This window comes from Lolium rigidum, chromosome 7, assembly GCF_022539505.1.
Source record: "Lolium rigidum isolate FL_2022 chromosome 7, APGP_CSIRO_Lrig_0.1, whole genome shotgun sequence".
Classification (NCBI taxonomy): Eukaryota; Viridiplantae; Streptophyta; class Magnoliopsida; order Poales; family Poaceae; genus Lolium; species Lolium rigidum.
In genome coordinates, this window is record NC_061514.1 from 34,765,598 (window position 1) to 34,835,228 (window position 69,631).

Here is a 69,631-nt window from a genome sequence, read left to right on the forward strand (position 1 = left end):
AGAGCAGGAAAACATGTTATACAAAAACTGTGATAACTTTTGTGTCCGGACCCCGATTGACATGAAACCAATTTTGTTGGAAATATGGAGACTCCTCACAGAACATTTTAGATGATTTTTAGAGAGGGAGTCTCCCACCGTCAAGAAACGGTGAAGACGTCCAAACCCGAAAACGCAATAGAAGATGCATGCGGATTCCGTTTTCGATGAACTTGGGCTTGTTGTAAAGCTAGCAACAAGCTCAAGAACCTCACACATAGAAACACCAAGAAGCAATAAGGATATGCAAAGTATGCAAAGGATTGAGCTCCCTAAGACGATGTGATCAAGTTACCCAACCGAAATCCCCTCTTGATAGTGCGGCTATCTATCCTATAATCCGGTCTCCCAACAACCACCTTGAGACCGGTAAAAGGAAAACCTAGCAAGGCCATACCTTTGCCTTGCGCATCCCGCTTGATCTTGGTGATAGCTCTTCACGCTCCACTCAAGCCGGAATGCCTCACTTGATCATTGTCGCTTCGTGAAGACTCACAAATGCTCCCCCATACACCATGATGGGAAAGCTCTATTGATGCACATCTTCACATGTCCATTATCACCAAATGGACGGCAAGCTTCAAGCATGTGATCCACTTGATATGCTCATCTTGAACTTGCCCGTCTTAACCTTGTACCTTCTCATACTCTCATAAGATAGAGCATGGCTAATATTGAGTTCCACATAAGAACTCCATCTTCATTTCTTCTTCTTGATCATATCACATATATCTCTTCAAATCGATGATCTTGATGCCAACACACAAGATGTGTCTTTATTTTCATGGCATCCATACTTGAATCCAACACATGGAATACAAGTAGAACCTATGGAATATTCCTACATATAAACTCAATGAAAACATTAGTCCATAGGGGTTGTCATTAATTACCAAAACCACACATAGGGGCAATGTACCCTTACAAGGATGACGAGGCGGGGCCTTCTAACAAGAAGTACAAGAATTAGTTAGTTTAAAATTTGTCTGTTCTCCTAGTTTGTATGTTAAATATGTTTGAACTTGTTCGATTCGACTTCGCATGGCATGATCAAACAATATATAGATTCTACTTAAGTTTCTCCAAAATGCGTCGGACCGCTGGGGTTGCCCCCAGACGCAAACAGACAAAACGCCGTGGGCCAGCCCTGTCGACAACCAGACAAAAAAATACACAAATATTCTCCTCTTTCACCTCGCGACCATCTTCCATCCCCGATGTCGCCGCCGCAACCACCCCTCGCCGCAACGGTCCATTGCCGTCGGTAGGAACCCACTCCACCGCTGCATATAATCCGCCTCAACCCTCGCCACCTCGCCGCTCCTTTCCACCATCGTCGTTCACCCGCTCCCGCCACCACTGCTACCCCCACCACACTCCCACCTTGCACGTGAGCCGCGCTCATGGACGAGGAGCTTGCTGTCGCGGCTGCTACCAGGGACGAGAAAACTTTTAAATTTATGTGGTTTGATGAATTTTTTTAAGTTATAATAAATTATCACAATTTATGCGGCTGGATGGAGGTGGTTTTTGGTGGAGTGGTGTTCATCTACCACGTTGTCGTCGATGATTCTCAGCGGCGTGGAGCTGCGGGGTATCGAATACGGGCGAGGATTGCTGGACGCGAGCAAGATGGTGGAGCTGTTTGGTGTTATGGTGACATTGACGGCAGGCCTCACACGGTAATACGTTGATCTCGCTTGGAGATGGGTTCGAGATAGATGGCGGTTGCGAACTCTGCGACATGTGCAATGACACACCCTCAGAGTTTTGCTTTTTGGATGATGTGTGTTGGTGTACCGTCAGGGAGTATGGCCTTGTTCATGGCCCCCCTTCATCGTAGGTATAGCGAGTTGTCGCTAGGAAGGAGGCTTCGAGATTGATCTTTATATTCCCCTTGTAAGATATTGCGAATAATTTAATAAAGAAAAAAGTTATGCGTATCCTTTGGATGCAGAGGCTGGGATGCTCCTTGATCGAAAAAAAATGTTGTTTAAATTTAATTATATATGAAATTATATTGGGAGCGCCTATAAGGTGCACGACAAGTCTCCATTTTACATTTCACACTATGTTCTCTATACGGTCCCTAAAATAGCTGCGTGGACACCGGTAGAGCGAGTAGAGATTCTCTAAGCATTGAACCAAGTTGGTTCTCACGCTCGTGCTTGTATTACATATATCAAAGATGACCCCTTCTGCTAAAATTTTAGCAGTTTGAGAACTGTTGATGGTAGCCTTTTATCCATAGAGCGATGGACACGTAATCCATTTTCACTGTAGGTGGAGATCTGTTACTGTAGATCTACGAATATGTTTGGTTTTGTTTCCTTTCTTTTTGCGTGTGAATTCCATAGAAACCGGCAGCGTTCGGTAGTCTTCCGGTTATCTGAATATATGGGTCTTCTCTTTTTTTCCTCCCTACCCATGATTTCCGGTAGTCTATCTTCCTTTCCAACCGTCTGTTTTCTTTACGACGATCAAAGCGGTAGGCAAATCGGTAGCTGCAGTCAAAGCGGTGGCACGCAAATCGGCAGACGAGCGAACAATTCCGTGGTCTCCGGACTCTTCCGCACGGCCTCCTCCATTGAAGTGCTCTCTAACGAATCCCCACCTCCACCGCCCACAACACCTCATCCCGCTGTCGCGACGCCATATTTTGGTCCCAGCCAACGGAAGCCGGCCACATCTACCTGCAAGGTAGGAAGACACGGGCCGATGGGAGCTCGCCCAGCGGCGACGCAGCTCGACGGGACGAGCAGCAGCGCCGGCAAGAATTTGAAGCCGCACTACGGCACCCCCTCCCTCGATGAGATATCTTCTCCCCTTGCTCTCTCATCTCCGTCTTCTTTCCCCTCTTTTTTTTTTCCTCACCATGGGCCCGAAAAGTTTCAGGAAGGGCGTGACGGCTGGCGTGTGTGCGGGTCAGCGACGAGCTCGAGGCCACAAAACAGAGGTGCCTGGCGTTGGACGCGCCAGCAGGATGTATACGTCGCTGGAGGCCTTCGACGGCCGACGGGCGGCCGTGGCGAATCAGAGGCGGGCTCACCCTGGAGCTCCACCTTCACCTGCACGCCCTCAATTCTATGGCGTGCGGCGGCCCGAGCGCATCCCCGACCACGAAGGCGCAATGACCAGTGCACACTAGGAGATGGACCTCTGCCAGTGACTCCTCCACGGACAATAGCAAGCTGAACATAAAAGGCTGCGACAGATGACCCGTCTCTTCTGCAGATGCGTGTCCTCCGTCTGTGCCTTTGTAAGTTTTAACTCCTACTCTGTCTCTCAACGTATTTCTCTCTTTTTCTCACTCGGGAGCAGCTACTGAGGTGCAGGCGGCCAGGAGGCACAAGGAGCAGTGAGGTCGGTGGTGCTACAAATCCTCACGTATTTGATGGAATGTCCCACAGGTACTAAGGTTCAGTTTTTTTTGTTGACAATTAAGGTTCAGCTTTTTTGGTTCCTCTTTTCTCTCTCTTTTTATTGTAGCCAAATTACTCATCCTTAGGTTTCATTTATCATACACCATTATATCTTGCAGCTGACGAGATGGATGGTGTGCTCAGTCCAAGAAGAGTGGTGTTAATATTACCAAGAAGTAGACTTCTGTCAATTGTTCTCGGGTCAATTTTTAAACGGGGATCCTTGGTCCTCTCTCCATGTACAGAAGGTCAGTTGCCATACTCCATGGATTTGGCCACATCCTCCCTACATTGGTTCTTAATCGTTTTGTTTCTTCTGATTGCTTTTGCTTCGTATGTTGAATTTCAGAGTTTTTGAATTATGCGTCTCTGCTCTCACACAAATAGGTCAACTTCTTTTGGTACTACATGAAATAGTTTCAGAGTTCATGATGGGCTTAATAAAGAGTGTGCTACTTGGTGAGCTTAGTGCAAAATCCTTATAGGTGCTAAAATGTTCCTACCTGCAAGGGTCTATATAGTAGCATGATTAGGACAAACGGGGAAACAAAAACTGCTTAAAAATGGTAGTTTAAAAAACACATAAGCTGAATTACCAACTCTTTATTTGGTCGTTTCAAGAAAAATGAAGCTGCATTACCAACTGTTGGCTCAGTTATACGCATAAAATCACTCCTTAGTATAGGAAGTGCGGAGGAAGTATATCTTAAGTACATATCTTTTCCTCATACATTACTCATAATGGGGTAAGTTCTTATGGTCAGTATGCATTATCATGTATAATAGCTAATAATTTTAGTTTTCTTCTTAATTAGCCGATTTACCACTGTTAATTTTACTTTTGCTCAAGAAAAACACTCCGTTATCTTTCTTCATGCAAACGAACTATTAACTTGGACCAGTATTCAGATAAAATATTTCTCATTAATGATCCCAGAGGGTGATCCGGTATTTCTTAGGTTTATAGGTATATTGCGTTGAGTACCATCTGTCTTTGTCGCTCAGATTAATGTGTACATAGACTCATCTTTTTACGCCCTCTAGGCTAAATTGGACGTGGCCCAGAAATTATGTATGGTCAGTTCAATCATGGTTTCATTGGATAGGATATTCATTACAAGATAGCAAGCCATGTCAAGTTAATAAATATGAGACGAGCCTAAACGAGCATACTGAACTTGGATGGCACAAACGTTTCGATTTTGTAGTTTTAGATGATTTTATCAGCCTTGCATTCTTAATTTCAATACTGTAAATGCTGTGACCAGACAAACTACTTCTGCGGAGAACCATAGTTGAACAAAAACCATCTGACTGAACACCCGCAGATGGTGATCTTACTTATTATTCCATTCATCATGTGCTAACTATTTGAATAGCAACTGTTTTGTGATCTTACTTATTATTCCATCCATCAGTCCTATACCCCCACTGATAGTATTTTCATAGTCCTTCCAGTTTCCCTACATAGAACCTCCAGTACATTTATGAATAGCTAAAGTCTTCTTTGTTCAAAAAAAAAAGTCTTCTTTGTTCAAGTTATTTATTATGGTATATGTTTCCATATGTTTAAAACATCTAGAAAACAAAAGGCTACGATCTGCATGTCTAAAGGAATAGTACAACCCTCGGTTTTTTTAAAGCTTAAAGCTGGAGCCAAATATTCTATTCAATAAAGCTCTAACCTCGCTTTCCATTTTAAGAATTGTTGGAAGATGTACCTGTGAATCCTCCACACTGTACACCTTGAGGAGCTTGGTCCTCTGCATTATACACCTTCAGGAGCTTGCCTTTTTCTTTTGTAGAACACACTGTGTGATTGGGATTTGGGATATGCTTCGTTGAACTGCTGGCGTTAATTTCCGTAATCTGTAGCCACTGGCTCATGTCCAAGATCGAAGCTACTCGGCTGCAATCGGATCGCGGGGGCTGTGGCGGCGACCATTGGCGGGATCCTGCATTAGGAGCACATCGACATGACCTCGAGCAGAGTGGTTGCGTGCAGTGTTCAGGAAGTTCAGAGTAACTATTATAAACTCGAAGGCTGCTCATGAAAGCGAATGTTCAGAGTAACTATTATAAATTTCAGTTGTAGGTTTACCAAGAAAAAACTTCAACAATTAATCATAAGGCATACTTTTAATCCAAGATCAGGAAGTGTAATACAGTATGATATAACTCACCAGTTTATTCATAATTTTCTCTAGAAGGATTACTAGCGGATCAGTATTTCCGGTACCATAGTACCTGATATGTTCATTGAATTGCATGTTGGGTAAATTCAGCTCAAGCATGAGCTCACCTAATTTACCTTTTGGTTCTGTCCATGCTGCTAGCCTTTCCATGGCTCTTAATATTGGTACCCTGCGTAGGTGACCTTCTTGCACACTTAAAGTTTAGTAGTGTTGATGCCAGATGGATCAGACGAAGTAATTGCATAGCATCTATAGAAAGGCATATACATATGTACAATGTTGAGTGCCTTACAAGGGTTACATTAAATTGTCTTATCTTACGACTATATGAATGTTATAAACTTCTATTTTCCTGTTGTGATGGTAATAGCCATACTAATCAGAAAATAAATTTGGTATTTGCTCACGGATATGGCAAGTAAATATGTTTTGCTCCCTGTGAACTTTTATACTTTCTCTGAGGGCTCCGCATAATTCAATGATTTCAGAGTAGATGCTCATTTAGCACTTTGGTAAGTAGGTATTCTTCTTGATAAACTCTGAAAGGATATTGATAGCAACTGAAAATATAACTTACAGATATATTATTAAAAATTTCTTTCTAAATTTGACTTCTCCATTCCGTTCAACTCTTCTGTACATCTTATATAGAATGGAATCGCTCCTTCTCCACTAGCTCTTATTACTTACTCTTATCATGCATTGATGCAGGTCAGAAGAAGTGCAAGCTTAACCATTCTTTTCTGGATTTATTTGCGCCTACAGGTTTGTATGAACAGTAGGTGCATATGAATAGTAGGTGTCACATACACTTCCATGCCAATACCATGTCCCAACAAATCTCAACTAGTAATAAAAATTCATGTACGTGTCATTGTTCTCATAGCAAACAACATCATTGGAGGCCAGGTCTGCCTCTTCCGTTAGGTTTCCAAATGGTTGAATTTTTGCTGCAGTCTATGCAAATCTGGAAGAACCTGTGGAGCTTTCTTTATGGACCATGATAGATTCACATCTGTCATTTTCAGGCCAGACTAACAGTACATGCCTACCTATGTGTGTTATTTAACTTCTTTCTTCAACAGCATTTATTATGAACTAAGGATTCATTTAGTGCTTGAAAATAATCTACTTTCCATGATGTTCACCCCGCTTTCGGAAGTACACCAGATATGTATAACTTTCCTTTTGATCATTCCAACTAGCATGCAATTAAATGCCTTTTTATTTGAAACAACTTGGTCAACACAAAATTGCTAGATGAACATATGGCGAAACATTCCCACCAGTGTGGTGTACCGCCGTGTGAAGGTCTGATATGCGTATATCTGTATACCTATTCTTTTCACTGCAGTGTATTGTATTCATATAGTGCAATGGGTTCAAACATACACTCAGAGAATGTGTACATACAACGCAGTCTGACTGATGCTGCTTCTATTCTTGATTGATGACATGTTTGCATTCACGTATTATGGCTGTCACACTTATTCATAGGTTCGGAAAACTCCAATTTATTAATTAGTTAGCTTATTATATATCATATTCTCGCGGAAGTTAACATAATCTCACGGGCGCGGCGTGCGCCGCGCCGAAACTTCCTAGTAAGTTCAATGAATAAAGATCTTCTATTGGGTGTGGCATGACGTCTGGAACTGAAGGTGACTCCGGTCTTTGGAAATCGTTATGGTCAGTGAAGGGGAAGATGATAATTATACTTTGGCGTTTTTTCCATGACTGTCTTCCTTCTGGCCAATCAACTTCAGAAACGGCACATCTTTACTTGCACTGGTTGTATCTTTTGTGGGCGTCATGAGTCCATAGAGCATGCACTTTTATTCTACCATTTTGTTCGTGAAGTCTGGGAAGCTGTTCGAACTGTTCATCCAATAAATCTTCAGCGCAAGTATTTTACTTCTACTCAGATCTGGACGCTGGATTTTTTTGGACCGGTGTTCTTACTTGGAGGCGACTGCTATGGTCATTTCTATGAGGCATATTTGGGATGCAAGAAATAGGTGTCGGGAAGGTGAGCCGATAATGCATCCTAGATTAGTTGCCGAGAAAGCGCTAGCTTATATTCAGATGATCGCTACACATCTTTACAATCCACCAACAAGTCATAGGCGCGAGACCAATTCATCAATACTCAAATGGTCTCCGCCGCCGATTGGCATGGTTTTGGTTAATGTGGATGCAGCGATTTTTTCTGTTTCTCGGATGGGGGTCGGTGTCGTGATCAGAGACCACAATGGCGTGTGCGTGACTGCTTGCAGCGAGTACCAGGAAGAGGTCACGTCGCCGGAGATTGCTGAAGCACTGGCCTTGAGGTGTGCAATCACCCTTGCTAGGGACGAAGGTTTCACGAAGATCATTATCAATTCTGATTGCTTATCTATGGTGAATCGAGTGAATGTAGGGGAGGATGATCGATCCCTATGTGGTCCTTCTATTCATGATATTAGGAAGCCGATGACCTCTTTTACTTCATGCTCCATCAATCATGTTGTTCGTGGTTTGAACGTTGTTGCTAAGTTGAGTGTATCTTTATGATGTGTTGTGTGGTGGGGTGTATCCGTGAGATCCTTTGCAATGACATTATGATTACGTGATCAATAAAATTAAATGTTCTCTCAAAAAATAAAAAAAGATTGTGTGGATCCCCTGGTGACTACGAAATTGTCGATGGTGGTGCTGAGGTGCACGGGAACTACACCTGGGCAAAGTTCGGGCCGGGCCGGGTTTCGGACCGGGCTTAAAAAAGCTCGCGGGTAAAAAGTCAGGCCCGAGCCCGGCCCGGCCCGACCGTCGGGCCTGCAAATTAAGCCCGAACCTGGCCCGAACGAGCAAAAAAGCCCGGCCCGGCCCGAGAAGCCCGGCCCGACTAGGCTAAAATGCACAAAAATGAAGGCCCGAACCCGGACCGGCCCGACGTTCAGGCCCGAACCCGGCCCGAAGTGCAAGCCTGACCCAGCCCGGCCTGGGATTTTCGGTCCGGGCCGGGCTGCCCATGCCCAGATGTAACGGGAACACAGGGAACGGTGGAAACAGGGGCGCCCGAGCCCGGAAAATCGTTATCGTTTCGCCCCGGAAACCTCCCCCTCCCACCTTCGCCGTCTTGCTGGGCTCGCGGCGGCGGCGCCGCTCCACCGTATACATCCAAGCTCCAGCCGCGCGGGAGGCGGAGAACACAACCCCCGCGCTCGTCCTAATGGCGTGGGGCGTGCCCACGCGGCTGCCGTCGTCACGGGTGCAGGCCCTGTACGAGCTCTGCAAGCGCACCTTCCCCTCCCCTTCCTCCGCCGCCCCGCCCTCCCCTCCTCCGGCCAGCGCCGTCCGCGCCATATCCTCCATCATGGGTACCCTCCACTCCCCCTCTCCATCTGCCTATCCACGGCCGCTCTATCCATGGCTCCATGCTTACACAATCTCTGGCTAATGTGGATGCGCACTTTGTTTGCAGATACGATCAGTCCTGTGGATGTCGGGCTCAGGGACGACAACCTCGAGGACGGCGGCGGGCACGGGTTCTTCGAATCCAACTTCATGAAGGGCTCGGCGAGGGCGGCGAGATGGGCGCAGCCCATCACGTACCTGCACATCTACGAGTGCGACGCCTTCTCTGTAAGTTCGTTATGGGTATCTTGCTATTGCAGCCACCACTTGTGACAAGAGAATCATTGCTTTGAGATTGATGGCCTAGTTGACTGCTTAATTCTTCATGGTCCATACATTCTACTAACAACAATTCCGATTTCCAATAAGTATAGTGTTGATTATGAACTTATTGGCTCATTGCTGCTGCTGCTCTGTGCACCATGTAGCTCAAGCATACCAAGATTATTCTACTGGACTGTTGGCTAAACCATTATATGCGCAATTCTATATCTTTTCACCCTCTCACTTTCTAATAGTCAAACTCAAATTATATACTCGATTCTATGTATCCACTAGGCCACTAGGGTAGTTGGATGTTCTTATGTGGTTTGTAAGTTACATTTATTTGTTGATATTTTGCTACTTGCCTACCATAAACTTGTGTAATACTGGCCAGTGCCACTGACTCCTTGCTTCAGCTTAGACAAGTTATCTTGACTCCCCGCCAAAAAAAAAGTTATCTTCACGAACTTATAAGTTCATAGTTTATATTTTTCTACATGATTAATTTTCCTTGACTACAACTTCCTTATCAATACTGCAGGGTGGCTGCTAGTTTTGACATAAGAGTTTATTTAACACATGTTTTGGTTCTCTATACGTTTTGCAGATTGGAATATTCTGCTTACCTACTTCAGCAGTCATTCCTCTTCATGATCATCCAGAAATGACTGTGCTGAGCAAAATACTGTATGGTTCCATGCACGTGAAATCATATGATTGGATAGAGCCTTCTGTTTTAGCAAGTAACCAACCAGGTTATTTTCCTGCTATATTTGAAGTTTCTTTTTCTTTTTCTTATTTGTTCATTGTCAATTATATAAATACCGCAATTCGAGTTTTTAATGGTCGCAATTCACAGTTTTTGATGGTCACAATTCAGAGTTCTATGTTATGTGTTCACTTTCCAAGTAGCAAACTAATGAACAGTTGTGGTTGTGTTACAGTACCAGTCCAGTAGTTACTTAATTACCACTTGCCATTTCTGAAATCATTTGAGAGTGGTTGTTCCCATGTATTCAAGATACTTCATGGTCTGATCTTCAAAAGGGTTTCTTATAGCCTGAAATAATTTTATTTCTATTTTGATTGTATGCAGTAAGACTGGCCAAGTTATATACGGATGATGTTCTTACTGCTCCATGTCCAACTACCGTTTTGTATCCCCAAAGTGGCGGCAACCTACACTCATTCACTTCAGTTGCGTCTTGTGCTGTTCTTGATGTACTTGCGCCGCCATACGCTGAAAATGCTGGGAGAGTTTGCACCTACTTCCATGATTATCCGTTTTCTAGCTTCTGTAAGTGAAACTCCTGCCTGTCATTATAGTGCATGTTTTTTTCTCATTAAAAGTTCTTTGCTAATTCAGCAACTAAATTCACCTTTTGGTCGTAGCTACTAGTATACATCATACATGTTAGATATATGTTTTGTAAAGCATGTATATTTGTTACAGTGCCTTTTAGTTTTTTGGTACTTTGTCCTAAAATGACAATTTCCTCGTAAAATCTCATTTATGAAAATGCGGGATACTTGATTCGGGGAAACAAGCCAGCTATGATTTTGCTGCATTCTTGCCCATGAAAGTACCAGTGGTAGGACTTGGTTTTGTAGGAGGGCAGGCATGTTTTAATGTATGGAACTGAGGTTTACATGACGGTCGCAACCAATCAGTTGATTTCACTGCAAATAAGAGACTGGATGCAGAAAACAACAGTATGATAGGCTCATCTGCACCAACTCACTGATTGAACTAGGATGTTATATTTGGAGCATTGAATAACTCTGGAGGCCTAGACACTGAAACATGGCCCTTGCCATGTTCTTTAGAATTCTTAGCAAATTCAACAACCTACCATTTTCAGTAGTGGCCCTCAGTAGTATGCACATGACATTTTAGAGGGCATATAGACCTGCAGGATCGTATGTTACCCTTTTGTTTGAGCAAGCATGCCAAATTGGGGGCAAGTAGGTCTCCTATCATGACATACCTGCCACACTGGGGAAGGCATGCTGATCCTGTTGAATCGAGATGGTGAGTATTGGTGACAAGTAGAGATAGCCTGTTGCCGATAGTAGCAGACTGAGTTATATCATGTATAATTTCCAAAAACATGCTATTTAATGTCATAACTCATAAGTCTGACAATTTAGGTACTTCAACCGACATTCTCTTATGTTCTGTTAGTTTGTTCCCATTTTGAGAAAATTTTCACTTGCAGTATTCGAACATCCTAGAACTGTTGGTGTTTTTTCACCGCATCTGTCAATTTTCGTCTGCTCTAAACATGTTTGATTTTCTCATGATCACGTGATGCTCCAACTGCAGCTGCTGGACACACAAAGATGGTTGATTGCCCAGATGATTATGCCTGGATTGAGCCCATAAACTCACCCGTGAACATCTACATGCGCCCTGGCATGTATACTGGCCCAACCATACAGGTATCGCCTAACTTTTACACCCTACACCGCTGCTGTCTGCTTTAGCAGTTACGATGGTTGAATACAGTCCCTGATGTGCTTGTGCTTTCCAGGATCGTCTATCATGAGTTCACAGCCAGTGAACTGTGGAGCATCAAGCAGTGTGTCCAGGCACCTCGCTGATACAGTTCTTCCAGTGTAGTGTTGTATATGTACTGTTTTTGTGTTACCTTCTTTATTTAGTTTTTTTCTTTGAAAATCTGGTTGCTATGGTGAATATATGATCAGAAATTTCTCCTGGTTCATCTAGTGGAATGATTCATATTTTATGGCTTGAGTTTGTTGCGTATTCTATTTTTTGCACCGATAGTGTAACTATAAAAGCTTGATAAGTAGATTCCGTACTTCATGGTGTACACTGTATTTTGAGTTGACTGCAAGCTGTGAACTCTGGTACCTGCGTAGCAAAACATATGCTGCCATTCCACTCACTGTAAAATGGCCCAAACATTTATAGAAAGACTTTCGAGAGAGAAAATGCCTAGGGCAATGGTAAATTAAAACACCATGTTCAGCTCAGTACATGATGTACAATTGTACATCTGCCAAAAACCGTAATAGGTTTTTTTCGAAAATGAAAAAAAAAAACGTAATAGGTGAGCAAGTAAAATGGTTGAACATATTGTTCTGCTTCATCATCAAACTGGGAACAAAAACACCAAAAGCAGAAAAGGGCAAAACCGAAGAATCACTAACGGAAACAAAACTTTGGCACCAGCACCAGCAGGAAGTCAGGCCGAAGCGCCAGGTGATGATCTGCCGAGTAGAAAACCAATCAACGAGATCAAAGCACCACTTACCGGCGTTAGACTGTTTATAGTGGAAGTAACATAACTAGTAACATCACACATCTCAAGTTATTTTGATGACATAGCATACCAATAAATAAATAAAAAAAGTGAGGTGATAACTAGCTATGTTACTATAACATCACACACCTCAAAGCAAAATGAGTCTACAATATAATAAATGATACAATGCATTACACTACATATAAGTTACTATTTATTATGAAGGTAGTAACCTAGACTAGTAACATAACATATGTTATTAATCTAAATTACTCCCCACTATGACCAGCCTTAGGTAGCCATGGAGCACATACCTGGCCGAGGAACACATAATTAATACCATGACCGAGATATTCATTTCGAACGATGTTGCCTCAGACCTAACGAAAGAGAAACCTATTGTACACCAAAGCGTCGACCCGGGATATTCATTTCATCCGATCAGCTGTTGGTTTGTCCGTCGCTTGTCAGCGTTGTCACGCGGCTCGGGCAAACCAGATCATCAGTGCCGTGTATTCCAGTTTCCTCGACCCCTGCCAATCGCAAAGTAGGAGAATGGCGGAGCGGCTTGCTACCGTGCCGGAGGAGAGCACCAACGGCTTCACGGCTGCCTCGCCGCCGCCGGGCAGCCCCTACCGCGACTGGATCCGGATGGTTGCTGTGTCCGGAAAACAGATCAGATCAACTCTCTACTCCAGCGACTCTGGTGCGTCAAGTTCTTACCCGTCCAACAACTCCGGCGGCTCCTCCGGTTCGGCCTCCGCCGCCGCGCCGGACCTGGGTGCACACGAGCTCACGATGATCGCTCGCCAAATGGTCGGCGACGGGTACACCGAGCGCATGGTCCAGGCGTTCAACGTCGCCACATCTCCTCCGACGGCAGCATGCGAATACGGCGGTGGTCAGGATCGTGCAGCCCTGGGCGATTGGTTCTCGGAGCTCGACGTCGACTGGGTTCTCCAACTTCGCGAGGGCTACGGTTTACAGCATGTGGTTCAGCTCCAGGACAGGTCGCTGTAAGACTTGGTAGAGAAGTGGATCCGAGCTCTCACCGTGATCGTCGTCAGTATCACGGAGCTGGCATTCGTTCGCCACGGGACGCTTGAGGTCGCACGTTTTGGCAAGGCGAGCATCGCCAAGATGCTCGTCTTCACCGATGCCGTTGTCCCTGCTCTCAAGGCCGAGAATCTACAGGCCGTGCTAGACATGTACATCTGTGTCTCCAACGCGTCGTCATACATGTTCATGCCGTTCGAGATAGGCAGCCCGTTGGCGAGAGCAGGGATCAGGCTAAACAACGCCATATCCAGCACGATAAAGAAGGTGAGGACGCTCGTGGAGGATGACGACCTGTGGGCTATCGAGATTACTCGAGGAGGAGGCGAGGTTCACAGGAACACTCGGTTCATGGTTGATTGCATATCGTCAATCAAGAAAACACAGACTTCGACGGAAAACTCCGCACCGAGCTACCACACCGGGAACCTTCGTGATCTGATAAATTCTACGGTCAAATATCAAATGGATGTGCTCCTCAGAAAATCATTGCTGTGCTCGGATCCAAGCCTGAGGTACTTGTTCCTGCTTAACAATTTCAATTTCATAGCAAATGTTCTTGAGCAATGGCGTTCGCTTTCATTGGATCTTGACCTGTGGTATGTAAACCAAAGGCTTAAACGTGAATGTGAGAAGCACATGGATAGATATATCGATGTTTCTTGGGGACATGTGATTTCATGCATACCGAAATTGGTTTTCTCTCGAATCCATCGTTGGAGTAAAACCTCTCCAGTAGCTGATTTCGAGTCGGCATTTCATGAAACTTACCAGACTCAGAAGTTCTGGAAGGTTCCGGAGCCTCGTCTCCGGAAGTTGCTGCGGGAAAATATAGCCAAAAGAGTTATCTCGGCGTACCGTGACTGCTTAGTGGAGAATCCGGAGCTACAAAAGCACGTTGACGCCGGAACCAGTAGTAGTCCTGCCGTTTTGGAGGAGATGTTGGGAGAACTATTTGAAGGATGAAATCTGATTGATCTACATGGCCGGGCACCCAACATATAAAGGCACCAGCGAATTCATGGTTGTATTTGGATTTTTATTTTGGAGTACAGTTGTATTTGTGAAGTTGGTTGGTAGTGTATTAAGCGCCAGATACTATTAGCTGGTCAAGCATGTATTCTACTTTCGCACAGATAGATTATACTGTACAGGCTGGGTTGATTCTACACTCCAGTACACCAGTATTTTGAATTTGTAACAGCAAGCAGTGAACTCTGCTACCTGCAAAGCAGAACATATGCTGCTCCCACTCAACGGAAAATGGCTCAAACATTTCTAGAACAATTTTGGAGAGAGAAAATTCCTATGGTAACTATCTATTCAAATACCATGTTCAGCTCAAAACATGATGTGCATCCGCAGAAAACATGATAGAGAAGACATAGGCATAGCAGCAGACACTTGCCAGACTAACTCACAACAGAAACAACATACAGCAGAAGGCTCGGGTCAGGGAGGATGCTGCGCCTCCAGCTTCCTGATGATGCTGTTGGTCACGGCCCAGTTGAACCCTCTGTACTGAAGCCACCTCACTATGCGCGCGCGCCGTTTCTCCAGGGGCAAGCTCCCCCCTCGCTGCCACTGCTTCGAGGCTTGAGCAAAGAGATGGTCCATGGAAGCTTTGGAGAACCCATGTGTCGTCTGTTCTTCATCGCCCTGGACGTCCTGGAACACACTCCTTGTCGCCTGGTCCACCTCGGCCTCTGGCACACCTTTTTGGCGAAGTGCCTGATTAGAACATGAGCAGATAATAATAATCAAGAAAGTAATAATTTGCAAACTAATCCATACGAAGGGTTTTCAAGTCTTCCCAGAAGTATTTATACTACTATACAAGTTCATCATTTTTGGACTTTCTAATATCAGCCGAACCAACAAAGGGATAAGACCTTAGAGACACACAAAGAAAACTACATGGATAGGAATTGAATCCAGTCCGTCAATTAAGGATATGAATCCAGCCTCTGATCTCCACCAGCAATTTCTCCCATGTTATGCTCGGATTCTGTGCCCTCGCGTAATTAACGAATGCCCAATTTACGGGGGCGTTTGTTTGGTTTCCCTAGACAACTCATGTCAGTAATCCATGACTCCAAGCATCTTCTCTCTGCACCACAAACCAACAACAGAGGAGAGAAGAACCGAAAACTCCTTCCAGCTCAACATTGTCCCTCAATGAAAATTCAAACCAGCCTTCCTCCTCTATAAATACAAGTCCAGTGTCACACACCGCGTGCGGTATCGTGTGTGACTTATGACTTTGAACTTTGGCGTCGGCGAGCAGAGGAGAGGAGGTGACCATGCCCATGGCCGGCAAGAAGAAGCTCCTCTACCCGTACGTCCTCGCCGTCGACAAGATATCCTGCCAGCAGGCGGCGGTGCGTGGGCGTCGTGCTGCAGCTCTACCTTGGATTGGTCAGATTGGTCAGCTCTTTTACTTCTCCTTTGGAAAAGCACACGTATCTACTCTTTTTTTTTTTGAGATGAAAGCACACGTATCTACATGCAGTAAGGCTGGCCAAGTTACATACGGATGATGTTCTTACTGCTCCATGTCCAACTACCGTTTTGTATCCCTAAAGTGGCGGGAACCTACACTCATTCACTTCAGTTGCCTCTTGTGCTGTTGTTGATGTACTTGCCCCGCCATACTCTGAAAATGATGGGCGAGTTTGCACCTATTTTCATGATTATTCATTTTCTAGCTTCTGTAAGTGAACACCTGCCTCTCATTATAGATCATGTTTGTTCTAAATAAAAGATTGTTGCTACACTAAATTCACCTTTTGGTAGTAGCTACACATCATCCATGTTAGATATATGTTTTGTAAAGCATGTATATTTGTTAAAGTGCCTTTTAGTTTGTTGGTACTTGGTCCTAAAATGATAATTGCCTCGTAGGCGTTGAGGGTGCCTTGCCAAGAGGGAGGGGAGTGTTGAGTGACAGCTATGGTGGCGCCAGCGTTGCTGCCGCTAGCTTCTGGAAGGTTCTGGAGCCTCATATCCGGAACTTGCTGCGGGAAAGCATAGCCAAAAGAGTTATCTCAGTGTACCGTGACTGCCTGGAGGAGAACCCGAAGCTACAAAAGCACGTTGGTAGTCCTGCCGTTTTGGAGATGTTGGGAGAACTATTTGAAGGATGAAATCTGATTGATCTACATGGCCGGGCACCCAACATATAAAGGCACCAGCTGCATCCCCTTGACATATGTGTGACTCATATATCAATACATAAGACCATCATAGAAGATAACAAATACTTTTATGCAACCAACAAAAAACTATATAACAATTTCCATGAACAATTCACTACTCAAACATCAACATAGAGTTACAATAGATCATGGGAAAATAATATATTGCACCATACATCCTGTTGCTACAGAGTGGGGTGATAAGGAGTTTCTGTAGATGTTGATGAAGATGGTGTTGATGCCTTTACCGGAGGGGGGAGGAGTCCACCGGAGGCAATTCCGGTAGCGTTTCCCCCCTCCGATCTCCGCCGGTGGCGCCCTGCTGACTCTTTGTTTTTGTGTTTTTGATCTACGCCGATATCGTCTCGACGAAACCCCCGGGGTCGTATATATAGTAGTTTTTAGGGCAAACCAAGTCGGTTCGCAAAAAGATGAGGCGAAACGGACACTCGACGGCTGAAAGAGGCCCTGTGGCGCGGGCAGAAGGAGAGGCCACGTCACTGTCCCTCTTTCCCAGCATGTTGACCTCCCGGTGTCTCACTTTATCTCATTTTGTTTGTCTCTAAATTTCCGAAGCGTGGCCCCTGACCTTGCCCTTTTTGGAGTCCCGTAGCTCTTGTAATATAAAAAACACTAAAAAAGTGGTGTTTCTGGCCAAACAAAATTAGAACCGGAGGAGGGGAATTGTTTAGAAAATCCCCTAAAACATCATAAACCATGTGAATAACAATATATAATATGCAATTATGTGGTAATATTATGCAATAAAGTGCAAAGTTCATGTATGCATTTTACATGCATCAACATCCCCAAGCTTAACCTATGCTCGTCCTCGAGCATGAAGGTGATAAAACTAATATGGACATTGGAGTTTAATGCATCTCTTCTATGTAATCATGCAAAGTCTTACAAGGTTCAGTCAATAAAGAATGATAATAAGTAATATGAACTCATCAAGTGATAACTCTTACATTCCACAAAGCATGAATAATAGTAAATAACATTGTAAGAAACATGACTAATGAGCTTCTCGCAAGACGACAAAAACGATAGTCACCCGACCGGGCTGACATGTTAATCATTGGCCTGACAGCCTGACACAATGGTCGCTGGCAGAGGGGACCGGTGATATGACGGATATGGCTGTCACGATGGACTGGGTTGGGTGGGCTTCGGGTTTGGGCACTGCCCTCATGGATCTGTGACGCACTTCCCTAACCGTCTAACAAGCCATCTCTAACGCGAAGTTCTCCACGGTCTTCCAAACCGTCAGGGTCACGTCTCCGTGACGGTTTTTGGCCATTCGTCGACGAACTAAAATTGTTATGGACTTGCGAGTTGTTTGTAGTGTACTATCCCTCATCCTATCAATATGCAACGGTGATAACCTTATGCATCCCTTGACATATATCAATACATAAGACCATCATAGAAGATAACAAATACTTGTATGCAACCAACAACAAACTATATAACAATTGTCATGAACAATTCACTACTCAAACATCAATATAGAGATACAATAGATCATGGTAAAATAATATATTGGACCATACATCATGTTGCCAAGAGATTACAGAGGGGGATGATGAGGATTTTATGTAGATGTTGATAAAGATGATTAAGATGGTGTTGATGCCTTTAACGGAGGGAGGAGGAGTCCATCGGAGGTGATTCCGGTAGCGCTTCCCCCATCCAGTCTCCGTCGGCGGCGCCGTGCCGAGTCTATGTTTCTGTGTTTTTTTATCTATGCCGTCGTCGTCTCGACGAAACCCCCCGGAGTCGTATATATAGTAGTTTTTAGGGCAAAACAAGTCGGTTTGCGAAAAAGATGAGGCGAAACAGACGCTCGAGGGCCGAAAGAGGCATGGTGGCACGTCCATAAGGGGAGGCCGCGCCACTGGCCCTCTTTCCCAGCCTGTTGACCTCCTTGTGTCCCACTTCAGCTCATTTTGTTCATCTCGAAATTTCCGAAGCGTGCCCCTGACCTTGCCCTTTTTGGAGTCCCGTAGCTCCTGTAATGTCAAAAACACTAAAAAAATGACGTTTCTTGCTAAACAGAATTAGAACAGGGGGAGGGGGATTGTTTAGAAAATCCCATAAAACATCATTAACCTTGGGAATAACATTATATAAGATGCAATTATGTGGTAATATGATGCAATAAAGTGCAAAGTTCATGTATGCATTTTACATGCATCAAGCGTCCTTTCTACTTGGTCCATTCTGATGTATGGGGACTAGCTCCGCTTCGAAGGGGGGCCATCGCTACTATGTTATTATTATTGATGACTTCTCTCGCCACACCTAGATTTATTTTATGACTTCCCGCTGCGAGGTCCTCTCGATCTATAAGTGGTTTGCTGCCATGGTCCAAACTCAGTATTCCACGCATATTCGTATGTTTCGGGCTGGCTCCGCTAGCAGGTATATCTCCCAGCTATTGCGTGGTTTTCTTGCTGAGTAGGGCACTCTTGCCTAATTCTCATGTCCTGGCGCGCACGCTCAGAATGGCGTGGCTGAGCTCAAACATCGCCACCTGCTTGAGATGGCACGTGCGATGATGATCGTCGCCTCTCTTCCTCCTCACTTCTGGGCTGAGGCTGTGTCTATTTCCACCTGTCTCATCAATCTTCAGCCCTCCACGGCCCTGAGGGTGGCATTCCTCTTGAGCGTCTTACTGGTCGCTCTCCTGATTATTCGACACTTTGCCTTTTTGGTTGTGTTTGCTCTATCCTTCTTGCTCCACGCAAACACACCAAGCTGACTGCTCAGTCCATTGAGTGTGTCTTCCTTAGCTATAGTCCTGAGCACAAGGGCTATAAGTGTTGGGATCCCATTGGTCGTCGAATGCGCATCTCTCGGGATGTCACTTTTGATGAGTCCCGTCCTTTCTACCTGCGTCCCTACTCCTCTTCCTTCTTTGTGGAGGATATCTCCTTTCTCATGTTTTCTTACTCACCTCCTTCTGTGCCTCAGGTCCGCCCCTCCGAGTCCCTCCACTACCGACCTCACACCTTCTTCACCCACCAGCTCATCCCCTCCTCCCTCGCCACCTTCCCCACCTTCCTCCCCGATGTCTCCTTCCTCGCCTACGGTGATTCCTCCCCTCCCATTTCACTACTCCCATCGTCCACGTGATGATGATGATGATGCTCCTCCTCCTAACATGCCTTCCACTTCTAGTGTGTCACCTTCTCCGCCTGAGCCGACTCATAACCTTCGTGCTATGCCTTATCCTCCACCTGATCGCTATTCTCCCACTCACTATGGTATTTCTACTGTCCTTGAGCTGACCTCTTATCGGGATGTTGTATCCCATCCCGAATGGCAGCTAGCGATGGCCGAGGAGATTGCTGCGCTTGAGCGCACTGGCACTTGGGATGTTGTTACTCCCCCTCCCTCTGTTCGTCGCATCACCTGCAAGTGGGTCTACAAGATCAAGACTCCCTCTGATGGTTCTCTTGAGCGCTACAAGGTTCGACTTGTGGCTCGCGGTTTTCAGCAGGATCACGACCGTGACTATGATGAGACCTTTGCTCCAGTGGCTCACATGAACACTGTTCGTACTCTCCTTGTTGTTGCTTCTGTTCGTCACTGGTATGTCTCTCAGCTTGATGTGCAGAATGCTTTTCTTAACGGTGAGTTACGTGGGGAGGTGTACATGCAGCCACCTCGTGGGTACTCTATTCCCGGTGGCATGGTATGCTGGCTCCGGCGCTCCCTCTATGGCCTTAAACAAGTCCCTCGCACCTGGCTTGAGCGGTTCGCCTCAGTGGTGACTTCCGCTGGCTTTGTCCCTAGAGCACATGACCCTGCGCTCTTTGTCCACACATCTTCTCATGGTCGGACTCTTCTCCTTCTTTATGTCGATGACATGATCATCACCGATGACGACTTTGAGTACATTTTATTTGTCAAGGCCCGTCTTTGTGAGCAGTTCCTCATGACTGATCTTGTCCCTCTTCGCTACTTTCTTGGGATTGAGGTTTCTTCTACCTCCGGTGGCTTCTATATCGCCCAGGAGAAGTATATCAGGACCTCCTCACTCGTGCCGCTCTTGGCGATGAGCGCACTGTCGAGACTCCTATGGAGCTCAATGTACAACTCCGCGCCACTGATGGTGATCCTCTACCAGGCCTGATGCACTACCATCACTTGGTTGGGAGTCTTTTCTACCTTGTTGTCACCCGTCCTGACATCTCCTATCATGTCCACATTCTGAGTCAGTTCATGTCTGCTCCCACCACCATCCACTATAGTTACCTCCTCTGTGTCCTACGCAATCTTCATGGTACCATCTCCCGCCGCCTTTTCTTTCCTCGTTCCAGCTCCTTACAGCTCTAGGCATACTCATATGCTACTTGGGCGAGTGATCCATCGGATTGCCGGTCTCTTTCTGCCTACTGTGTTTTCTTGGTGGTTCTATCATTGCTTGGAAGACCAAGAAACAGACCACGGTCTCTCGTTCGAGTGCAGAGGTCGAGTTGCAAGCGATGGCTCTCTTGACGGTAGAGGTGACTTGGTTACGCTAGTTATTGGAGGATTTTGGTGTCTCTGCTGCCACACCGACTCCTCTCTTGTCTGGCAGTACTGGTACCATCAACATTGTGTGACCCGCTGAAGCATGAGCTCACCAAGCACACATGTGTTGATGCCTCTTTTGTGCGTACTGTTGTGCAGGATCAGGTTATGACTCTATAGTATGTGCCTTCCGAGTTACAGCTCGCTGACTTCTTCACTAAGGCTAAGACTAGAATGTAACATGGGCTATTTCTCTTCAAACTTAGTATTGTTGATCCATCATAAGTTTGAGGGGTATTAAAGATGTATAGACTCTTTCTTATTCTTATATATTCCTATAACACAGAACATATTGTGGCCTTTAGCCCCTCCGTAAATACTTTTTTTTGATAACTCAACGGTGGGAAGCAAAAATCCCACGCTGAAGTCCTTTTCTCACTCTTTATTCCAACGTGAAAACGGCCAGGCCGCTGGGAGGCACAGAGAGGTACAGGGGAAGGTACAAAAGGGGTGAGAAGAGAAGTCCAACTCGAAACAGAAACACACACTCATCACATGGCATTCTCCCGCAGCTGCAGCAGCCACGCATCTACTGAGTGTCGCGAGGCGCGACGGGGCAGACGGTGAAGCCAGAGCTCGCAGTGATCCACCATCATAGCAACCATGCACCGAGTGCGCATCCGGACATCATCAAAGACCATATGATTCCGGCTCTTCCAAATGATCCAGAGCAGCAGGAGTACCAGCGAATTTCGGACAAGGGAGGCGTGAGGTTGCAGAGCGCCGGTAAGCGCAGCGCAGACACCCTCCAGGTCGTCCGCCACGGCTGCGGCAGGGGCTCCCACGGCGGCGAACAGCGGCGTCAGGCGTGCGCATCGGGAGAAGAGGTGGAGCTGGTCTTCATCTTCCGTGCAGAAGGGGCAGCGCGGGGAGGGAAGGCACCCATGCCGATGAAGGAGCGCACGCGTCCTGGTGTTCCCGTGTCGAGCAATCCAGAAGAACACCTGGACTTTTAATGGAGCGAAGTTAACCCAGTTGGTGTCTGCCAAGGGCATGGCCACGCCCGAGGAGTGCATGACGCTATACACGCCCGCCGCGGTGAACTTGGCCCCTCCTGGGAGCATGCGCGAGTCTTGCTCCTCAGCCAAGGTAGCATGCCGGAGGGACGCCTCTAGGGCGGCCAGCTGCCCTTGCGCCGTGATAGTAAGACGATCCTGCAGCGGGAGGTCGAGGCGAGCGTGACGGAGGGCGTCGGTGACGGTGAGCGCGGGAGCCGTGCAGTGAGTCAACAGGGCGGGGAGGCAAGAGAACAGAGGCCCTGCGGCGTGCCAATTGTCGAACCAAAACGAGGTGGCCGCACCGTCGCCCACCCTGACGTTGGTGAGCCCGCGGTAAGTGGCGAACAAACGCTTGAACCCACGCCAGGCCGGAGTGTCTGTCAGCAGCGGTGGGCTAGAGATGCCGCCCTCTCCATACCAGCGACGGACCCACCGTGTCCATGGCGTGTCGTCGCCACGAACCAGCTTGTGGATGAATTTCAGGAGTAGGCTGACATTGTGACTGCGGAGATCGCGGACACCCAAGCCACCCTCGGCGCGAGAGCGGCAAACGTCGTGCCAGGCGACTTGACAGTCACCGCCCGAACACGCAGATTTCCCTTTCCACAAGTCCATGTGGTCAATAGTCGTCACCGGCATCGGGATAACGCTCATGGCAAAGGTGGGCAGGGCCGAGAGGTTAGTCTGTCGCTGTTGGTTAGTCCGTCGCTTGTCTGCGGTGTCACGCGGGGTCGGGCACCCCGATCACTGCTGTGTATTCCAGTTTCCTCCCCTGCCAATCCGTCCACAAAGTAGTATAGTACTCAGTAGGAGAATGGCGGAGCCAGTGGCGGAGCCACGTTATGGCAGCGTAGTCAAGCGACTACACAGGTTTTGGCAAGTTTAATACGCAGACATGCATACCCCGCTGCTCAATGCAAAAAATTGGAAAATGACTAGCATGCCCGCTTTTGGTCTGCATCGGGTAATCGTTTGTCTGCTCATACTTCAAAACAAAGTAATGGAACCGCGTAACTTTCTGACTGATCCTCACGATCTTTGTCCAGCGACTTCTCTTATTCTCTGCGTATTCTATGCAGTATTCTCCATGCTATCAGTTAATTAAATTTCTTTCTTATAGAAACAACTTTTTATTGCCAGGTCTTAACTTTGGCAAATGGATATATTTTTCAAGAAGTGAGAGTAACAGTCAAATGTTGCAAATTCTTCACAAACAACTGAAAATTAGGAAGTCATATCATGAAGATATACATAATCGCAAAGGGAAATTACTATAATTATGCTGCAATAAAGTGTGATCTTTTCTGCTCCCATTTAATTTGTCTACATAAATGTGTTCTCTACAAGAACAATCTTCACATTTTTAAAGCTTGACATCGCAGGTTTTGGACCCTGGCTCCGCCACTGGGCGGAGCGGCTTGCTACCGTGCCGGAGGAGACCACCGATGGCTTCACGGCTGCCTCGCCGCCGCCGCGCAGCCCCTACCGCGACTGGATCCGGATGGTTGCAGTGTCCGGAGAACATATAAGATCAACTCTCTTCTCCAACTCCCAGTCAAGCCATAACGGATCTAGCTACTCCAGCGACTCTGGTGCGTCGAATTCTTACCCGTCCAACAACTCCGGTGGCTCCTCCGGTTCGGAGCTCGACGTCGACTGGGTTCTCCAACTCCGCGAGGGCTACGGTTTACAGCATGTGGTTCAGTTCCCGGACAGGTCGCTGCAAGACTTGGTAGAGAAGTGGATCCGAGCTCTCACCGTGATCGTCGTCAGTATCACGGAGCTGCCATTCGTTCGCCACGGGACGCTTGAGGTCGCACGCTTTGGCAAGGCGAGCATCGCCGAGATGCTCGTCTTCACCGACGCCGTCGTCCCTGCTCTCAAGGCCGAGGATCTACAGGCCGTGCTAGACATGTACACCTGTGTCTCCAACGCGTCGTCATACATGTTCATGCCGTTCGAGATAGGCAGCCCGTTGGCGAGAGCAGGGATCAGGCTAAACAACGCCATATCCAGCACGATGAAGAAGGTGAGGACGCTCGTGGAGGATGACGACCTGTGGGCTATCGAGATTACTCGAGGAGGAGGCGAGGTTCACAGGAACACTCGGTTCATGGTTGATTGCATATCGTCAATCAAGAAAACACAGACTTCGACGGAAAACTCCGCACCGAGCTACCACACCGGGAACCTTCGTGATCTGATAAATTCTACAGTCAAATATCAAATGGATGTGCTCCTCAGAAAATCATTGCTGTGCTCGGATCCAAGCCTGAGGTACTTGTTCCTGCTTAACAATTTCAATTTCATAGCAAATGTTCTTGAGCAATGGCGTTCGCTTTCGTTGGATCTTGACCTGTGGTATGTAAACCAAAGGCTTAAACGTGAATGTGAGAAGCACATGGATAGATATATCGATGTTTCTTGGGGACATGTGATTTCATGCATACCGAAATTGGTTTTTTCTCGAATCCATCGTTGGAGTAAAACCTCTCCAGTAGCTGATTTCGAGTCGGCATTTCATGAAACTTACCAGACTCAGAAGTTCTGGAAGGTTCCGGAGCCTCGTCTCCGGAAGTTGCTGCGGGAAAATATAGCCAAAAGAGTTATCTCGGCGTACCGTGACTGCTTAGTGGAGAATCCGGAGCTACAAAAGCACGTTGACGCCGGAACCAGTAGTAGTCCTGCCGTTTTGGAGGAGATGTTGGGAGAACTATTTGAAGGATGAAAGGAGATGTTGGGAGAACTATTTGAAGGATGAAAGCTGATTGATCTACATGGCCGGGCCCCCAACATAAAAAGGCACCAGCGAATTAATGGTTGTATTTGGATTTTTATTTTGTAGTACATTTGTATTTGTGAAGTTGGTTGGTAGTGTATTAAGCGCCAGATACTATTAGCTGGTCAAGCATGTATTCTACTTTCGCACAGATAGATTATATTGTACAGGCTGGGTTGATTCTACACTGTATTTTGAATTTGTAACAGTAACCAGTGAACTCTGCTACCTGCAAAGCAGAACATATGCTATGCTGCCCTTCCACTCACCAGAAATTGGTGCAAACATTTATAGAACGATTTTGGAGAGAGAAGATGGCAAGGATAATGATAGATTCAAATACCATGTTCAGCTCAAAACATGATGTTCATCCGCAGAAAACATGATAGAGTAGACAGAGGCATAGCAGCAGATACTTGCCAGACTAACTCGCAACAGAAAGAACATACAGCAGAAGGTTCAGGTCAGGGCGGATGTTGCGCTTCTAGCTTCCTGATGATGCTGTTGGTCACGGCCCAGTTGAACCCTCTGTACTGAAGCCACCTCACTATGCGCGCACGCCGTTTCTCCAGGGGCAAGCTCCCCCCTCGCTGCCACTGCTTCGAGGCTTGAGCAAAGAGATGGTCCATGGAAGCTTTGGAGAAGCCATGTGCAGTCTGTTCTTCATCGCCTTGGACGTCGTGGAACACACTCCTTGTCGCCTGGTCCACCTCGGCCTCTGGCACACCTTTTTGGCGAAGTGCCTGATTAGAACATGAGCAGATAATGTTCTTCATATTCATGATGTAATTGATACGAAACTATTTTTGTAGAAACTTAATGAATGGTGGCAACATCTCCATGAAATGAAGCACATGATTAATGCAATGGGGTCCGTGCTCTAGGATCTGACAGCCACACGGCACAACACCATTGTACAATTTTGTTTTACTCGATTAGGGTCAACGTGAAGGCTTTCAAAGGATTAGTTGCGCTTGACTTAGCTGGCAATCAGGCGTGGATTTAGGGCTTAGGGAAGGCGAAAACGCACTAGTTGACACTTACAAGATGATAGTGAATGATTCATGGGGAGTTTATACACACATATGTTAAACCATTACGACGGACTTCAGTAAAAAAAATGACAGGATGTAGAATATTTCGTCTTGAGAGAAGAGGGGAAAATAATACTAGCCTGCTTTATACGCCTTGGACCCCAGGTTGATGATTGCCACCGGGATCGTGAAAATGATTCCGCGTAATAACCATCATTCAACAGACCTCTTTGGGAACAAATGAACAAGATGTTATAACAAAAGCAAATGCAAGGAAGACATGATGTTTTTTAATAGAAAAGACATATTAATGTAGTACAGGTATTGCACATGCAAAAGTAATAGGAATCGAGTGCAGTCCAGTTTTAGAGCCTTCGCATATGCAAGTTTTAACAATAGAATACAGATAATCATCAGTTCATCACCATGTGTGAGCAATGGTGAGCAAGTAGAGTCCCATGTATTTACAGTTATATGCTAGTTGATTCAGCTATGATGATAATCCAGGCCAGCATATTCAACAGGAGTCTCACCTTGACTTGAAATCAGCAATCACAGAATCAACTGTATCGACAGAATAATTCTTACCACATAGTTTCTTCCTAAGCTCAGAAACAGTGTATGCTCTGCTCAAGATAAACAAGAAGACATATTTCAGCATCCAGTTTCAACAGCGGTACACAAGACGCTAACCATACAAGTACATTCCAGTGAATTCAACCTGTAGCACAAAAAATTCCTTTACGCTCTGTATGGTACTCAATAAATTGGCAAGTAGAAGATATTATGCAGCCAACTGGCATACAATATGTTGTCATCTTTATCGAAAAATTACAATATCTTGCCATAATGTGGCTTCATTTCGAATAAGCCTCCTTGCATAATAAAAAGCAAGGGAAAGCTGCCTAGAAATACCCTTCCCCACACCCCACAATGTGTGGGAGCTTTCAGCACTGGGTATGCCCTTTAATGTGGCTTCCTGTTCCTGACCATTCCAAATGAATCACGATTGACCAGAATAGAAGTTTAACTGTTCTTAACAGAAATTCCTAATTTCTACATTCCCTACAACTGACTCTTGCCAGGTCCCACTTCCACACTATCTCGGTGTGTAAGATTAACAAGCAAAGCAAGATATTCACAATGTTCACGCCAGGACTTGCGGCACCAAATTCAGTTGCATGCGTCATCTATGGAATATATTCAGTTATTCACTAGATAAACAGTCAATAGCATTGCTCCTAAGCAGGATTTCAGTGAGACTCCTGCAATATCGCTGGATATTCAGGAGAAGAGTCTACCAGTTCTGACCTGATAGCAAGCAGCTCGATCGCGCTCTTCTTCACATCTTGCAGCACGCTTTCGCTGATACCGCTCACCGTGCCATCGCCTTCTCCCTCCTCCAAGGAGAGCTGCAGAAACTGCTCGTCCGGGCTCTGCGTAGCATTGTTCTTCGCTGCCATGCAGAGATAGCAGAAGCGATGTCAGACATCTGCATTTTGCACGAGCAGGGATCAAAACCTACTGCGGCTCTCACCGGCATACGCGTTCCCCTCGTTGGAGGAACACTGCCGGAAGCTCACGAGCCTCCATTGCGGAGGAGCGTGCCGGACACCGCCCGCCCCCTTCGCCCTGGGGAAAACGACCATTTGGGGGCTGATGTGAGGTCAGGCGTTGAGAAATCGGGAGGGGAGAGGGGGACGAGAGGTTACCGGAAGGGGGTAAGGGCGTGGGAGCGCAGGCAGAACTCCAGATCCGGCCGGAGATGGAGGAGACGGCGGCTCGCTGCCAGCGCCGCCATTGTTTGGCGGCTGGTGCTCTGATGGAGCCGCACTGTGGAAGCGACAGTTCACTTCGGGATGGTTTTGCTAGCTGCAATATTTTAGGTTCAAAATAATTGCTTATCCAATTTTAAGCAATTATTTTAAAATTGGAAGGAGTACTTGAAATCTCTGAACTTTTGCCAAACCTAGATCAGCCAAGATTTTCAGATTCACTTCACGTGGGATTAGAGAAAACTGAAGATTAAATCATAGGGATAGTGTCACCGAATTGCACATAATTGAAAACATTTGTCAACTTAGGTGCGGCGGATACATACACGAACACGTCCACCAATCACAAGATAGAATTTCCATGCTTAAAAATAAATATATAGTTCAGTTCTAGATTTCAAACACAATTGTTTATGTAAATGTAAGCATTATGATTTAGTAACTTTTAGTTGGTCGAATCACATATGCAGGGTTGCCCACCGCCACACCGATGAATAACAAAAAAATCAACCTAATGTCCATGCAGCCTGACTGACACAAAAACTCAAAAACTACATGGCGATGCCAAAGTACCACTGAGACATGCAGTGGCGGAGCTTGCTAAAATATTTGGAGGGGCAAACCACAAAACTTCATGATCTAAAGGGGCAAAATGCTAAAAATAAATCTACTACAAGCCATGTAAAAATATTCCTTCACTAATTTTCTACAAGCTGGGGGGGGGGGGGCGGTGGCCCCCTTGAGTTGTACATACCTACGCCTGTGGAGACATGATTGGAGGGCAGGATTTTTTTTCGATACAACATCATTGTCACCGTCTAAGTGACTCCCCCTCGATACAAAAATAAAAACTAAAAAAAAAACCTTGCACGCACAACAAACGTGATACCATGATGCTCTCACATCCGCCTCATGTCGCTGAAGTATCGATAACAATTAGAGGTGCAGAGGAGCCGCGATTGGGTTTTTGGTAGAATTGGGTGGCGCTAGAATATGGCTCAGTTACTTGGACTCATTGGTGTAAAGGAAATGTGTATTAACCGGACATGGTTGATTTGGCGACCACATTTCATCAAATGTTAGGCATACCTGTCTTCTTTTGGGAGATAGGCGAACATATTGGTTAAGTCTTTGCGTGCAATCACAATTATATTGTGCAACACTTACTTAACTTCCTGGCTTATTTGTGATATATCCATATGCTAACCAACTTGCTTAAATTGTAGGGGACCAATCTAGTTGGCACAAAAATGTGCCTTCCACACTAGCTCAACTAGCAATCCTGTTCCAATGTAGCTTTTTATTAGAATGAAAAGTCAAAAAATAACTCTTCCATTGATTGGATTGTGCGTGCTTTGGCTCTACTTCTTGTGTGTCATAAGTTATGACCGGCAGAAATAAGGGCATTCTATGGCATGGTTTGTAAGTTATTTTCTTCTTAAGCCCATTTGTCATGTACATAAACATATTATCTCTTAGTGTTACATTCGGCAATGAATATTTGGGGACTCTCATCATTATGCGTTTATCGAAATTCAACAGGAAGATACATATCTGACATCGTTGAGAAAATGACCTACCTTAAGTTCTAAAGGGTCATGTTTTAGCCGAGAGAAGGTAACATATTTTGTAGTTTATTATCTTTCAACTTAATCGCTCCATTTCAAAATAATTAAAGTTTTAGATTTGTCCTAACTGAACGTATTTTAAGTTTGACCAAGTTTATAGAAAAATATATCAACATTACAGCACCACTTTAGTTTCATTAGATTCACTATAGAAAAGATTTTTATAGATCTGATTTTAAGATACCAGCATGTTATTCTATAAATGTGGTCAAAGTTAGAAGGGTTTCACTTAGAACAGTCCTAAAACTTCAACTATTTTGAAACCGAGAAAATGAGAATCATCCCACGTGACATCACCAAGTGAAGGCTCACATCAACACATTATACATGTCATAAGTTCTTTTATTCGTGGGTGTTTTTTAGCCGATAAGTTGATCACTAACAATGAGCTAATTTATGTACATATATATATGGCTCGCAGAATAATTCTCCGTCCCTATTTTCAAATATTTCGAGGTCGATCTAGCTTTGACCACCACCTACAGATTGTGGACCATATACTACAAAAAATTATACTATGAAACTCATAAATCCGAAAAAGTATCAAATGGTATAATGGCACATTGCTCACGTATTATTAATATAAAGGATGATCAAAACTAGATCGTACAAAATGGGAGCATTATGCAAATAGGTAATAGTGTAGTTCAAAATTGAACAAAAGAGTCATCTTTTACAAGGATTGTACGAAAGTATAAACTCTAGCACAATATAAACCACAAAAGATACTAGTCAAACACCAACATGGCCTCTCATTCTTCTTTTCATTCTCAAAGGTAATTATTCTTCTTCTTAAAAGAAACCATGGTCTCCAAATACCCTAGAGCAGGTCAATGACATGTAGCCCGGTCCCACTCGTCATTGTCATCGGCTCGCATCCAGTGGCATTCTTTCTGCAAATTTTCCCGAGAGGCCATGTTTATTTCCCTGCCCACCCGAAAAGCACCGAAAGGCGAATCTCCGCGCGTCCAGCGTAAGCATCACGCGAGCCGCGCACAGCCGTCGATCCCCGATCGGACGGCTGGCGTCGCCCCGCAGCCCTATAAATTGCGCCCTCGGCTCCCAGCACCCAAATCCCCCGACTCCTTTTGCTCCCTCTTGTCCCGTGGCCCGTGACCCGCCGTCGCCGCCGCAGAGGGGAGAGGCGCCGCCGCCGCCGCAGCACCGTCCCCCACCCCCGAGCACCCCGCCGGTCGGTACGCCGCCCTTCCCTTCCCCCTCCGTACCTACTCGATCTGTTTCGCCCGTCTGATCTGGGCCGGATTTTGCGGGTTAGGGTTTGATCCATGGCGTCCAAGAGGATCCTGAAGGAGCTCAAGGACCTGCAGAAGGACCCTCCGACCTCATGCAGCGCAGGTGATTTCCTCTACACCCCTGTCGATTCCTTCTAGATCTCGCCGAATTTCGGGTGGGTGAGCAGAGCACGCGGTTTGCGTGGTTCGATTGTTAGGTTTTAGTCTTGGGGGTTAGGTTGTTTAGCTGTGCTCGCTGCACTGCGCGTGTTCTAGGTTTGCTGAATTAATTGGTGGAGAGTGGAGAGCGCTTGTGAACTGTACATGGCCTTTTTATATGACCACTGTGATTAAGAATCTCACTGGCCTCGTGTCATGTTCGATTAAAGTATGTCAATCTCATTACAGTGAACAGTTGTGCGCGACCCTCGATTGCACCCTGTTCTATCTTAACTGCCACTAACCGTAAGAAATTAAATCACACAGGACAATAGAGTTTTATTTGGGCAGTTAGGCACGACCTAGGGCAATTTAAGACGCAGACTTCTGACAGTAGTACAAGCCAAAAGAATAGAGATGTTTGTTATGAGTGAGCTGTGTTTTAGGAGATGATATTGTAGTACTCATCTGCTTTACCTTGTCTATCAGTGTGTACTGGAATCTTAACAATTATGCACGCAAGTTTGTATACTCTTTAGCACTTCATGAGATGTATACCTTATGATACCTGTTTTAACCAACCCAGCGGTTTGCCTATGTGTTCTGATGTTGCCTATACAGCATCTAGTTCCAGTTATCTTATTATGTAGGCATGCGATTGTATGTCTGAGTGAGTTGAACTGTATTGAACAAGAATGCTGTATGTGTTAGGTCAAATTACCCTGGTAACATAATTTTCTGTTTAATCCTGATCTAGCTCCCTAAATAATTAGAACTGTCTCACAACAAATGTGACTTGTTTCTGCTCATCCTTCACTGCCTTGCTGCAGCTGTGTCTGTCTGACTGGTATATAATGTTGTGTTGCTTGCTGTTTTTATGTTGCCAGGTCCTGTTGGTGAGGACATGTTCCATTGGCAGGCCACTATCATGGGGCCATCGGAAAGCCCATTCACTGGTGGTTTGTTTTTGGTGAACATTCATTTCCCACCAGATTATCCTTTCAAGCCACCGAAGGTAATATCCTGCGTAGTCTTTTTGGTTCTAGAGCCAACATTTGTATCTTGTTTATTTTGATGCTGTGATCCTGGAAGTTACTGAGATGTTTTGGGTTGTACTTATGAACTTTTTGATTTACCTGTCATCTTATCTATCATATGCTAACATCCAGGCATGATTTCCCAGGTCTCTTTCCGCACCAAGGTTTTCCACCCGAACATCAACAGCAATGGCAGCATTTGCCTTGACATTCTCAAGGAGCAGTGGAGCCCGGCTCTGACCATATCAAAGGTAACAATGGGCACATCCTGCTTTGTTTTTCCTTCATTGCCTGGAGCATGTTGCTGAGATAATCTTGGTTTCTGAGCAGCTAATATCACAGGTGTAAGTTTTCTTCATCGTGTGTTCTAACATTACCTGTCTTTATCAACAGGTTCTCCTGTCGATCTGCTCGTTGCTGACAGACCCGAACCCCGATGACCCGCTGGTGCCTGAGATTGCCCACATGTACAAGACTGATAGGGCCAAGTACGAGTCCACGGCGCGCTCCTGGACGCAGAAGTACGCCATGGGCTAGAGCCCTAGATGGCCAACTGGAGAACATGTGCCGAGCCCATCATCGCCAAGAATCGTTATCACCTAAATAACCCAGCCAAGTCTACTCCGCACTGCAATGAAGTGAAAATGGACTTTTGAGGCCATTGTGCCCCCTGTTGAACTCGTATGGATGTACTCTCTTAGCCATGTGAAGTCCGTTGGGTCTGGTAGTCTGTTCTACCTGACGTTTGGTTATCTATCTATTAAGTTAAATCTCAGAATCGTATCTATGCTGTGTGACCTACGTTTGAAGTGATTTGATCGCGAGTTTGATTGGTAAAACTTGTATTGTGACACATTCTGAATGTGTACTCATGCTGTCACACTGGCTAGTTGTTATAGATATTCTAGTTTCTCTCGATAAGACAAGGGATAGGGGATTAGGCCATAGAATGGTAGAGACGGCAATATTGCTAAGGGCTTTCGTTTAATCCCCAGATCACGTGGGACTCAAACTAGGGAGAGTTCTTAAACTAGGTTAGCGAGACTGACAGCGGACATGTGGGGGGAGTTTTAAAACTAAGTTAGTGCTGTTCATTCTGTGATATGGAGTAATGGAGATGTATGCCCATGTTAATCAAATATGTCAGGAGACAGTTGCAATCTGATATTAGAGCATCCTCTGCCGGACACGGATTTGGTCCTACATGGATGTAGGCGCACCTGCTATTAAAGAATTAAAAAATTAGAAAATTTTGAATTAAAATTTTGCATGTACATATTATCTTGATATTAACTCGTTCCAATTCTTAAGTGAAACTACAAGCATATGTAGGTCACTTGCATGAAAAAGAGAAAATTGAAATCTGTATTTCTTTGAGCAGTACAAATCCAATCATTAGTGTTATTTGCATATTTTATCATTTTTATGTAGGTCACATACAATGGTATTTTTCCTTTAGAATTGACACGAGTAAGTATCAAAATAATATCATGCAATTTTTTTTTGATTTCTAAAAAACTTTTAAATTGTTTTTTTTTTCAAATTCTGAATAAACGGGTGTGCCTGCACCCATGTTCCACTAGCTATTTCCATATCCTCTGTTCAACAAAATAACCACCTTTTGTGATGACATCATTATTTGTAAAATTTAATTCAAATTTGTGCACGATAACAGATGGTACTGTTGATCCAGTTGCATCTCTATTTACTGTTGAATTGTTGATCCACTTCATTGTTCTTCCATCGTAATGCCAATGGCAGAGTGACCCAGTCAAAGATAAACAAAACATAGGAGTATTATTGCAAAACGACACAAAAAATCTCATAATGTACGTATACACAAACGACAAATAGAATAATTAAGTGATGCACGACGCATTCACTTATGCTATGCAGCATCCCTATATCATAAACAAATCTATCGTGTTCTATTTACCCAGAATCTTTTATCATGCACATTTAACCGTATCTGTTATGTACTGCGAGGACTGGTGCTGTATAGCTCTGTACCATGTCTTCGACGTGATCATCTGAAAACTACCTCATGATTCTTTCGCTTGCTTCGCCCATCATAGCTGTGGCGCGTCAGGTTCTATTGCCATGCGTTCACTAGAGACGGACCGCTGCGGCGTGACTTCTGGCGGAACTGCTTCTTGTTTACGCACCATGCATCAGGGAAAGTGCTCACCTGAGATTAGGGCAGTCATCAGTGAAACCACAAGGGCAACAAATTTGGCACAGGAATCGTTATTGTAATTACAGTGCCGATCATCTTTGCACCAAACCAGGCCGTGTCTGTGCCAAATGGAGGAGGAAGAACTCTGATTCCTTCTGAAATATATGCGGGAAGAAGGTTGTGCAGCTCTTTCTCCAGCCTCTCTGTTCACAATAATGAAGGTACATGTCATACTCATACAACCATAGACATAATCCAGAAATAGTCAAATCCATCAGTTCCCAGATCAATTGTGATACACATTAATATCCAATCAGGGTTACAGTGCTAAAACGACTGGCGTTAGGTAGGCATACCTGGCAAACCGGGTAAGCAGGACGATCCACCCGCTAAAACTACCGTCTTGAACCAGCTGTGATCACCGAGCACCTCTGCATTGTAGCAGTGATCCATGCATAGAGATACAGCTTTATGCAAGCCCATAGCAACACTACAAGTTCAACATCAAGCACGCATAAGGGAACCATATTTGAAGCATAAACACAAAATGTCACAGAGAAGATATCATACACTCCTCCCATATGGGGCTGGAAAAGGATCTCTGCCATCTTGAATCTTTCTTCCGCTAGAGTGAACCACCCTTCACCATCCACCTCACAGGAAGCTTGTGTGTCTTTACATAGTTCAGCTTCATAATCAGCTGCGACGTAACAGATTTTCTTCACATATACAAGATGAAAGAGAGGATGTGTCAGCTATCAACTCTGCCTGTATGATGTTCATAGGTAGAATAGGTAGCTCTAACTAATGGCTCCAAGCATACTATATTGGCATAATAGACAAAAATTACCTCCTTGATGGTTCGAACAGTGTATAATGACTCAAAAGATATATTCCTTCGTTGCATTAGCTCCTTCAGAAATCCAGTAAGTTTAAGGGCACCTTGCCCAACAGTTTCAATACCTATCTCATGCATCACCCGACCCTGGAAGACTGTTGCAAGCAAAATATGTAAGATGACACAAACTGGCTACTTAAGTACGGTAGTTTAGACACACTTCATGTTTCATACGGAGTACATATTTAGGACAAGAACGAACATGAAAAATTATCAGTCCACACATTGTCTCTTAACTCTCCCATTGTCACACCCCACGTCTCCCATTGGCATATGTGATGTGCATTCCTACATGACAATGTATTTCAGATAAGGACACACTTATTAATAGATTTACCCAGGCAGGTTATTTTTGTTAAGTTGATGGACAATGTAATAAAAAAACTTTCATTGTACATTGTTGGAGATTCTTCTCAGTTTGTACGTTATACTAACTCTAGTCGTAAATATCAAACATACAATCACCATCCTACTGTTATCTGTTGTACATCGTTATGCACGGTTCCTTTTTTGTGAAATATCATTTCAATCTCCACAGTCCACACATAATATATATAATACATAATACGAAGTCCTGAATAAATCTGAAAAATCTCAATGAAGGCATTTTAATTCGTGGCTAATTCGACTAAAATCATGCTCCGGAGAAGTGTAATTTGGCACAAAATATCACAAATGTGTAAAAAATTGGCACGAAACCGGGTCTGACACCTGGGTCGTAAGGTATTAAAGCGTGGCAAGCCACAACTGTAGCAACAACCCAAAAATTACATAAGAAACTGCGGCACTTGAAAGGTAAGGACAGATATCTTTCTATGTCTAATGATGATCTTAAGAGAAAATATATCTGGTACTAAAGAAAACAGTATGTATGGTCAACTAAGCTGAACCTTACACCATAACTAATGAAGTAAATACATTGTAAATACTTACTGGGAACGACAGAGGTGGCATTGAACCCAATGTTCACAACAATGCCAGAGGTTCGTCTAGCAGCATACAAAGCTAGAAGTGCCTGAAAAGTACATGTCAGCAAGCTCATAAATAGTGCCTTCCATAGAGAGGTAAACAAAACTATTGAATGAATCGACATGTCAGCAAGTAAACAGAAAACATGACTTACTGCTACAGCTACATCAAGACTCTTCCTAATTTTTTTTTTTGAACTTAAGACTCTTCCTAAATTTTACTCTATAGTGCTGAATATATTTTACATCAACTCTCAATCGCGATATTTCTGATTTCTAGCTTGAACCATAGCATGTGATTCTGGTTCAATATCCAATTATGTGAATCTTCTAATTTTTCGAAGGTAAATACTAAGGACAATATTGTCACAGATTTCATTATTCCAAGAGAAGATCAATAAGTACAGTGAGACAGAAGCAGGCATTGCACTACAAAGTACATCAAGAGGCGATAAATGAAGCATTTGGTCGAACAGAGTCGCCAAGAGGGACATAAGAATGCATACTTGATCAACAGCACAAACAGCAGGAACATTCATGTCAAATAAAACCGAGTACAATGTCTCCTTGTATTGCTTTCTTGAGGCCCTAGCAGACTCCGTATCTGTGCCAAATTGAGTTGAAACATACAGTCAGACAATTAAATTGTTGTTCATCAACCATAGTAATAATCAAATATGCAAAATAACATGGAATTATATTTTGGCGGTGCCATATAGGAATAGTGACGAATCCATGTAATTAGGATGAAAGAGAGAACCATAAAGTAAAAAAAGTAGTATCACCTACAAATACTAACCATCTGGGTGGCAGAGGGGAAGGACAACAACAATTGGTCGAGCAGAAGGCTTTACATGCATCCTGTCAAAAGTCATGAATAACAAGAATAAATAGAGTTTGTGACGAATTTATTTGGGTATGCATGTTTGACTACTCAAGCTCGAGCAAGTGCTAGTGTAAGCAGTCTGATGGTAGGCAATCAGGTCAAGCCAAAGTTTTCACGACAATTATTTTTCAGTGTTTATTCAAGTGAATTCGCTCAATGACAACGCAGATGATCAATGGAAAATGTTGTCTCTGAACAAATTTTCTCTAGGCACGTCTTTTGTTGTGCAAAGATGGCAAGACTGGTTTTTTCTTTAAGAATGTACAGAAGAAGTTTAATTTTTTTAAAACCTGGTATAGATTGTAGAGAAGAAGTGGCGTAGCCTTGCATACATAGGGGACTCAATGTTTCCGAATTCCTGCACGTCAAACCTCATCTGAATTAGGAAAAAATGGTATGCCTTTATCAATTTAATTATCCTGAAATTGTCAAATCAACAACGGTACTCATAAACTCATAATGTCCCAAAAGGAAGTGAAAATTATACTGAGCGAACGTTCGGATTTTAGCACATTGAGCGAACGAGTTGCCAGCCATTGATTTTTTTTTGGATCGAAAGTGGATGGCAACTGCCAGGCTGGACCATTGCCACGTTGCAACTCCTTGATGCGTTCGCTCCTCAAAACGTCCGGGTCATGACGAATTATTTATGTTGACTGATCATTAATTTCAGTTATCATGACAGCTTACCAAAAAAGTTGCACAGCGGCCAGAAGGCGCAGCATACTTGCTCCAGCCATACTTGCAATAGCCTGATCCACCTACGATTTACGAAAACAAAGAATACCATTTTAAAGGAGAGTGTTGAGTCAAAACAGCTGGGGTAAAATCAGCCTACCATGACAACCTAGTGCAGCCGGATATATAACCATTGTGTAGAAAACTGAACATAAGATCACTACAGATGTCCAAATAGTATAATTTGCGGCTGTACGATCCCTTAATGAAGCGATCAATCAATGCACACACTCATCACACTCAACTTGATCAAGCAATCGCTTGCTGCCTTAGAAGTTCTAGTAGAAGATTAAGCTCATTTCATACAGCACGCATGGCAGGAGATGAGACGCGGGCAGCGGCTCTTACCATCGACCACGATGGAGCCTGGAACCAGCGCCCGCTGCCCGTAGATGCGCTTGAAGGAGAGCTGCGGCGGGACGCGGGCCGCGGACGGGGAGTAGTACACGCTGCAGCAGCAGACAGCATCATAGCGTTAATTAATTAATTAATTGGGTAGGGGAGCCGGACACGCGCGCCAAATGGGAAGGCTCCGGTGGTGTGAGGAGGGCGGGCGGACCTGCGGGGCGCGGCGGGGCCGGAGGCGAGGTGCGTCTCGGCGAAGACGACGAGGTCCCAGGGCTCGGGGCCGAGGCTGAGGAAGAAGGCCCAGAGCGCGTTGTCGGACGCGAGGTGGCGCCAGGCGCGGCACACGGCGCTGGAGCGCGCCGCGTCGGCCGGGCCCAGCAGCCGCAGGATCTGCGCCAGCACGTCCGTCGCCACCGCGTCCAGCGCGCCCAGCGAGCCGTACTCCGCCGCCGTCGGACCGCGGCGGCGCGGGGAGGAGGCGGAGGAGGAGGAGGAGCCTGAGGAGGAGTCCGGGTCGCGCGGCGCCCCCGCGCGGGCCAGCACGGAGCCCCACACCTTGCGAAGCAGCTGCGTCGCCATGGCTCGGACGTGCAGCTCCTCGGACCTCGGTGGTGGGCGGCGATGGCTACATGCGAGCAGGCCGCAACGCGACAGCGCGGAGTGGGATGGGATCGAGGAAGGGAATGGAATGGAAGGTACCAGATGATTTGTGGAGTGGACCGAGGCGGGTTGGTCCGTCGTGTGACTGTGAGTGGGCCGCGCAGCTCCCCGCACTGTTCTCTGGCCCGGCCTAGTCAATAGCAGAGTGAGCACGCTCCTGGTTAAAAAACCCAAATCTCCACATTTCCTGGCTAATAAAAACAAAAATTCTATGTTTGCGGCTCTTTGAACTTCCGTTTACTTTTGATGCACGTGGATGCTACAACTAGTCAATAAGCAGGTGATCACATGGAAGGGAAAAAATCCATTCTTTGAATTTTCTCTACGTAGAAAAATTGCACGCGAGCATGGGAGCACAATGGAAGAAACACACAACAAAAAGGTGGAAATAACAAAAGCAAGAGCTAGGAGCTAAGCAGACTGCGACTATGTCCGATTATTGGAAAGTTACACTAGATCCCATTGTCCCACATTGTGCACCGTAATTACATATTTACATATCTAGGGTTGATAGAGATCGATGATATCACTCAATGAGATAAGCTCAAATGATCGTTCAAATTTGACTCAGTTCACATAGCACGTACACAAGTTTCGATTTTTCATATGGAAAATGCACTTGTTCCCACTGTCCCACATATATAGTGAATAGACCAATGATAATTTGATATCATTTCATACGTGTGCAACAACGAACGCTAGAGTTCTTGTGAGATAGGTGCAAATGGTAGGTCGCCTTCGGTTGACACAGCACCCAAGTTCATATGGAAAAATCAAAATCCTTATGGACATGTTCGTGCATGTTTTACTATTTGATATATCTTAGTGTTTCAGCAGAAAAATCACATCCCATGATTAAAAATGCCAGCAAGCACTGAATGCCAAACCCGAGGATAAATCTCTCGCATATACCTCATATATTCTCTAGAATTCTCCGTTACTTATACCTATGACACATAATTATGCACTCAAAAAACCTTCATCCAAACATTTGGTAGATAGTAAAGATATCCGGAGATATTAAAATAGACATATATTCATACATATACTTACATTTTATCCAAGTAGGACAATTTAGTTCGGGATTCTTTTTGGTCAAGTTTTCACTACTCTAGGGGTATTCTACTTGCCAATACGTTTTAAGTGTCAATGCTAAAACATGTCCAGCTTTCTTTGCACAATAAGGTTTACATATAGTGAAGTTTATGTTCAATGATAGACACCACAATTTTTAAATATTGCAACAATTTTCTATATAGTTAATTTTGATAAGTGTAATTGAGAAATAAAATAAGTGTGCATTGTTTGCTTGGTGTAAAATAATTAATTAATTTTGGATATTGATTTGTTGTATGAGATGTTTTATTTTGTAATATCTTGTAAGAGCCTATTCAGGGCCAGCCCTAAGCCGGTGCATCCAGATTTTATGGCCTCCATCCAGCTACAGACATGCAAGCATAGTGAGCTTACACAGAGAAAAGTGGTCAACGATCAGGCTAATTACTCGCAACATAAGGCATTTTGTGCACACAACTATCGCTAAAGAAGGAAAGAAACAAGTGCTCCGCGTGTACGTTCTCTAGTCTAGGTTGTCTCACATATTGAATCGACTCAACCCGTTTTTCTCCTTTTTTGGCAAGATATAACTGAATTTTTCTCCATTTTTGAAAAAAAGCATAAATGAATTAGTCCAGCTATAGCCTTTTCTTATCTTCTGAAAATGTGACGACTAAATGAAATAATCAGATATTTTAAACTATGATAATTACTTGTGTATAAGGCCCCGTATTTTTTCTTGCACCGGGCCTCTCGCATGTGAGGGTTGGCCCTGAGTACATTTAGTCGGAACTCTTAATTTTTTTGGACATGGTGTGTTGTATTGTATGTGTTCTTTTTGTTCTTGTTTTTCGTACTATATATGTATCTATGTGTTGTCCTAGGCAGTATCGACATGAGCCACAAGTTTGCATGTGTTAATCTCGCTGATTCATGGTCTAACAATGTGGGATCCACAATGGAGTGGAGCTACTAGGATCCAAATGGTAACATTTATGTAATATTATGACATGTTACCTTAAATAGGAAACTCAAGGTTGCAGAACATCCATATGATCCTTGGTTCTTCTTTTGCAAGCTAGGATCTCCATGCATGTATGGCACTGTCATTCTGACGATGGTAATTAATAGGAAACATCTAGATTTCTTACGTCATATTTCATGACATGTATATGTCTCATGAAAGAAGAAATACCAATTTGATTGTTTTGGTAGGGGAGGTGGCAGAAAGTATGTTCAAACTCGTTTAGTCTAACTTGGCTTCCACACTTGACTTGGATACATATAATTTGACCTAGAACATCATCTAAAATTGAGAATTTTCCTATGTCTAGTCCCCCATACCGATTACATGCGCAATGGAAGTGTTGCAGCAGAGCTAACAAGTAATGATGCATATATTGAGCATGAGTGCTCAATGACAAAGAGTGTGAGCGCATCATAGAGACTCTTATGTCTTACCGTTGTTAACGTCTCCCAACGTGCATCCATCCAATGTATCCCTCCTTTGTTGGTTTGTTATTAAAAAAAAACTTAAACTATGCATACTCATATTTTGCATGACTGGCAACAATCAGTGTTATGTGTAGATGTAACTAGCAAATGATTACCGAAGCATTATTGACTTTGAATGCTAGCTTATCATGAAGACGTCTATGTCCTACTAGTGTTTGTGTCTCCCAAAGTACATGACTAGCAACGAAAGGTGTAGCAACCTAGCTAGGTCAAACCCAATTAGGGGGTCATACCTTATACAATACATGCTAATTATATGATACACATGTAATTGGAGACCGACGTTCCACGCCGAATATTCAACTCCACTTTGGAGTTCACATGCACCCGGTTGAAAAGTTTGATTAAAATAACAAAAAATGTTCAAAAACTAATATTTTGAGGAAACAGGCATGTTGAGTCTTCTACCTACATGCAATGTTCCGTGATGAAATGATTTTGTGGTGCTCTATGAAAAAAAAGCTGAGAAGTGAATTAAATTCATCTATGCAAAGTTGATAACTAAATTAGGTACAAAAATTATCGATTTTTTGTCGAATGGGTCCGGTCCATCTTCTTTTAGTTCGGGGATCAAATTCTTGGTTAATATGCACATGATACCATTATTTTTTTTGCGGGGGTAAAATGATTGTATTAATTAAAAGGTAGTCTTTTAATTATGCTACCATATTTCATATGGAGTCTTGTAGCCGTGTATGGTGCTGCTCAGGAAGCTCATAAGGCCGCCTTTCTTCGTGAGTTGGTGAACCTAGCAAAGGAAAACCCTCACCCAGTTCTCATTGGGGGGTGGGGGGGGGGATTTTAATTTGCTAAGATTTCCATGCGAGAAGAGTAGGGGCAGTTTTGACAATCATTGGCCTTTCCTGTTCAACGCGGGCATTGACAGCTTGGACTTGAGAGAGGTATCAATGATTGGCAGACAATTTACTTGGGCTAACAGTCTTCCGGAGCCAACATATGAAAAGCTAGATCGCGTACTAATGGATACCGATTGGGAATTGAAATTCCCAATGGTGACGGTACGTGCGCTAGAACGTATTGTTGGGTTCTCGGATCATGCTCCCATCTTATTATCCACTGGTTTACCTAGACCTCCGACTAAACACCATTTCAAATTTGAACTCGGTTGGTTGAATCGAGAAGGTTTTCGAACCATGGTTAAAAAGGTATGGGAAAGACCGGTTGTGGGTGTGTCTCTGATACAGAGGTGGAATAACAAAATGCATGCGGTACGCAAACACCTCGGTGGATGGGCACGGCATACAACTGGTATTCTTAAAAAAGAAAAGCAGCGACTTTGATCTATTATAGATGACCTCGAAGCCAAAGCAGAAGTTAGACCGCTTTCCGCACAAGAGATTGAGCAAAAAAGCCAATCAAATGCGGAAATCGCAAAACTACTGCGGGAGGAGGAGCTGAAATGGTACCAACGGTCTAAGGCCCAATTTATTCTTGAAGGAGATTCGAATACAAGGTACTTTCATTGTGTTGCCAATGGCAGACACAGGAAGAAACTTATTCGTACTCTTGTTCAGGACGAGGGCACGATTGAGGGTCATGAGCAGCTAAAGCCGTTTATCACAAATTATTATAAAGGGCTATTTGGTGCCCCAGAGGAAAGCAATTTCTCGCTTGATGAGACAAGAACGGAGGATATCCCCCAAGTCTCGCAAGCGGAGAATAGTTTTCTCACTTCGTCTTACTCGGAGGAGGAAGTAAGAAAAGATGTCTCCAAATGGAGCATAATAAAGCCCCTGGCCCTGATGGTTTCCCTGCTGAGTTTTATCAATCTTTCTGGGATGTCATCAAGGATGACCTTCTTGCTCTTTTTGCGGATCTACATGATGGGCAATTAGAGCTTTTTAGGCTCAACTTTGGTGAGATCATTTTATTGCCCAAGGTTAATGAAACAGAAAGGATTCAACAGTACCGTCCTATTTGTCTTCTTAACGTGAGCTTTAAAATTTTCACTAAGGTTGCCACGATCCGATTAATTTTGGTGGCTAATCATGTCATTAGACCTTCTCAAACTGCTTTTATGCAAGGACGGAATATTCTGGATGGGGTTGTTGTCCTCCATGAAACTGTTCATGAATTGCATAGAAAGAAGTTGAATGGCGTCATCTTAAAGATTGACTTTGAGAAGGCCTATGATAAGGTTAAGTGGTCTTTTTTGCAACAAACTCTCAGAATGAAAGGCTTCTCTGTTGAGTGGCGTGCGTTAATCAATAGTTTTATTTCGGGTGGAAGTGTTGCCATTAAAGTCAATGACGATGTTGGCAAATATTTCCAGACTAAGAAAGGACTTAGACAGGGAGATCCATTATCGCCAGTGCTATTTAATATAGTGGCTGATATGCTTGCTGTCTTGATTGAACGGGAAAAGCCTGAGGGCCAAATTGAAGGGGTCATTCCTCATCTGGTTGATGGAGGGCTATCCATTCTTCAATACGCTGACGATACAATACTTTTTATGGATCACGACATGGACAAGGCTCAGAACCTAAAGTTAATTCTTTCTGCGTTTGAGCTCTTGTCGGGTCTGAAAATAAATTTCCATAAAAGTGAATTGTTCTGTTTTGGCGAGGCCCAAGATCATGTTGCGGAATATGCTGAACTGTTTGGCTGTGGCCAAGGCCAATTTCCAATTAGGTACTTGGGAATTCCGATTCATTATCGGAGGCTTACCAATGCTGAGTGGAAATTAGTTGAGGAAAGGCTTCAGATTAGATTAAGTAGTTGGAAATGTAAATTGCTGTCCTTGGGTGGAAGATTAGTTCTCATAAATGCGGTACTGAGTAATATGGTACTCTATATGATATCTTTCTTCCAACTTCCCAGAGGAGTCTTAAAACGGTTGGATTATTTCCGATCAAGATTCTTCTGGCAAGGGGATTGCGATAAGCGTAAGTATCGGCTGACTAAATGGAGTGTGCTGTGTCGGCCCAAAGATCATGGATGACTTGGTATTCAAGATCTCCAGGTCAAGAATAGGGCACTTCTCGGTAAATGGTTGTATAAGCTACTTACCAAAGAGGGCATATGGCAAACGCTCCTTAAGAGGAAGTATATTGGCTCAAAGGCTTTATCTCAGGTTATTTGGAGACTAGGAGATTCACATTTTTGGGCTGATCTTATGGAAACAAAGAAGTTTTTCTTTCCATATGGTTCTTTCTCTATAAAAGATGGATCGGAAAGTCGTTTCTGGGAGGATAAATGGTTGGGTAATACCACACCCCGAGAACAATATCCGGCTTTGTACAATATTTTGCGCCACAAAGGCGATACTATCGCCAAGGTGTTGGAAAATTTCCCACCAAATGTGGAGTTCAGAAGAAGTCTCATCGGTCCCAGACAAGCGTCTTGGCAGGATTTGTTACAGTGTCTTGAGTTAGTTCAATTGATGCAAGGACCGGATGAATTTCGCTGGAATCTTACCGGGAATGGTTCATTCTCAGTGGCTTCCATGCACAATGCTCTAATTCAGCCTAATATCCCGGTCGATAATAACTCCGAAGGTGCTCTGGTGCAATCCTTACCGACAGAAAAAGATTGCAGCCAGGTTGATAACAATCGAGTGCCATTACTTCGTCGGTCCGAACCAAGGAATCCGTTAGAAATGTTTTGAAATGGATATTGTTCTCTCTTTGATCGGGGATTGCTATATGAAAAGAAGTGGAGTTTGAAAAAGGGAACGGAATGCTCAAACCGGAACTGCTAGAGGAACTAATTTTCAATAGCATAACTTGGGCTCCTAGAATATGGCGCCCTTGGGACAATTTGGAAGATGAAGATACCTTTGAGAACAAAAATCTTTGCCTGGTATCTTCGTCGGGGGTTATTCTTACGAAAGATAATCTTGCCAAACGCAACTGGCATGGAAGTAAAAAGTGTGTCTACCTTATACCCACCACGTAGTGTTGCCAATTTATTTGGTAACTGGCTTAATGGTGTGGATGTTAGGTTTAAACGTCTTATTAGGATGGGAGCGATTGCAATCATTTGGTCGCTACGGCTATGTAGAAATGACAATATTTTCAATAATATGTCTTCTTCCTTTTTGCAGGTCATCTACCGGTGCACAGCTTTGCTTCGCTCATGGATACCGCTGCAGCGTGTGGAGCACCGAGACCTATTTACGAGGTGTCTTCACGGTTGGAGGATACGGCGAGGGATATTTTCTCCCAACATGGGTGGCAGCGTGAACTTCGGCTAGACCCACCTAGCTAGTTCTTGTTACCGTTAGTTCGACTATGTTTTATCTTTGAACCCTATTGTGTGGTTTTGTAACGGATTCGTGTGCGGCTGTGTGCATCTTAGTTATACAGAGGCCGGGTCTATTGCGCAAGTAATAAAGAGCCCATTTTCGAAAAAAATTAAAAGGTAGTGTTATTACAATCCCTTAAGAGGGTCTCCAGAACATTTGTTTACGAATCGAAGTGTGCTCTACATTGTTTTTCTCGGATAAATTTTACCATGCTAAAGTTTTCTCCGCCCTTCTCTGAATTCGAGTTTGACTATTTCCCAATAAAAGTAGCAAAAACGCTCTAACATTTATGCAATGCAATATAATGTGCGACCAGGTAGAAAAAGGTACAATATAAGCATGCCATGTGATGGAAACAATACAGCACAATCTAGCGATGCAATAGAAAGATGCAAAGTACATTAAAATGGTGTTTTACTAAAATCTCAAGCAATGTGTAGTAACATTGTGTTAGCAAAAAACTTTAATTTGTCCCTGAGGCCGTCCAGAGGTAGGATATGCGTGGCCTCCATTGTATTTCTGACTTCACCGCTAAGGATTAGAAACTACAAATGTGGCAGTGACCTAAACAACAAAAAACAGAGAGACAAAACAAGAGAAGAAACAGACAACAAAAACAGCTACCAACAAATACAAGACCTAGAGCTTAGCCCAAGAGGCCAAGACAACGACTATGACGCAAAGGCTCGCTTCAGCATCCGCCGAGGCATTTTATTACTACAATGGTTGAGAAGCCACACACGCTCCCAAATTACACACACCTATAGTTAATAGAGGTTGATGATAACCGGACCTAATAATGCGGGATCAGAGTTCTCGTGAGGTAAGCATGAATGATTGTTCAGCTTGGATTCAGTTTTAATTGGGACCTAATACTATTTTGGGATTTCTATTTTCGTGCCCTCCGGTCCTTAGTTGTACTCAGTTTTCCCCAGCTCCTTAGTTTTTCCTCAGTTTTCCCCAAGCCCTTGTTTGAAACCCGCAGAAGCAGCTCAGACGGCAGGATTCCCGTTTAGTTGACCGTTCTGTCACGTGTGGGGCCGCGTCTTGTGGGGCCGAGTCGTGTGGGCCCGCGTCGCGTGGGGCTGGTAGAAAGGGCCCGCGTGGGACGAGGACGAGAAGCGTTTGGTTGCACGTGAGCGGGAGCTGGGTTCGTCTCTCTCGGCCCCAAATTGGCATCCCTATTAAGTGCACCTTTTTCCCCTCTTTCTCTCTGTCCTTTTCACCAAATTAGTATAAAATCTAGAGAAGCTTGCATTTCTGACTTTCTTCAATTATTTGTGCCTTTTGGCCCTCGTTGTTTGCCCAATATGGCAGCAAATCTAGTACTCCCTCCGGTTCATATGTATGTAGTTAAATCTAGAAGCAAATCTCCAGGATAATGTACGATAAATTCACGGTCATAGTAAATCAAGAAAACTAAGTACGGCCAACAAAATATAGTAGACTAGGGATAGATAATCCCTAGATAATATGGATAGATAATAGGCTGCATACACGGCAGCCAACATAGTAACGGGTTCTTCATAGCACCATCATACTAACATAACAACAAGGGATCCCTAGCTAACAACAAAGGGATCCCAACAACAAACTAGGAGGCAGCGAGCGGCGGCAGCACACGTCCGAGGACTCCGCCTACCCCATCCGGCTCTCCCTCCACTTGTTGCTCTTGCTCCCCTTGGGAGCCTTGGGCTTGAGCGGAGGCATGCGCCCGGCGGAGATCTCCACCCGCCTGGAAGGCTGCGGAGGTGCATGCCGAGCGCCACGTGCTTGGCGCGGAAGGAGTGGACGTTCACCGTCGTGCCGACCTTGGGGAAGGTGTTGCCGATGTTCTCAGCATGCGTGACGAGGCGGTTGAAGTCCGTGGCGCCGAGTCTCCCAGTGCGAGAAGGGCACCTGTACACCTCCTTGGCGAAGTAGGAGATGTGCTGGCCGACCTGCAGCCTCCGCGGCACACTGGCGAGTCTTGACGTCCTCCTCGCTCTTCGTCGCTGCCGACGTCGGCTGCGGACATCGATCCATATCAAACAGAAACTAGTGAATGAGTTGCAACGATGACTAACGTACATGATAACAAAGTTAAGAAAAACGAGTCAGCCTCGGTTAGAGTGGACATGATTATATATCTACGGGGAAGGGGTAAGCGAACTAAAGCTCATGCACAACAGATTTGTACACAGCAATGGTTCGCTGAACCCTCACTGTAAAAATTTGTGCCCAACCATTCATCATAGGCAAAGAAACAGATTCTAGATCTGAACTAGATCTGAACTTGAACACATTCGAGATTATTTGCAAAATTAAACGGTTGATATCTTTTGATTAGTGCATAAAATAACTGATTGAGATCCCATGATTACTTGCATAAATTAAGCGATTGAGATCCAATATTACTTGCATAAATTAACCGAACAGCCGAACCCCAAATCAAGAAGTGATCAAAACAAAATGGAATAAAATCGGCGCAAATATTAGCCCAATACTCGATCCATCTACAGATCCATCTACACCAGCAAAAATAGGGTTCAAAAAGGAATGGGGAACAAAAAAGGAAGCAAACCGTAGTTACCTCGTTCCATGGGTCCTCCGAGGAGGTGTCGTAGGGGTTCGGGGGCGGGACGTACGGCACGGGGTCGTAGGGGTCCCATCCCGCCGGGATCCGGCCGCCACCGGCGGCGGCAGCCTCCGATGCACCGGCGGCGGCGGCGGCGGCGGCGTCGTCCGTCGAGGGACGGGGCCGAAGATGGAGGCGTCGCGCTTCGAGCCAACCTCGACGATGGGATTGGCATTCTCCTTGTCCATCTCTCCGGCGGAGGAAGAGGAAGAGGAAGAGGGAGAGGGAGAGGGTTTTTGCTTTGGAGAAGATGATGGGACGTGGGAGAGAGTTGGCGATGCGTGAGCGAGTGAGAGTGACGAGAGACGGTGGGAGGAGGCGTCTATAAAGGCGAGGGGTGGTTAATGCGACCCGCGTCCTACGCGTGCACAGGTGCACGTACGCACGTCTTGGACTTCGCAACGCGACACGCGTCCACGATTGCACGTCTCGACTTCTCCACCGCGACCCGCGTCTACGCGTCAACAATTGCACGTGTCCTCGAGTCTAACCACTGGAAATTTAGATATACTCGGGTATACCCTCGAGTCTTATACTAGCATTTTTTGTGTGCTCAATTTTCCCCTCGAGTGCTAATGCTGGCTAGTGCAATATACTCAGTTTTACCCTCAAGTGGCTGGTCAACGGAGAGTCAACAAATGGGATTAACTAGTTAAATGAGTCATTTAATGTGCAAAAAAATCCTAAAAAGAGTGGCACTTACTCATGGAGTCTTTACCACAAATTGACACTTCTCAAATCATAGATAAATCATAGATAAATCAAGTTTTACCACAAATTGCCACTTCTCAAATCACCTAGTAGCTATGAAGGTGCATGGTTTTCCACAATAAGCCCTTCCCAAAACAGCTTCCCCCAAATCATACTTTGTCTAAATGAGGCCACAATTCTCACTCTGATGTATATTGGTATTGCAAATAGTTTGAGGTAGGCCAAGATGGGTTTCATTGTACAAAACACGCATTTTCCATTTTTTAAATCTCATATTTGAATCCCTTAGTCTATTTACTACTCGGGTGCCCTTGGTTTCTTGATAGTACTCAGTTTTGCCCTCTCTCTTCACAAATTCTCGCAGACGTGCATCATCGCTCTGATTGGTCTAGCCCATGTCACGCGGATCGTGCCCACCGACCGTTGATCGTATGATATAGGGAACGGGCAGGATAACCCCTCTCTCTCTCTGTTGGCGGTTAATTAGCTTGCTGAAGGGCGGTTTTCTGTATTATTTTTCACGCGCTAAAAATTATAAACTGTTTTAGGCGTTATTTTTCACGCAAAAAATGATAAACCATCACCGATTTGTTGTTACCATTACTTTTCACGCAAAAAAAATGATAAACCATCACCGATTTGTTGTTGCCATTACTTTTCACGCAAAAATTGATAAACCATCAACAATTTGTTGTAGCCATTACTTTTCACGCAAAAAAAATGATAAACCATCACCGATTTGTTGTTGCCATTACTTTTCACGCAAAAAATGATAAACCATCAACAATTTGTTGTAGCCATTACTTTTACGCAAAAAATGATAAACCATCAACAATTTGTTGTTGCCATTACTTTTACGCAAAAAATGATAAACCATCAACAATTTGTTGTTGCCATTACTTTTCACGCAAAAAATATGATAAACCATCACCGATTTGTTGTTGCCATTACTTTTCACGCAAAAAATGATAAACCATCAACAATTTGTTGTAGCCATTACTTTTCACGCAAAAAATGATAAACCATCAACAATTTGTTGTAGCCATTACTTTTCACGCAAAAAAATGATAAACCATCAACAATTTGTTGTAGCCATTACTTTTCACGTAGAAAAAACCTAATTTGTTACAAAAGCTGGTTTCAGTGAGACCTAACCAAGTTTGGCATACATGATGGCATACCTATAACAACAAGGAATATCTAAAAGGGAAAGTTTCAGAAAATTTAGGGTGAAAATGATGCCATACATGATGCTGTGTTTTCGAGGTTTTGACCTGAAAATCAATTGGGTATTGTAAAGGGAAATAAAAAGTTCGAAAAATGTAAAAACGAAACAATCTATCTATCTATGTATAGAAGATCAGCTGTATGAAATTTGAGGTTATTTAGAGAAGGTAGAAAAAATCACCTTGTTAGAAAAGCTGGTTTCGGCGAGACGAAACGGCATGCGCTTAAGCAAAGTGATTTTTTCGAACATCTCCAAATGACCCCAAATTTTCCATACATGATGCCATACGTGTAACAACAAGGAACCCTATCTAAAAAGTGTCAAAAAAGTTTGCCCAACCGTATAGCTCTATCAAAAAGAACCTCACCATGGCGCTAGTATAATTTTGGGATAGTTACAAACTTTCGTTACCTAACCTTCAACATGAAACTTGTTTCAAATTCATTTTGGCCTACAAGAAACAAATCCCAACTTGATTCGAGCACCACAGCCTCCAAACGATGCCGATGCCGATATCGGCATGGTCGGAACGGCTATGCTCGCCGCCACTGCGCTAGGTCAACGTCGGGATGCACCCTCAATCCCGTCCCCTCATTCGATCACCGACACACCAGAGATACCGCCGAGGCCAATGCCGAACGTACATGCTGATGCCAATGCCGATCATGCATGCACGCCGGCGTGGGCACGGCCACGCCGACCCGCTATGCTTTGGACGCCACGGACCGCCGCGAGATCTTTCCCTTCGCCACCACACTCTCCTAGCACCCACCTATACACGCCGGAAAGGAGAGACACTAGTTTTCTCTACATTGCTCGCGTTCGTGTCCGACACGGTCGGTCAAAGTTTTGAGGTGGTCGTCGATGTCGTCGACCATTTCTTCTCTTCTTTGCATGGTTAAACGCGTCTAGTTCATATCTATCTAATGCGTCCGGTCTCGCCTCATGCGGTTCTTTGTGGACGTCGATCTCATCTCGGCACCCCGCATGCCACCTCCTCCGTGCCATCGCTGTAGAGCTCCGTTTAAAAATCTAATCCTACCCGTGTATTGCCCCTTGTATCGAGCGTCATGGCCGTACTTGTCATTTGATATACCGAAGCCCCACTCGTTCGCGTTTTGGTCGGGGATACGGCGATGCTTACGGTCAAACAAAGATGGATGGTCTGACGTGTCTTTGCAGGCTCTACGTGGCCCCACTAGTCAGAAGATAACGGTCAACCGTCGGGCAGCCGGCCGTTACATCACGTCTGATGGTTTCAGACAAACGCTTGGGTAAAACTGAGGAAAAACTAAGGAGCTGGGGAAAACTGAGCACAACTAAGGACCCGAGGGCACGAAAATAGAAATCCCTACTATTTTTAGAGGCATTTTTTTCAAAGTGCGGCTATAATTTTTAGCAACATGTTTTAATTGGACACTTTTTTAAGTGACTAAATATAATTAGAGGCACTTTTGCTATTTTTAGGGGTACTTTAAAATGCCCCTAAAAATCAGCTCTCCCGTAGTGGAGGTTGATGATAACCGGACCTAATAATGTGGGATCAGAGTTCTCGTGAGGTAAGCATGACAGTTAAAAGAACAAACTAGTTTCACATGGAAAATTTGATCGTGTGCGGACGTGTTCGTGCCTATTTGGCCTTACGACTGATGAGGTGGAAGGTTTGTTAGTGAGATCAGTGATCAGAAACAGCTTAGGTGGAGCAGCAGTTGGGCAGCTTCAGAGTCCAGGGTTAGTTTCAGTGCGAGAGATGCATGAGATATCATGCACCTTCAGAATGTAATTATGAAAGTTTCTATTTTGTAGTTCTTCTCTATATCTGCACATTACAATCAGCAGATGCGTATACCACTAACCCGTTCTCCAGAAAATAACAAGACAAAACAACATCTACCGAAAATGGATGATACTATAAGGCACTCGGTGAATCACTGTCGAAGGTAGGCCGATGAGTGCAGCAACCACCCACCGGAGCCGGTCGCTAACGGTGTTCACCGGTGAGCTACAGCGCGCAGCCGCGCAGGGCAGGCCAGCTAGAAATGTACAAGCAGGGATGCCTGACAAGGGATCAGCAGATGACGCAGGAGTTTGGGTCCTCCTCGGCGCTGCGGATGACGAACTGAGGGTAGGGCTGGGGCGGCGGCCCGTAGCCGTACGGCGGCGGGTACCACGGCGGGTACACCAGCTGCTTGCTCGCGTCCTCCTTCTTGTCGCCGTCTTTCTTCTTGTCGCCGTCTTTCTTGTCGCCGTCCTTCTTGTCCCCGCCGTCTTTCTTGTCGCCCTCCTTCTTCTCCTCCTTGGCCGGGCCGACGGAGACGATGAGCGCCGCGGGGAAGAGCTTGCGCAGCTTGCCCACCACGGCGACGGGGTCGGCGGCGCCGACGATCGTCATCTTCTGCGCCTTCATGTCCACGGACATCTCGTCGATGCCTGATGACGGTGAGTTCTTTTGTCAGATCAAATTCAGAACAAATATGTGGAAATTGTGACAATTCCCTCGATGACTACGCCGCCCGCCGATGGTTACGAAGCAGAGCAAGAACATGGGCAGGGCAAGGCAAGGCAAGGCAAGGCAAGAGACAACAGAACTGGAAAAGAAAGAAGGGATTAGATTACCATGGAGAGTGGAGACGGCCTTGAGCGCCTTCTGCTTCTGCCTGTCATCGTGCAGGTCCAGCTTCAGCACGATCTTCTGCATCCATCAGACAACATAGCAAAAATCAGCAACCGGAACCAGCGATCACAAGCCGCAAATTCAGCAGAAGGAAAAGGCCCAGTTCAACCGACTGTAAGCAATCACCTTCATGGTGGCAACACAACCAACAGGGATCGACCGATCCTTCGTCGCCGGTGCGGAAGTGCGGCGGCGGGCGTGAGCTCAGCCAAGCTACTGGACAAAATGGGTGGGTGGGAGCGGAAGAACGGTATCTGTCTGCGGCGATGAAACCTATGCTCGACGAACAGAGCTTACTGTGTGTGTGATCTGGGGAGTGATCGGTTTTATAGAGGGCCAGGTGCCGTGGCACGGGCGGGGGCGGCCGTCGACGTCGTCGCACGTCAACCTCGCGGCGCGCGTCAACCTCGCCGCATCCCACCGCCCAAAAGGTAGCGACGTCGGGAGCCAAGGACGAAAGCCGCGACGAACCGGCCGGATGGATCGCGTGACGCACCGGCGCGCAGCCGGAAACCGGTGGATAACCGCACGGCGGTAATGCGTAATCTGAAGCAAATCCGAGGCTTTTCTTCTTGGCGCGGCGTGGTCGCTTTCGTTACCGCGCGCGCTGGCTGCTGGAAGAGTTTGGATCGACGAATGGCTCCGGTGGGGTGGGTGGGCGGCCAGGCGGGGATGGCTGCGAGGACCGGCCGCACGCGCACGCCACGCGGAACATTGTACGCCCGGGGCTGCGGGCTGGCCGTCGCGTTCGAGTGAGAGTGCTGTCGCTAGCTAACATTGATTGGAAGTGATCTCTCGATCCCGGCCTTATCACCATTACGACTGCTGCACTGATAGGAAAATGGCTTGTCCAGCAATCCCAGCCGCGCTCCAACCATGACCGAAAGGAAGAGCTTACTGTACAAGAGTTCAGGGCGTGACTGCGACTCACAGTAGAGATTTGCTTCGTTTGTGTTCTTGACCATGTGTTGAATTTGTACTGCAAATTTGTGACACGGTATGTACACGTTGTACTAATAGTGTTGTTGTAGTAAGGGAATCTCCAACGGGGCAACGCAAAAAGTCGCTGAGTGACCGTTTGCGTCCGCTGGGCCGAAAAATGCGTCTGGTACCACCTTCAGCGGGGCAACGCAAAGTGACCGGGCCGTCCCTGGCAACGTAAACCTAACCCAAATATGCGCATCGGATGCGTCTCTACGGATGCTGCGCGGACGCGCAAAGTGTCCGCTCACGTCTGGCGGATGTTTCGTCGGGTCCGCCTGACAGCGATCCTGGCTCGATGCGTCTTCTCAGGTGCGTCGCTTCGGCAGTCTGCACAACGTTAATGGCGACGCCTCGCGTGGTGCGCGGCCGTCGCCTAGCTCTGCGCACGAAGTAATGGCGATGCCACGCGTGCCGCGGCCGTCGCCTCTGGCCTATATAAACAGGGGCGCGCGCATCTCATCTCCACCCACGCTAACCGTAGCCGCCGCACAACCTCCACCGTAGCCACCATGAGCAGCAACGGCCGCGGCTAGGCTGCCGCGCCTCCACCTCCACCTCCGACTCCACCTCCCCCGACCTCGAGCTCCGACGAGGAGTTCGACGATGACGACAGCACAAGCGACCTCCTCGACCCGGTCAAGGACGCCAAGTTCTTGGCTGACGCGGAGAAAGAAACCGAGGAGGAGCGGGCGGGCCACACGGCGTTCGATGCCGAGATGGAACACCGCAGGGTGGCGGCTGCCGCAACCGCAGCCGCGAAGGACGACGACTCCAACATCTCATGGTCTTCCGACGACCCTGATGCGCCTACCCTGGAGGAGAAGGCGGCAGAGCAGAGGGCACTTGTTGACTCCTTCGAGACACTGAAGAAGGCCGAGGACGACGCGAATGAGACGTTGCGCCTGCGCCTGCTAGAGGACGCGGCGGCGCACCGAGCTCTAGAGGTTGCACGGCGGGCGGCGGAGAAGCAGATGAGGAGGAACGCAATGACAGAACCAGGCCATCGGGCAGCAAGTAGTCTAGGTTTCTTCAACTAGTTGTATAGTTTCTATGTGGTTTTAAATATTTTGCAAAACAAAAAATAGATCGACCCGCTGGGAACACACCTAGACGCAAAGAACGCGCAATCAAAATATATCCGCGGGGCGATGTAAGCGGACGCTGGCGACGTCCGATATGCGTCGCCTCGTTGAAGATGGCCTAAACCTCAAGACGCTAGTCCAACTCTCGTTCTTTTTCTTCTTTTCCAAAGAGAGCAGTAGCAAATCTTTATCTCATTGTTATTGTTGTTGCAGCTTTATGACTTAACAAATTGTAGATGCAGGTTCTTCCCTGAAGGCCCGAAGAAGAAATTCTCTCTTCCAGCCCCGAGACTTCAAAATTGAGCTACGGATCTCTTGAAAAGAATCTGAACGGAGCTTATAACGGAAGGCTTAAGGCCAAGAATTTGTCACATGCATATTTATTTACAAATTAGCTTGTAACTAATTTTTTTTTTGTTGTAAGTTAGGCTGCAACCGAGATTTTTATTCAAGCCGCAAGTCGAGTTGCAGCCAGGCTTTAATTGTTGCAAGATTTTTCAGTTGCAACTGCGGTTGCTATTTTCAGTTGCAACTGCGGTTGCTACGGATATTTTCCACAGTTGCATCTAGAATTGCAACTGAGTTTTTTCTCCGTTGCAAGTGCGTTTGCAACTGATATTTTTTCAATTGCAGCTCCGGTTGCAACTGATATTTTTCACAATTGCAACTAGGATTTGCAACTGAGTTTTTTCTAAGATGCAAATGCGGTTGTAATGGTATGGTTCCAACTTAGATTTTTTGGGTGCAAACAAGGTTACAAATGATATTTTTCTCTAATCGTAACTGAAATTTTCTCTCGTTGCAAGTGAGATCACAACTACATTTTTATCAAGCTGCAGAAAGTTACAACTTAGTTTTTTCTTTTTAGTTAAAATTAAGTTTGAAATTCAAATATTAATATTTCTCCACATACAAGCGGTATTAGAACCATAAATATGGGCTAGTTTTCCTTACATATTAACATAGATGCCACGGCCGCGAGTCAGGGTCAACTAGCTACTTCATTTTCCCATACTACCGATATGCTGGCACATGCTGTTCGGTTTGGTCATACCAATTCCCCTTTGGTTTAAAATAACTACGCAAAAATAGATGTATTATACTAATGATACCTTCGATCTGGATTACGGATTGTAGTATGGTAAGGTTTTTTCCTAGAAGACCTAGGTTTAATCGAACCTTGGAAAGCACTGCTAAATGGTGTATGAAGGAAACGTCTACAAAATTTTGCTACTGTATTTTATCTTCATTTTACCGGACATATCTAGTTTACTTTTAAGGGGGTTGTGTTCAATGATGGAAATAGGCCAGGGTTAAGGTTCACCTGCAGCTATGCATATAAATATAAATAAAGCTCATATGTGTAACAAATAAAATAGAGATAAGAGATTTGTGGGTAGCATATCCGTAAATACCCTTGCCCCTAAAGCCATAGGTGACAAGAGCCTAATGGTCCAATGATGACCCACAAGTATAGGGGGTGTATCGTAGTATCTTCGATAAGTAAGAATGTGTTATCACCAGAATTTGACCAAGTCAGAGGTGGGCCGCGATCAAAATGGACTTGAAGAATATACATGGAAGAAATACGGGAATCGGCCTTTTATACCAAGTTGGGCTTAATTGCCCATGTATCTGTAACATATTAGATCGCATCTTAGTTTAGAAGTTAGAATCTTACTCGTGCACGGTTTAGTGCACGCCCACATTAGAAAGTCCGCTGGACTATAAATATGTACCTAGGGTTTATGGAATAAACAACAACCAACGTTCAACCACAAACAAATCTCGGCGCATCGCCAACTCCTTCGTCTCGAGGGTTTCTACCGGTAAGCATCATGCTGCCTAGATCGCATCTTGCGATCTAGGCAGCACAAGCTTGCCTACATTGTTCATGCGTTGCTCGTATCGAAGCCTTTTTGATGGCGAGCAACGTAGTTATCTTAGACATGTTAGGGTTAGCATTGTTCTTCATGTTACATGCTTTCGTAGTGCAACCCTTGCATGTCTAGCCGCCCTTACGCCTATCTTAGGCGTAGGGGCGGCACCCGCTTGATCATAGTTTGGTAGATCTGATCCGTTACGATTGCTCCTTGTTCTACAAGGACTAGTTTAATATCTGCAATAGTTAGGCCTTACAAAGGGGGAGGATCCAGCGGCACGTAGGGTGTCGTTCGTTGGCCCTAAGCGGGATGTTCCGAGGATCAACCTCGTGTTGGTTTTTAGGCCTTGTTTAGGATCGGCTTACGATCACCGTGCGTGGCCGCGAGGCCCAACTCGGAGTAGGACGATCCGATTATGCGGTGAAAACCCCACATCGTCGTAGATCTCATTAGCTTTACCTTGATCAAGCAGGACCACCATATATTCGGACACCTCGTCCGAATCATGGGTGGATCGGCTCTTTGAGCCGATTCACGGGATAACTTCGAGAGCCGATCGAGGCTCGTATTTAACGTTTACGTGTGTGCCCTGCAGGAAACTAAGCGAGGCATCATCCACACCTTCCGACCAGGTATAGGTCGGGTGGCACGCCCTTGTGATAAACATCGGTGCGTGCGACCAGGAGGCTTTGCGGGCCGTCGCTCAGAGGGACTAGGGCCAGCCGCAGCCCTAGTTGTTTCCGGCTCTACGGTGTTGCCCGTCTCTGCCCGCCAGTGGGTTTCTGACGTCAACACATTCTGGCACGCCCGGTGGGATCGTCGACGACATCCACGACGTCGCCATCTACATCCGAGATGGCGGAAAGCACTCCGGTCAAGTACGCGGATCTGCACGATGAGCTCAAGAAGAAGCATGACGAGATCAAGGCAACCCTCGAAGCCGAACTCATCGGCTCCTTCCACCGAACCCGCTCCCATGGCGTCGGGTGGAAGGGTTTCACACCTGAAGGCGCACTCGATGGAGTGGACTTGTCCGCCCCGTCGGAAGAACGCACCGGGTCGGCTGCGGCGAGGAGATCAACTACATGGTGGCTCATTCGCTGCACCGCCACTCGAGAGCTCGGTGAACACCTTGGAGCGTGTCGCTCGCGCGTCGTCCGGGAAATCATGAGTCACCGGTACTCCCCGTCGGGACCGGCTGCGGGGACTTTCAAAGGAGAGATGCCGCTCCAGCCCCAGCCGTTCGCATGGGCAGCACCGGAACTGCCGAATTCAGCGGCATATGTCGTCTACAAGGTTGGTGGTGATCCTAGTGACTACCAATTCCTACCTGAGCCGCCTAAGGAGATCCCGCACGGATACACGTGCGCATACGTACCAGACCGCAACGCCTGGGCACTCTCGAACCAGGCTGCAATATCAGCGGCCTCTGGAACGGCAGGAGGAACGTCAGGAGCCGATCCTGAGAAGCAATCGTGGCTGGCTAAGTACACCACCCCGACGAACCTCCAAGGCCCAGCTCCTGCAATTGGCTTAGAACCGGAAAAGCAAGCATGGCTGGTTAAGTATGCCACCCCGGCGAATCTTCAGGGTTCGACACCTTCAGCCATCACAGCGGATCAGATCTGTGCAATTACGAAAGATCGGTTCGGTATGATGCCGAAAAGGAAGGCGTTCGGCTACACCAAGCCGTACCCCAACAGCTACGAACTGATCCCGTTGCCACCCAAATATCGGCTCCCGGACTTCACAAAGTTCGGTGGGTCGAGAGGGGTCCAGCTCCATCGAGCATGTGAGCCGATATTTGGCACAGGTGGGCACGATCTCGGCGTCGAGATGAGTTGCGCGTGAGGTTCTTCTCACGGTCCCTCACGGGATCGGCTTTCGGGTGGTACACATCGCTACCACCGAACTCCATCCAAACTTGGAAGCGGTTGGAAGAGCGGTTCCATGAGCGAGTATCATTCGAAGCTTCCGAGTCTAGCATTGCCGATCTAGCACAACTACGTCGAAGCGTGGAGAAGCGTGACGAGAATACATCCGGCGCTTCGGGAATCTTAGGAACCGATGCTATTCGGTTCGTATAACCGAAAAGGAAGCGATCGAGTTGGCGGTAGCGAGGCCTTGCAACACGGCTCAAGGACATGGCCTCCCAAGCAGATTATCCCTCGCCGGCGCACGTGGTTCGAAACTTTCAGCATATGAACAGGCGCCACCCGGACCTGTACCAAGACAAGTTCAAGCGTGCGAGTAGCCCCGGTCGATGCGAGAGGAAGACGAAGTTCCTGCGGGAGACCAAGAAGTAGCGATGGCTGAGTGGACTCGGGGAGGAACTCCCGTGTCCTGCAAATGGGTAAAGCCACCGAGGCCCGCCCGGGGGATTTGATTTTGACGTGACCAAGGCTGAGCAGATTTTCGACCTCCTACTCAAGGAAAAGCGAGTTGAAGATACTGAAGGTCTCAAGTTCCCCACGGCGCAAGAGCTGAATGGAAAGCCATATCGCAAATGGCATAACTCGCTCTCCCATGCCACCAACGACTGCAGGGTGTGGCGTCAGCACATCCAAGCGGCGATAGAGAACGGGCGTCTAATTTTCAACCGGTACGCCATGAAGGTCGATACCCAGCCCTTCCCCGCCGTGAACATGGTGGAGTATGCTTGCCATGCGGGGTGCCGGCCGGGTTTCCTGTGCAATATCAACATGGTAGATCTTGGACACCACGGCCGGCAAGGATGGAAATGAGGGCAGCTGCTCTCATAGCAAAGAAACGAGAGGAAGCCGCTCCACGCGATCGGCTCCGCCAAGACGGCAAGCGCTACGTAACGAGAGGGAGAAGTGAAGAACATAAGATATCAGCGACCTCTCTCGATCACCTCCTCAACAAGTATGTGAGTCGAGTACGACCAACGCCGACGGTCCGGCGACGATGATGAAAGAGTTCGTCCGGCCGAGAGAAGCCGGAAGACATCGTCGGCGAGAATCGCGATGAGGAGGAGCACGAGCGTTGTGCCAAGGGAAAGGCAAGGGAGCAAGACGACGAGGACAGGCATTGGGATTGTCCTTTCTTCGAGCACTGCTTGGGATTCGGGAATGAGCCGATTGCCAACAATCGGCAATTGCCCGAGAATGCAACCGGAAGAAGAAGGAGGCAGCCGAGCGTGTCCGTGTTCGAGCGCTTAGGACCTCTCCCGCCACGCAGCAAACGAGCTGAGTCCCCTCGGTTGGAAGATCTCGAAGATTCGGAAGACGAGGGAGAAGAAGAAGAGCGGTACCACCGGCCAAGGTGGTGCCCCGACGGACTCAGCCGTTCCCGAAACGCAGGGTTCAACGATTGCGCGGCCCGGAAGAAGCCGAGAGGTTATACTTGCATACATTGAGGAAGGCAAGGCCTGATAAGGCTGCAAAGGTTCAGCGAACCCTGGATGAAGAGGGTCGTCCACGGAAAATGGAGTGGCGCCCCAAGCAAAGGAAAGCCGATGATGAAACATCGGCTGGCACGAACATGGTGCTCGTTCTTCCGACGAAGCTCAGTGCTCCACGGTTACACGATACATCCAAGGTGGACGACAGCAAGCGCACCAACATGATAAAATCAGAGATTGGGCTGGTTCGGTCTACCGGCCTGAGCGAGTAGCAAGAGCACATCAATGAGCGAACGTGGCGAGGCTGATCCTTGTGATCGGCCCCAAAAATTTATGAAGGGAACTTACAAAACCTTCACCGAGCAAGCAACGTGGAGGCCGATTCCAGCAATCGGCCAAAATTATCCCCACCCACCGTTCCGCTTGGGTTCAACATGTTATCCAACAGAGCCGATACCATCAATCCTCTTGACAGAATCGGCTCGGGGGGGCACCCAGGTGGACAAAATACGAGGATATGCAACGGAAGCATCTCATCTTTTGGTGATGGGTAGTCGGCCAAAATTCGAAAATTCGCACCCAGGTGGATAAAATACGAGGATATGCAACGGAAGCATCTCATCTTTTGGTGATGGGTATTGGAGTATGGGGGCCGATGCACCAGTCGGCCAAAATTCGAAAATTCGAAAATTTTCGAGCACAGCCGATGCAGCAGACATCGACTTAAGAGGAGTAACTGTTACGATCAGAGGGTCAATGGAGCACTAATGAAAGAGCTCCTCAATGGAGTAGTCTAAGGACTTAGATCCTCTCTTCAAGAACAGCCTGGACGTGCGGATCAGGTCAAGGATGGATCGCATCAGATCCACCAAAGGGAAGGAGCCGATCTGGCCGGCAAGAACTGAAGAAGCTCGGGGGGCAGCTCGCCTTGAAGGTTCTCTGCTCGGGGCTACATCATGAGTTAAGGCTAATGTCGGCACATATGGCTGATTCGCCTTCATTAAGGCTCGGGGGGCAGCTCGCCCTAAAGGTCGTTGCCCTAGGGAGCCGATTTGGTTGGAATCGGCTAGCCCTGCGACACAAGCTGGTTTGGAGAGCGGTGTTACGTTACTGGGTCATCGGTTTGAGCATCCGAAACGGTTCCGGGGCTCTTTTAAAGTCGTTTGCTCAAAGATCAAATCGGCAGCTTGCTAAGATCGGCTGTGTCATCGTTATCGGCAGAAGCCAGCTAGCTTGGAAGGATGGCTAAATTGGCCTGTCTCGCGGATTATCATGAAACTGATGCGTTACCATCAGTCACTAAGCATGGATTGGGCCAACAGTCGAAAAACTCAGCATGAAAGAAATCGGCGAAATCAAGCTAAGGGAATTCTTCATTAATATTGGATTTCTTACAATGAGGAGCCGATTGCTCAAGGAGGGAAGAACAAAAGAAGGGTCTATTGACCAATCTACTACTATTAGACCCTAATCTACGGGCCATCACTGCCCTCATCGTCATCCTCAGAACTCTCATCGGCACTGCTGCCGATGGGCTCCTCGTCGCTACTCCCGTAGCCCTCCACGGGGGCTTCATCCCCGTCTTCGTCGTCGCCTCGTTGTCGTCGTCCCACCACATGCGGAGGCGCTTCGCCGGCGGGTAGCCCTCGAGGGAGTCGTCGTCGTCGTCGTCGTCTTCTTCTTCTCCCTCTTCTTCAGAGGTGAGGCAGCCGTCCCAAGAGAACTGGTCGTCCTCGCTTTTTGGCTCCAGTTCCCCATCGGCGAGGAACTGAAGATCTTCATCCCCGCTGGTCAAGGACTTGTCGTCCTCGGACCAAATGGAGGAGGCATGGCTCTCCTCGTCCCGGTCTTCCGGGGCACGAATTTCCGGCGGCGTCTCGCGGGAGGAGTCGGACCCGTAGGAAAACTCGGAGGAAGAGGAAGAAGACATGGCGGCACGGAGGGTTTTGGTGCTAATGCGAGGAGGACGAAGGAGATGCGAGGATTGAACTGTGCGGAACGGTTAAATAAAGGGGGTATGAGAGAGATTCAATGCCACAGCAGTTTCCGAGGAGATGTTGCCCAACAGGAAAATTTTACGGCCACATGGAGAAGTGGAAGGGGCAAAGCACCATGATGGGGATTCTGCGACAGCTCTGCTCTGCCACGACATGACCCGACGAGAGAAACGTAATGATTTTGGAAATGTCATTTCCAAAACCAGGGGGGCATGTGTTATCACCAGAATTTGACCAAGTCAGAGGTGGGCCGCGATCAAGATGGACTTGAAGAATATACATGGAAGAAATACGGGAATCGGCCTTTTATACCAAGTTGGGCTTAATTGCCCATGTATCTGTAACATATTAGATCGCATCTTAGTTTAGAAGTTAGAATCTTACTCGTGCACGGTTTAGTGCACGCCCACATTAGAAAGTCCATCTGGACTATAAATATGTACCTAGGGTTTATGGAATAAACAACAACCAACGTTCAACCACAAACAAATCTCGGCGCATCGCCAACTCCTTCGTCTCGAGGGTTTCTACCGGTAAGCATCATGCTGCCTAGATCGCATCTTGCGATCTAGGCAGCACAAGCCTGCCTACGTTGTTCATGCGTTGCTCGTACTTGAAGCCTTTTTGATGGCGAGCAACGTAGTTATCTTAGACATGTTAGGGTTAGCATTGTTCTTCATGTTACATGCTTTCGTAGTGCAACCCTTGCATGTCTAGCCGCCCTTACGCCTATCTTAGGCGTAGGGGCGGCACCCCGCTTGATCATAGTTTGGTAGATCTGATCCGTTACGATTGCTCCTTGTTCTACAAGGACTAGTTTAATATCTGCAATAGTTAGGCCTTACAAAGGGGGAGGATCCAGCGGCACGTAGGGTGTCGTTCGTTGGCCCTAAGCGAGGATGTTCCGAGGATCAACCTCGTGTTGGTTTTTAGGCCTTGTTTAGGACCGGCTTACGATCACCGTGCGTGGCCGCGAGGCCCAACTCGGAGTAGGACGATCCGATTATGCGGTGAAAACCCCACATCGTCGTAGATCTCATTAGCTTTACCTTGATCAAGCGGGACCACCATATATTCGGACACCTCGTCGAATCATGGGTGGATCGGCTCTTTGAGCCGATTCACGGGATAACCTGAGAGCCGATCGAGGCTCGTATTTAACGTTTACGTGTGTGCCCTGCAGGAAACTAAGCGAGGCATCATCCACACCTTCCCGACCAGGTATAGGTCGGGTGGCACGCCCTTGTGATAAACATCGGTGCGTGCGACCAGGAGGCTTTGCGGGCCGTCGCTCAGAGGGACTAGGGCCAGCCGCAGCCCTAGTTGTTCCCGGCTCTACGGTGTTGCCCGTCTCTGCCCGCCAGTGGGTTTCTGACGTCAAACTTTGTTCTTGGTGATGGCAAACTTTGTTCTTGGTCAGAGAACATTTAACAAATTATATTCATCTATTGAGCAGCGCTCTCATATTAAGGCTTATGGTAAACTTGCATACTCAATCATATTAATCATTGATGACTTTCAAAGTTATATTCATTCAAGGTAAAACTTGTACTAAACAAGAAAGAGTAAAAACATGATGAAACAAATCACAATATAATAGTTTGATCACAACAACTCAAATGCTTGCTTGAGATGGAGGAAAATAGGTTTACTGACTCAACATAAAGTAAAGGACAGGCCCTTCGCAGAGGGAAGCAGAGGTTAAATCATGTGCTAGAGCTTTTCCAGTTTTGAAATCATATAAAGAGAATAAAAGTAAAGTTTTGAGAGGTGTTTGTTGTTGTCAACGATCGGTAGCGGGTACTCTAACCCCCTTGCCAAACAAACCTCCAAAGAGCGGCTCCCATGAAGGACGTTATCTCTACCAGCAAGGTAGATCATCCCTCTTCTCTTTTGTTTACACATGTACTTTAGTTTATTTTAAGGATGACACTCCCCCCAACCTTTGCTTACACAAGCCATGGTTAACCGAATCCTCGGGTGCCTTCCAACAATCTCATATCATGGAGGAGTGTCTATTGCAAAATTAAGTTGCTTACTGATGAATCAGAGCAAAACATGTGAAGAGAATTATTAATGAAAGTTGATTAATTGGGGCTGGGAACCCCGTTGCCAGCTCTTATTGCAAAATTATAGGATAAGTGGATGAAGCCACTAGTCTTTTAGTGGAGGCTGCCTAACAAGACTGAAAGATAAAACACCACATACTTCCTCATGAGCTATAAAACATTGACACAAATAAGAAATAATAAGTTTTGAATTGTTTAAAGGTAGCACATGAAGTATTTACTTGGAATGGCGGACAATACCATGCAGTAGGTAGGTATGGTGGACACATATGGCATAGGTTTGGGTTCAGGTTTGGATGCACGAGAAGTATTCCCTCTCGGTACGAGGTCTTTGGCTAGCAAGGTTAAATAGCAAGTATAGGAGTTGAGGGAAACAAACAAATATACATGTGATAGAAACAATCATGCATCTTACTTGTAAGCACAAACAGTTTTAACTTTTAGAATACTAAGCTAAGAACTGATAAGAAAGATAATAATATCTTCTACATGTATTTCCTCTATTCTTCTTAAACTCAAAGTGTTGTTGCCATTGACCATTGCTAAGTTTGCCAAAACCAAATAGATTTACTTAATGCTCCCAAAGTGGTACCAATACTAAAATCAAGATCAAGCATATAGTAGAAATTGCAAACTAGAATAAGGTGTGCAATATGTAAATGATAAGACTTCTCATTAATATTCCATAACGATAACTCACACCAAGGGATACATAGACAAACTAAAGGAGAGATACTTCCACACTGCAACCCATCTCATACGATAACTTCCCTACTCATGATATGACACTACTTGATAGTAAAAAGTAAAAGGTAGTGATAATGTGATACCGCGGCACTCCCCAAGCTTGGAACAAACCAAGGGGATGCCAATACCGATGATGAATTACTCCTTTGGCGATGGTGGTGATGAATCCCTCATGCGCTTCTTACAGATCTCCTTCGACTTCAGCTTCTCAGCTTGGCAAATCTGCACTAAGTCTCGAAGAGATTCATTGTTATCCGAAGTCGGCGATGGCGAACCTGTGACGGGCATCAAGTAATATCCCAGCATTCTACGGAGTCGGCAATTCTCCTCCCTGAGTATCTCCACTTCTCTTCTTAGAGCCCGGTATTGACCGAAAAAATCATCGGTGGTCCGCAGAGCTTCTTCCGAGCGCGGGGAAAGAGTCGAGGCCGAGAGCAGGGGGTAAGGGTCCCTGCAAGTTATGAGAGAAAGAGCGACGAGTATCAACAGATCCCACCAAGACTTGCTTACTCCCCACAGCTTGCTGCTCTTGCTTTGACGACACCCTTTTCACTTCTTCCTTTGAAAGCCCTTTGCCCTTGTTGTCGGAGGCCATGGTGCTCATAGATTGAAAACAGATCCTGGCGAAACATGACTCGAAACAAAACACGTCGAGAGAACGATATACGGACCTCCAGGGGTCCGGGGGATTTTATAGTAAAAGTTTTCAGAACAAACGGAAAGTACCAGATCGAACTAGAGTCGGAAAGGGGCGACGAGGCGGCCAGACCATAGGTCGGCGCGGGCCCGAGTCGGGCCGCGCCGGCCTATGGTGGCACGCCCTCGTGCGTCCTTTCCACTCCGTTTCGAACTCGTAATTTTTCATATTTTCCAAAAACAACAAAAATAATGTTCGGAAAGTTAATCGCGAAATTTTCATTACCGATCTTGTTACCTATTCAAAGTCGAGTTCTGGCGGACTGTCAATTTGTCCCTTGATGAAAGCCTCCGGTGTTTCCACTCGAATAATATCAACATCAACATTATAGGAATCACCTGAAATATAATGCTTGAGTCTTTGTCCATTCACCACTTGCGTAGCACTGCCTTGGAGAGAGCTAATCTTAATTGCTCCTGAACGATACACCTCCTCAACAACATATGGTCCTTCCCATTTCGAGAGTAATTTCCCCGCAAAGAATCTAAGACGAGACCGATACAATAGGACTTTATCCCCAATATTAAACTCTCTTTTGATGATCCTTCTATCATGCCATTTTTTTACTTTTTCTTTAAAGAGTTTAGCATTTTCATAAGCTTCACTTCTCCATTCATCTAGAGAACTTAATTGTAGCAACCTCTTATCACCGGCAAGTTTAGGATCTTTATTTAATTCTCTAACAGCCCGATAAGCTTTGTGTTCTAGTTCTAAAGGTAAATGACAAGCTTTTCCGTAAACCATTTTATAAGGCGACATTCCCATGGGGTTTTTATAAGCAGTTCTATAAGCCCATAGTGCGTCTTTCAATTTACTAGCCCAATTCTTTCTAGATTTATTAACGGTCTTCTGCAAAATAGATTTAATTTCTCTATTTGATAATTCTACTTGACCACTACTTTGAGGGTGATAAGCGGAAGCAATTCTATGATTAATACCATACTTAGCAAGAGTTTTTCTAAAACCTCCATGAATAAAATGAGAACCTCCATCAGTCATAATATATCTAGGTACTCCAAATCTAGGAAAAATAACATCTAAAAGCATTTTTAAAGAGGTCTCACCATCAGCACTTTTTGTAGGTATGGCTTCCACCCATTTAGTAACATAATCAACAGCAACAAGTATATGAGTGTTACCTTTTGAAGAGGGAAAAGGTCCCATGAAGTCAAATCCCCAACAATCAAACGGTTCAATAACAAGAGTATAATTCATAGGCATTTCATTGCGTACTGGAGATATTACCAACCCTTTGACATTCATCACAAGATAAAATAAACTTCCTTGCATCTTTGAAGAGAGTTGGCCAATAAAAACCTGATTGTAGAACCTTTTGCGCGGTTCTATCTCCGGCGTGATGTCCTCCATAAGCACTACCATGACATTTACTCAATATCTCTTGTTGTTCATATTCGGGAACACACCTTCGCATAATACCATCCACTCCTTCTTTATATAAGTGTGGGTCATCCCGAAATAATGCCTCAAGTCATAAAAGAATTTCCTCCTCTGCTGAAAGTTGAAAAGGTTGGAGGCAAGTACTTGGAAACAATAAAGTTAGCATAATCGAGCATACCAAGGATCTGTCTCGCGAACTCACCTTTATTACAGCCAATTGTTCGTTTGGAAAACTATCATTAACGGGAACATGATCATAAGCAATATTTTCCAATCTAGACAAATTATCGGCAACAGGATTATCGGCACCTTTCCTATCTACAATATGTAAATCAAATTCTTGCAAAAGAAGTACCCATCTAATAAGCCTCGGCTTAGCATCTTTCTTTGTCATAAGGTATCTAATTGCGAGCATGATCGGTATGAATTGTAACTTTTGAATCAACAATATAAGATCTAAATTTATCACAAGCAAAGACTACAGCTAACAATTCTTTTTCGGTAGTAGCATAATTTCTTTGAGCAGCATCAAGAGTCTTGCTAGCATAATGAATAACATTTAATTTTTTATCTACTCGCTGTCCAAGAACAGCGCCTACGACAAAATCACTAGCATCGCACATAATTTCAAAAGGTAAATTCCAATCGGGAGGTTCAACTATAGGAGCGAGTTGTTAAGGCTTTCTTTAGAGTTTCAAAAGCTTCCTTACAATCATCATCAAAAACAAAAGGTACATCTTTTTGAAGAAGATTAGTAAGAGGTTTTGAAATCTTGGAGAAATCTTTAATAAATCTCCTATAAAACCCAACATGACCAAGAACACTACGAATACCTTTAACATCCCTTGGATAGGGCATCTTCTCAATAGCTTCAACTTTAGCTCTATCAACTTCGATACCTCTCTCGGAAATTTTATGTCCCAATACAATTCCTTCATTAACCATAAAGTGGCATTTCTCCCAATTAAGAACAAGGTTAGTTTCTTCACATCTCGCAAAACTTTATCAAGGTTTCGCAAGCAACTATCAAAAGAATTCCCGTAGACGAGAAAAATCATCCATGAATACTTCCACAATACTCTCACAAAAGCCATGAAAAATAGCAGACATGCATCTTTGAAAAGTAGCGGGAGCATTACATAAACCAAAAGGCATACGCCTATAAGCATAAGTTCCATAGGGACAAGTAAAAGTGGTTTTCTCTTGATCTTTAGCTTTAACAGCAATTTGTGAAAACCCAGAATAACCATCAAGAAAACAAAAATGAGTATTTTTAGATAACCTTTCTAGCATTTGATCAATAAATGGTAAAGGGTAATGATCTTTTTTAGTAACCTTATTAACTTTTCGATAATCAATGCACATTCTATACCCTACAACTACTCTTTGAGGTATGAGCTCATCATTATCATTAGGCACAACGAGTCATTCCTCCTTTCTTAGGAACACAATGCACAGGACTAACCCATCTACTATCAGCAATAGGATATATAATACCAGCTTCAAGAAGTCGTAATACCTCATTTCTTACCACATCCTTCATCTTAGGAATTAGACGACGTTGAGGTTCAACAACTGGCTTCGCATCATCTTCCATATTAATGGCATGTTGGCAAATAGAGGGAGAAATCCCCTTCAAGTCATCAAGAGTATAGCCAATAGCACCTCGGTGTTTCTTCAATATTTGCAATAATCTTTCTTCTTCAAACTCTGTAAGCTTAGAACTAATAATAACAGGATATATTTTCTTATCATCAATATGAGCATATTTAAGATTATCAGGCAAAGGCTTTAAATCAAAAACAGGATCTTCCTTTGGTGGCGGTGTTGTACCCAAGTCTTCCACCGGTAAATCATGCTTGAGAATAGGTTTGCGAAGAAAAATCTCCTCAAGCTCATCTCTTTCTTTCCTAAAAACTTCACTCTCGCTATCCTCCAAATTTTGCTGCAAAGGATTATTAGGAACAAGAACAATAGATGCACACTGCTCCATTTTAAAATCATTGCTAGGCAAATCAGCTTTATAAGGAGTTTTAGTAAATTTAGAGAAGTTAAACTCATAAGATTCACCAGACAAATTTAGTCAAAATTTTCTCTTTCTTGCAATCGATAATAGCTCCACAAGTATTTAGAAAAGGTCTACCAAAAATGATAGGACAATAATCACTAGCAGCGAGAACCAAGTACCAAAAAGTCAGCAGGATATTTAATCTTACCACATAGAACTTCCACATCTCGAACAATACCAATTGGAGAAATAGTTTCTCTATTAGCCAGCTGAATAACCACATCAATATCTTCAAGTTCACAAGAATCAATTTCGTGCATAATCTCCGTGTAAAGCTCATAAGGTATAGCACTAACACTTGCACCAATATCACATAAACCATAATAGCAATGATCACCAATTCTAACGAGATAGCATAGGAACACTAGCTTGTTTGGGTTTATTAGGATGTGAAACAATATTAGAAGCATCTTCACGAGAAAATAATATGACCATCCTCTATATTTTCGAGTCACAAGATCTTTAACTATGGCAACGACGAGTTCAACTTTTATTTGTTCTTCAGGTTCTCTAGGTTTCTTTTCACTTTTATG

At 45.4% G+C, this 69,631-nt stretch overlaps 6 protein-coding genes and 1 pseudogene across 9 annotated transcripts; 4 read left to right on the plus strand and 3 right to left on the minus strand.

Moving 5' to 3' along the window:
* Positions 1-3,066: 3,066 nt before the first annotated feature.
* LOC124669325 lies at positions 3,067-6,890 on the plus strand. Of its 3 annotated transcripts, none has more exons than XM_047205959.1 (4): positions 3,067-3,298; positions 3,375-3,449; positions 3,581-3,709; positions 6,368-6,890. In XM_047205959.1, exons 1-4 carry the CDS (start codon positions 3,274-3,276, stop codon positions 6,436-6,438), a joined length of 300 nt encoding a protein of 99 aa, XP_047061915.1. In that variant the 5' UTR covers positions 3,067-3,273; the 3' UTR covers positions 6,439-6,890. The 3 variants fall into 3 exon arrangements, 2 of the variants coding, with proteins under 2 accessions (XP_047061915.1, XP_047061916.1); XM_047205960.1 differs by lacking the exon at positions 6,368-6,890 and adding an exon at positions 5,267-5,663; XR_006992138.1 differs by lacking the exon at positions 6,368-6,890 and adding an exon at positions 5,267-5,663 and having other exon boundaries at positions 3,068-3,298; positions 3,361-3,449.
* A 1,815-nt stretch (positions 6,891-8,705) lies between these two features.
* On the plus strand, positions 8,706-12,074 carry LOC124674583 (plant cysteine oxidase 3). Its single transcript, XM_047210624.1, has 6 exons — positions 8,706-9,015; positions 9,120-9,280; positions 9,924-10,071; positions 10,413-10,613; positions 11,646-11,758; positions 11,851-12,074. Exons 1-6 carry the CDS (start codon positions 8,868-8,870, stop codon positions 11,863-11,865), a joined length of 786 nt encoding a protein of 261 aa, XP_047066580.1. The 5' UTR covers positions 8,706-8,867; the 3' UTR covers positions 11,866-12,074.
* A 1,069-nt stretch (positions 12,075-13,143) lies between these two features.
* LOC124674582 lies at positions 13,144-14,755 on the plus strand (annotated as a pseudogene).
* A 221-nt stretch (positions 14,756-14,976) lies between these two features.
* Positions 14,977-27,885, minus strand: LOC124671174 (regulatory protein RecX-like). The gene is made up of 5 exons (XM_047207587.1): positions 27,774-27,885; positions 27,548-27,692; positions 26,770-26,862; positions 26,377-26,464; positions 14,977-15,375 (listed from the first exon to the last, which is right to left on the minus strand). Exons 1-5 carry the CDS (start codon positions 27,883-27,885, stop codon positions 15,097-15,099), a joined length of 717 nt encoding a protein of 238 aa, XP_047063543.1. The 3' UTR covers positions 14,977-15,096.
* A 2,900-nt stretch (positions 27,886-30,785) lies between these two features.
* Positions 30,786-32,850, plus strand: LOC124674584 (ubiquitin-conjugating enzyme E2 28-like). 2 transcript variants are annotated; one of them, XM_047210625.1, is made up of 5 exons: positions 30,786-30,835; positions 30,916-30,995; positions 31,918-32,045; positions 32,214-32,318; positions 32,461-32,850. In XM_047210625.1, the coding sequence occupies exons 2-5, from the start codon at positions 30,926-30,928 to the stop codon at positions 32,602-32,604; spliced, it is 447 nt and encodes a 148-aa protein (XP_047066581.1). In that variant the 5' UTR covers positions 30,786-30,835; positions 30,916-30,925; the 3' UTR covers positions 32,605-32,850. The 2 variants fall into 2 exon arrangements, with proteins under 2 accessions (XP_047066581.1, XP_047066582.1); XM_047210626.1 differs by having other exon boundaries at positions 30,792-30,831.
* Positions 32,851-33,845: 995 nt separating this feature from the next.
* On the minus strand, positions 33,846-38,660 carry LOC124675265 (actin-related protein 8). The gene is made up of 12 exons (XM_047211332.1): positions 38,293-38,660; positions 38,082-38,182; positions 37,686-37,756; positions 37,286-37,353; positions 36,909-36,970; positions 36,616-36,713; positions 36,075-36,156; positions 35,094-35,236; positions 34,814-34,962; positions 34,600-34,733; positions 34,328-34,446; positions 33,846-34,255 (listed from the first exon to the last, which is right to left on the minus strand). Exons 1-12 carry the CDS (start codon positions 38,658-38,660, stop codon positions 34,160-34,162), a joined length of 1,491 nt encoding a protein of 496 aa, XP_047067288.1. The 3' UTR covers positions 33,846-34,159.
* Positions 38,661-52,153: 13,493 nt separating this feature from the next.
* LOC124675623 (heavy metal-associated isoprenylated plant protein 39-like) lies at positions 52,154-52,905 on the minus strand. Its single transcript, XM_047211689.1, has 2 exons — positions 52,752-52,905; positions 52,154-52,565 (listed from the first exon to the last, which is right to left on the minus strand). Exons 1-2 carry the CDS (start codon positions 52,831-52,833, stop codon positions 52,204-52,206), a joined length of 444 nt encoding a protein of 147 aa, XP_047067645.1. The 5' UTR covers positions 52,834-52,905; the 3' UTR covers positions 52,154-52,203.
* Positions 52,906-69,631: the final 16,726 nt, after the last annotated feature.

What these genes read in the sequence shown, in the direction of transcription:
- LOC124669325 (XM_047205959.1), top strand. Translation starts at nt 3,274, where the DNA reads ATGCGTGTCCTCCGTCTGTGCCTTT. An exon ending in TGTCCTCCGTCTGTGCCTTT is followed by an intron (nt 3,299 to 3,374) that starts GTAAGTTTTAAC and finishes ACTGAGGTGCAG; the next exon opens with GCGGCCAGGAGGCACAAGGA. An exon ending in CCTCTCTCCATGTACAGAAG is followed by an intron (nt 3,710 to 6,367) that starts GTCAGTTGCCAT and finishes GCATTGATGCAG; the next exon opens with GTCAGAAGAAGTGCAAGCTT.
- LOC124674583 (XM_047210624.1), top strand. Translation starts at nt 8,868, where the DNA reads ATGGCGTGGGGCGTGCCCACGCGGCTGCCGTCGTCACGGGTGCAGGCC. An exon ending in ACGAGTGCGACGCCTTCTCT is followed by an intron (nt 9,281 to 9,923) that starts GTAAGTTCGTTA and finishes TACGTTTTGCAG; the next exon opens with ATTGGAATATTCTGCTTACC. An exon ending in TTATCCGTTTTCTAGCTTCT is followed by an intron (nt 10,614 to 11,645) that starts GTAAGTGAAACT and finishes CAACTGCAGCTG; the next exon opens with CTGGACACACAAAGATGGTT.
- LOC124671174 (XM_047207587.1), bottom strand. Translation starts at nt 27,885, where the DNA reads ATGGTCGTTTTCCCCAGGGCGAAGGGGGCGGGCGGTGTCCGGCACGCT. An exon ending in ATCGAGCTGCTTGCTATCAG is followed by an intron (nt 26,863 to 27,547) that starts GTCAGAACTGGT and finishes TATCTTGAGCAG; the next exon opens with AGCATACACTGTTTCTGAGC. An exon ending in ATTGCTGATTTCAAGTCAAG is followed by an intron (nt 26,465 to 26,769) that starts GTGAGACTCCTG and finishes TTGTTCCCAAAG; the next exon opens with AGGTCTGTTGAATGATGGTT.
- LOC124674584 (XM_047210625.1), top strand. Translation starts at nt 30,926, where the DNA reads ATGGCGTCCAAGAGGATCCTGAAGGAGCTCAAGGACCTGCAGAAGGAC. An exon ending in TCCGACCTCATGCAGCGCAG is followed by an intron (nt 30,996 to 31,917) that starts GTGATTTCCTCT and finishes TTATGTTGCCAG; the next exon opens with GTCCTGTTGGTGAGGACATG. An exon ending in CGGCTCTGACCATATCAAAG is followed by an intron (nt 32,319 to 32,460) that starts GTAACAATGGGC and finishes CTTTATCAACAG; the next exon opens with GTTCTCCTGTCGATCTGCTC.
- LOC124675265 (XM_047211332.1), bottom strand. Translation starts at nt 38,660, where the DNA reads ATGGCGACGCAGCTGCTTCGCAAGGTGTGGGGCTCCGTGCTGGCCCGC. An exon ending in TCCCCTCTGCCACCCAGATG is followed by an intron (nt 36,714 to 36,908) that starts GTTAGTATTTGT and finishes AATTTGGCACAG; the next exon opens with ATACGGAGTCTGCTAGGGCC. An exon ending in CTGTTTGTGCTGTTGATCAA is followed by an intron (nt 36,157 to 36,615) that starts GTATGCATTCTT and finishes TGTACTTTTCAG; the next exon opens with GCACTTCTAGCTTTGTATGC.
- LOC124675623 (XM_047211689.1), bottom strand. Translation starts at nt 52,833, where the DNA reads ATGCAGAAGATCGTGCTGAAGCTGGACCTGCACGATGACAGGCAGAAG. An exon ending in GGCCGTCTCCACTCTCCATG is followed by an intron (nt 52,566 to 52,751) that starts GTAATCTAATCC and finishes CACCGTCATCAG; the next exon opens with GCATCGACGAGATGTCCGTG.